A 54528-nucleotide genomic window follows, 5' to 3' on the forward strand; every position below is an offset into this window, starting at 1 on the left:
CCTGTCATGGGCTGAGGAGTGGTGGGGGAAACTGAGGCAAGAGGAATCAGCCAAATGGAGCCCTGAACCAAGGCAGTGAGAACTGAGTAAAACCCCCTCCGGTCCATTTGTAGGGTCCTCAGAGGTGTCTGACATATTTCACTCATGAACTGAACCATTGTCCGAAAGCTTGTAGGTGACAAAGGCAACTGCCAGGTGCCCCCGGTGCAGCCGTGGAGGGAAGACACACCCAGACCCTGAGGGAGGGTCCTTCGTGGAGACTTGCCCCAACTGCAGGGAAATTGGAATCTTTTATTGAAAGTGTAAAGTGCGCAGTGTGGGGTTTGGCATGGAGTCTAAGAGGACCCAATCCTCCAGGTGACCTCCTTCCCAACGCGGGGGCTGACCGTAGGACTGACCGTGGCCGGCACTGTTTGCCAAAAGAGTCTCTGGCTGGTTCCTTTCTTGGGGGAGGGGGCAGGTGGGAAGAGGGTTGGGAAGCTGGGGAGGAACCTGTCGTAGGGGGCTGAAGGGACTCAGGGCTGGAGACTGTGTTAGCAGAGCCTTTCCCGGGCGAGTTCTGGCTTCCTCCGGGGCTGCAGCAGCATCCCTGCCTCCGTCCTTCAGGCACTCAGCACCAGGAGGTCCTTGGAGTCAGAACAGAGAACCCAGTTAGTGGGGGAGATGGCTTCTGCTTACAACCTCAGCAGTCACCTGCCTGAGGACTGGGCAAGGCACATTTCTGGGAAGGAGCAACTGCGAACAGTGGGGGTTTATCGGGATTAAAGGGGCCTGAGGAGCACCTTGGCCATGTCATTAGCTTGCCCTGTACAGGGGACCTTGGGCAAGACACTTCACTTCCTGCCCCTCATCTCCTTCTTCCCCCAAATAAGAGAAACAAGCTTGAGCCTCTGTCCACATTCTTCCAAAATCGAATTTTCCTAACTCAAAATATCTACAGCAAAGTAAATAATAGATTTAACCCATGGAACAAAATAAGTACCCATAAGTCTGTACTGATATAAATAATTGGGTAAATAAATTAATGGAGGAGAAAGGATGGCTCTTCCTCCTTTCAATTTCAACTAATAAATGTGGAAGGAATGATCAAAATGGAAAGTCTCCATGAGGCAAACACCACAGTAATAACTCTTGCAGACAAGAACCATTAAAGAATGCCAAAATGAGTGGGAGAAAGTGTAATGAGAAATAAGGTATGTGGGTGGTCATCTCCAAGTATCTCCTCATGAGATATTTATTAGTTACAATGGGAAAAATAGTAAGTTAACCAACAGCAGGGAAACTGAGAGGGACCACCTTCACCTCATGATCAGAGTCAATATCCCCAGGAATAAGACACTGACATTGCGTGCCCCCCCCCCAATACGGTGCACTGAGAAGGACACAGCATCACTCCCGTGGCGTTCTTGCCAAAAATACATAACCTCAATCTCATCGTGAGAGAACATCGGTCAGATCCAAATTGTAAGACATCCCATACAATGGGCCAGACTCATCAGAAATGTCAAGATCATAAAACACAAGAATTTAGGAACTGTCACACGTTGGAGGACACCATTCCAGATTTGGATTGACAACCAAGTGCAAAGTGGGATCCTGGATCCTGAACCAGACCAAGGACAGCAGTGGGAAAACCGTTGAGGAAGATCTGTAGATTAGTTAATAGTTTTCTATCAATGTGAACTTCCTGGTTTTGATCATTATACTCTGGTTATATAAGATGCTAACATTAGGGGAAATTGAGTGAAGAGTATTCTCATACTCTCTGTACTATTTTTGCAACTCTTCTGTAAGTCTAAAATTGTTTTAAAATGAAAAAGTTAAAATAAAAGGTTAGACCCATATAATAATAACAATAATAACAAGAAGAAGAAGAGGAGGAGGAGGAGGGGAGGGGGGGAAGAGGGAAAAGAGGAAGGAGAAGGCGCCTGGGTTGCTTAGTTGGTTGAGCGCCTGACTTTTGGTTTCGGCTCAGGTCATGATCTCGGGGTCATGAGATGAGCCCTGTGTCAGGCTCTGTGCTCAGCGGGCAGTCGGCTTGAGACTCTCTCTCCTTCTGCCTCTCCCCCCATACCCGCACACTCTCTCTAAAATAAAGAAATAAATCTTTAAAAAGAAGAAGAAAGAGGAGAAGAAGTAGCTACCATTTACAGAGGTTGTACAAGACCAAGTCTGGGCTGGGTCTTTTTTTTTTTTTTAAGTTTATTTATTTAAGTAATCTCTACACCCAATGTGGGGCTCAAACTCACGACCCCAAGATCAGAAGTCACATGCTCTACCCACTGAGCCAGCCAGGCACTCCAAAGCTGGTTTTCTCTTTAAATCAGTGGTCCTGCACCTTTCAGACCCAGCACTCCAGTTTACATTGTATCACAGGTATTTGTGCTATCTCCTTTACTATTCTGAAATGAAATTCATAATCTATATAACCTACTTATATCCCTTGCTGGAATATAAAGAAGAAATAAAAGGTAAGTAATTTATAATACAATAATATGTATTTTGATGTGAAATACTCAAGTATGATTATTTAGGAAAGAAAAAATCATCCCCACTAATTTTAAAAAGGCCCTTAGGCTGGGGAGGGGGCTTGCAGTACAGCCCCAGTCGAGAACCACGGTTGGAGCTATGTCCGTTACACCAGTACAAAACCTACTTCTCACTAGCTGGGTGACCTTGGGCAAGTGGCCTCCCCTTATACTAAGTATAAGGCACTTTACACTTAGACTCTCACTTTATTCTAAAAGCAGCCCTGAGGAGAGGTGCTATGATTAGCCCCTTTTACAGAGGTGAAAACTGAGCCTCAGAGACGTTAAGTGACTTGCCCAGGGTCACCCAGCTGGATACTGGCAGAATCAGGATTGGAACCCAGGCCCTACTGAGCAAAGTCATGTTTAAAAATAAAACTCCAGGGGCGCCTGGGTGGCTCAGTTGGTTAAGCGACTGCCTTCGGCTCAAGTCATGATCCTGGAGTCCCGGGATCGAGTCCCGCATCAGGCTCCCTGCTCGGCAGGGAGTCTGCTTCTCCCTCTGACCCTCCTCCCTCTCATGCTCTCTGTCTCTCATTCTCTCTCTCTCAAATAAATAAATAAAATCTTTAAAATAAATAAATAAATAAATAAATAAATAAATAAATAAAACTCCAGAACGATTGGAATGAAAACCAGTAGAATGCTCTAAGTGGTCATTTCTAGGTTGCAAATGTATCTAAGAGGATAAATGTGTTTGTTTAATCTTTTCTGTATTTTCCAAATTTCAGTTAATGAGCATATGTGGCTTTTACCATGGCAAAAAGGCCTCCTGCAACTAATTTCAAGGCACCTGCCATGATTATAATTAGCAGTTATTTCAGGAATATCTATCCAAAGGCCCATTGTCCCCCTGGCTGGGAGAGATTTTCCGGGACCAGGATTGTCCGTTTTATTCACTGCTGTATTCCCCACCCCCTTGCACATCATCTGGCACTCAATAGGTGCTCAATAAAAGTTTTTCCAGTGAACTACATCGCACTTCTACTGTGGGTGAGCCCCTTACAGCTCTGAGCCTCAGTATTCCCATCTGCAAGATGGGGGCAATAACATCTGTCCTGGGGACGAAATGAGATGGTGGATGAAGAGAGCTTCATTGATGGGTTCTTCAGCTTTGTTTCTTGTTCCCTCAGCCCCATCCTTTGAAGGAAGAGGCCTCCATTGCCCTACCTTTCCCCTCCCTTCTCTTCCTCCTCCCAACTCCTGGGCATGGAACAAAGGGCAGAACAGAGTTCTTCTCCCCTTACCTCCAAAACGTCGATGTCTGCATTGCTGAAGTCGATGTTGAGGATTTTGGGGAGAGGGACGCCAGAGCCCAGCACGGCTGTGAAAAGAAACACCACCACCAAAACGGTCAGGCAGAGTGAGTGTGGCTTAGAGGCATCAGCCTTATAGGAGGCCACCAAGATTTTCAAGGAGACCAGCCATTTCTGTTCCATCTCTAGGCCTTTGTCTGAGCAGGTGCTCCTGCCCAGAGCACACGCCCTCAGCCTTGCCTGCCTGCTGAGTTCTGAGACTCCCCCGAGACTCTGTTTGGATGTCATCTCTTCTGTGAGGCTTCCCCCAGCCCAGGCCAAGAAACCTTTGGCTCCTGCCCTCCCTTGAACCACCCCCACCATTACAAAAATCAGAGAATATGAATTCTCTCTTTCTCCATCTGTCACCTCTACCCAGAGTGTGAGTTTTTTGCAGGCCAGGACTGTGTCCCCAGCATCACCCAGCCCTGGGCTGGGCACAGAGGAGAGGACAGATGTTTGCTGAATGGAGGCATGGAAGGATGCACATGGAGTCCCAACAGGTGACCACGGTGGGATGTACTGTTTGCTTTTAGATTGTCAGAACTTAAGTAGATTCATGCTGACTCATGTTCTGGGAAAGAAGGGAGGAAGGAAGGAAGGAAAGAATGGATGGATGAAAGGGTAGGTGGGGGAACTGGATTAAGTGGAGTTAAACAGATTTTCTGCCTCCAGCAGGACTTTTCAGAGAGCTAAGGACATGGTGAATCTACCCTAGGGCAGTATATTCAGAATTTCCCAAACTTGCTTGGCCATGAATCCCTCTTCTTAAGAGTATCCCGTAGGACTAGTTTTTCATGGAACCCACTTTGAGAATCATGGTCCTAATCCAGCCTCTCACTTTTGAGAATGGTAAAGTGAGAATGAGGGACTTGCTGCCAAGTTCACACCACCTCTTAGTGACCAAGCCCGGGCGAGAGTCTCCACCTCTTGCCTCAAAAGTCAGCCCAGCCCAGCCTCGCTCCTGACATCCTCCTCTCCCACCAGGGAACGTGCACGACCTTGGTGACCAGGGCCTTCCTGGGATTGCGATTCAGCCTCTTCTGGTGACAGTTTCCAGAATAAAGGTCTGTTGGACATGGAGAGCACCCCAAATGAACCCCGGCTGGTAGAGCTGATAGCAGTCCCTCTCCATCCTCTCGTCCACCAGGGGGAAGTGGGAAGAGGGAGGGTGGGGCCAGGTTTGGTGGAGGCCTTAAGGACGAGGTTACAATGGGGGGGGGGTTCAGCTCTCCCAGCCTCCAGTGGCCCCACAGTTCAGATAACTTCCTGATAATGTCCCCGAGGCACCGCAGAGAGGAGGAATCATGCTCTGTTCCTTCGTTCTATGAAGCGGGAAAACCCTCACTGATAATGTGGTTGCCTAGGGGGCAGAGTCTGGGTTAGGAGGCTGGGAGATCAGTAAGAGCAACTTTAGCTTTATCTCTACTGATCGAACTTTTTACAACGATAATTATTCACATAGTCCCCGTATAAGTAAAATTAAATGCATGATTAAAAATCAATCAGGACAACACGTGAGCACTGTGTGTTGTGTAAGACTGATGAATCACAGAACTGTACCCCTAAAACAAATGATACATTATATGTCAATAAAAAGAAAAAGAAGAGAAACCAGTTTCAATCAAGTGCAAAAAAAACATTAAAAATAAAGAAAAAATAAAAATCAATCAGGGCCATAATAATGTGAATATACCTACCAATACTAAATTTGCACCTGAAAATGGTTAAGCAGGTAAATTTCATGTGATGTGTATTTTACCACAACTAAAAATAAACACACACACAAAAAAATCAGGAAATATCTTGGACTTTTTTTTTTTAATGGAGAAAAAAGAATTTAGAAGGACCTATAACCAGGTGTTGAGATTAAGTGCCTCTGGGAGGTGAGATGTTACTTTTTAAACTGTTCTGGACTTTCTAAAACTTACACACATATAATATTCATATGTAATCAGAATTTTACATAGATAATCAGAAAAACAAAACAATCAGCCAAATAAGGAAGAAGGAGGGGGAAGAGAGGAAGAAGAAGGAGAAGGAGAACACAGCAGAAGCAGCAAATAAGGAAGTTGATGGACCCTCGGGGCAACATTTGCCTTCAGAGGGTTAAGTATATAAGCTTAGGGTGAAGTTCTCAGAAATACAGTTGAGGCAGAATGGCTGTGTGTCAAATACGCCCAGCAAACCAGCAGCCTCCAGGCCCCTCAGCCACACACCCCTGCAGAGGCATGGGCGTAACTCTCACCGTTCATGGCGGGCAGAAACGCCAGGTCAAAGATCTTCCCCACCAGCACCTCCAAGAGGCCAACCTGCAAGGAAGAAGGAGAACTCAACCTTGGCAGGGGTTCATTCGGATCCCCAAGGGCTCCTTGAGGCCCTACCCTGTGGCCCAAGAGGAAGACGCAGAACAGCTCTGGGAGAATCTGGGAGCTGCCGTGACTCGAGAACCACCGAGTTGGACAGGCGTGAAGCATATCTGTCTGCTTGCTGTCTCTGCAGTTAGGGAGACTGAGGCCCAGAGCAGGGCCCGTGCTGGTCCAAGGCTCATGGTGAGGCTGGGACTGGGGGAGGCCCAGGGCCCGTAGTCTATGGTGGCGTCCCGCAAGGCCCTGGGGTTGTGTCGCCAACACTCCGGGTTCCCGTCCCAGCTTAGTCTCTGTGGGCCTCTGGGAAGTCTCCCTCAGCACTCAGGACCCTCAGCTTCCTCAGCTGTAAAATGGGCCAGCAAGCCCCGCTTGCAAGGAGGCAGTGAGGGTTACGGGCAGATCAGGTGAAATGCCCGGCCTTGAGACTTTTCATGTGTGCGCGCTCTGAACATCTCTAAGCCTTGGTTTCCACATCTGAAAATAGGCATGAATAACCCTTCCCTCATACAGTGGTTGTAAAAGCCAAACATAAACTCCTCTATGTAAAGTACCTGCCTTGGTGTAGAACCACATGGTAGGACCGTGACAAGCGCGCGGGACTTTTATCCCAGCGCCGTGACCTTGGACACATCGACCAACTTCTCTGCATTTGGCTGCCTTATGTGGAAAATGGGCTAATAATTGTGCCCAAATCATAAGTTTGTTTTGAGGATTAAATGAGAGAAATTTGTTTAAAAAAAAAAAAAAGCTTAATTTGGTGCCCTGTGCCCGGCTCTGCTATCCCAGAACTGTTCTCTAATTTCACATTCTGTGAGCTGCTGCTTCTGCTTGGAGTCCGGAGATTTCGGTTCTGGTCCCAGCTGTGGCCCAAGCAGCTGCGAGGCAGGTCACTGCTCATCCCCGGGCCCCAGTTTCTCCATCCATGAAATGAAGCTGGTGACACCACTCCATGGGTTGGAGAGGCTGGGGTTTGCAAAAACTCAGAAAGAGGCAACTCCGTGGGTGATCTGAGTATCTCTGCGCATGTGGAAATCTCACCCCATCTTGCTCGGAAAAGCGGGCATCTGTTTAGTCGTCAATTTGTAAAAGAAAAGAGGGGCATTTCTGCAGACTTTGGTGGTGTGGGGGGACCCAATAATCAGCAAAGAAACGAGGAAACAGGACCAAACCCTAGAATCTGAGCATCTCAGATTAGAAAGGCAGAGTTCCAGAGCGTGGTGGTAAAGTGGTGGCTAGGAATAAATCCAAACCTATTTGCGGAGGCTCAGAGTGGGTTGGAGTTGCTCAAGATTACATGGGAGTCAGTGGCAAAGCCAACCTCCCCCCACCCAATCCAGAAAGGCAGGGGTCCTGTAGGACATGGCTGCGCCTAGCGCCTCCCCACCCCGGAGTGGAGGGATTTGGGCCAAGTGGCCTCCATGGGAGTAGTCAGTTAAAATGGGACGGCCTCACAGGCAGAGTCGGAGCTGGGAACCTGTACCCAGCCCCTCCCTGGCTTTTTGGGCCTCCGTTTCCCCACCTGGAACGGAGGCCTGACAGAGATGATGTCAATGCTTTGGCATTCCCCAACTCCCTGGGCCCCAGCCAGCCACACGGGGATGCCATTCCCAGAGGATCTTGCCCTGGGGGCTGAGCTTAATACTTACATCAAAGTTGCCTACGTTTGAGGTTCTGAGGTTGAGGTGAGTCCTGCCGAGAAAGCAAACAGCCAGTTAGAAATAGTGATTGCCTGAGAATCATAAGGGGTTGTATTGCAATGAACTCTCAGAAGCCCCTCCACCAACATCCTCACAAAGACCTCTCTTGACCCCCGGGGGCAGTTAATAAGAACAGTGTTGAGCTCCACGTAGTGAGCACCAACTATGTACTAGACATGGTGCTCGAGCTTTTATACCATACACGGTAGCCCCCAGGTTTCGTTGTCTGTGGGCTCAGGGATCCGCGCTCAGCTGCAGTCGGGAAGAGAGGAGCCCCCTTCTGGCCTATGATGGGAAGGTCAATAGTATCCTGACATTCCGTCACATTCACCTGACTTCATCTCATTACGTGGGCATTTTTTCATCTCACATCATCACAAGAAGAAAGGTGAGTATAGAGATGCCTGGGTGGCTCTGTCAGTTAAGCGTCCAACTCAGGATTCTGGCTGAGGTCATGATGTCAGGGTGGTGAGATCGAGCCCCGCGTCGGGCTCTGCACTGAGCATGGAGCCCGCTTGTCCCTCTCCCTCTGCTCCCACCCCAGCCTGTGCTCTCTCTCTCTCAAATAAATAAATAAGTAAAATCTTAAAAAAAAAAAAAAGAAGGGTGAGTATAGTACAGTATTTTGAGAGAGATGACATTCACATAACTTTTAGTACAGTCTATTTTTACAATAGTTGTATCTTACTTATGAGCTGCTGTTGTTAGTCTCTCCCTGTGCCTAGCTTATAAAGTAAATGCTACCACAGGTATGCGAGCTGGGCAAGCCCAGTGCAGCTGGCTTGTGGTACCAGCTGCGCTTTCAGGCATCCACCGGGGGGTCCTGGAACTTACTGCCCATGGATCAGGAGGGACTGCTGTACGTAAGGCTCAGATCATAGCTGTGACACCTACTGGCTGTGGGTCCTTGGCCAAGTACTTACCCTCTCTCTGCCTCGGTTTCCTCCTCTGCAAAGTGGGCGGCTGCAAGGACTAAATGAGCAATCCAAGCGAGCCTGTGCCTGGTACAGGGTGCGTGCCACGCACCCAGGAGCGATCGTCCCCACCTCGCTCGATCCTTTCGTGACCCTCTGGGAGCGGAACCTGAGGCTCCAGGGGACCTCGCCGTGGCTACAGAGCTCAGGAGACAGAGCCCAGGACTCATGCCCTGAGATGCACTCTTGGCCGCCGCGCTATTCTGAGGAGGGGGCCCGAGACCAGGGTTTGAGGTCTCTCTCTGCACCCTGAGGGTCTCGGTCTCACTGTGCCTGAATGTCACCTGCAGACCGACAGCCCTACCTGAGAGAGGCCGGACCAGACTTGCCCTGGGCCAGACGGTTGGAGCCCTTGTGCATCCGGCAGCACAGAAACCAGTGAGCCTTCTCAGGGGAGAAGACTGCTTCAGTCGTGTTTTATTGCCGACTTCCACTCCCTCCCCTCCTTCCCCCTCGGTCACTCCCTCCACAGCACCTGAGCTCTGTCCTGCGCTGCTCTCGCTGCCTGAACTGTGCCCTCCTCCACTGGCCCCTTCTCCTCATCCAGGCCTCAGGTCAAGCATCGCCGCCTTAGAGACTCTTGGATGGCTCTGATTCGTGTCCTATTCCGAGTAATTCCCATTGTTGGGCTTGATAAATATTTGCCGTAAGAAGAACAACTTACAACGAACTAGGCACGTGCTGACAATTTTACATACAATCTCATTTATCTTGAAGTAGGAATGATAATTGTACTTACTGCCATAGGCTGACGTCAGGAATGAAATGAACGGAGACACACTTAGGGCTTAGCTCAATGCCTGGCACATAGAGAACATCCAACAAATAACAGCTGTTCTCATGAGTCCTACGAGGTAGGGACTATTATCCCCGTTTTCAGATGAGAAAACTGAGTTTCAGAGAGGCAGAGTCACCTGGCCTATGTCACACGGCCGTCAGTGGTCATGTTAGGATTTGAACGCATACTGCTTGGCTCCGGAGACTGCGCTTGTAATGGATGATGCAGCTCTGGGCCAGACAGACCTGGGCTGGCCCGGAGCCCCTCTGTACCCTCGGAGCGCCTGAGTCAGTACACCTCCTCTCTAAGCCCTAGTTGTCTCCTCTTTAAGATGGGAGAATAATAGCCCTGACCCCACACGGCCATTGCAAGGCTAAACAAGATCATGCATACAGATACCTAGTGCAAAGCCGGGCACATCCTCATCACACCCATCGTTGTTATTATTGTTGACATTGTAGTTGTTGTTGGCAGTAGGTCCTTTCTCTGAAGCTCACGGCATCACCCACCCTGCCCAGCTCGCGCCAGGGCCCTTGGCAGTCACAGCCCGGTTTCACCCCTGCAGCCTCCGGGATTTACCCAGCCCTGACAGCCGTGCGAGGGGACCTCCAGTGTCCTCCCAGGCGTCCCTTCAGGAGCTGGCCCCAGTCACGGCAGCACCAAAGAGGCCCTTCTGAGCGGCAGGAGCCCGAGTCCGCAAACCCCCTTACTTGTCCAGCTTGGCGTCGATCATGAGCTTATCTCCCTCCACGGAAAACATGGCCAAGAGTTCTGTGTCCTGGAGGAAAGGGGGTGACAATGAGGTGCCGCTGCGGGACGGGCTGTGTGTGCCAGGCGCCGGCTAGGTGCTGCATTAACACAGGTTGTCTGTCCCCCGAGGTCTTGGTCAAATCTCCCTTTACGAACTGAGACCCCAGTAACGCTCCCTATATAATGGATATCCCCGCTCTGGAGAGGGGGGTTGGGAGTAATAAATTGCCTATGTTCGCTGACAAGTGTGTTGCTTAAGGGCCGAGTGAACTTCCCTCAGAAAGACACTGTCGCAGGGAGCAGGGATTGCTTGGCTGGTGCGGGTGTCTGAGCTGTCTCGGGGCGGGGGGCGGGTGGCCTGCAGCCTAGGAAGCTGCTCCAAATGAGCCACTGCAGATGGGGTTGGGCATCATCAATGTCAAGTGCAACTGCCCCACCCCCACCCCCACCCCCAGCAGAGGGCATGAAAGGTCCAGACTCAACCCCTCTCCAGCAGAAGCCTGGTTATAGGAATGTTCCTTTTTGCTTCCCTGCTTCCCACACCAAATAAAATAAAATAAAATAAAATAAAATAAAATAAAATAAAATAAAATAAAATAAATTGGTCTTATGAAAAAAAAAGAAGCTCCAACACATTCAGGTGATTAATTGGGATGATGAAGGACTGGATGCTCTGGGTGTGTATGGCAGGGACCCGCATGGGTGTGCAAAATCATCCCATCCATTCACGAACTGATGCCTGAAGGGTATATAGGATTTGGCCAGGTGAAAAAGAGGGTGTGAGAGTGATCCAGGCAGTGGGAAGGGTATGTGCAAAAGCCCCGGGGCAGGAAAGAGGTTAGCATTAGAGGGAAGAGAGAAGGCCAGAGAGTAAGGAGGTAAGAGGACCACAGATGACTGGAGTGAGAAGGGGCCAGACCAGGCAGGGCTAGCAGGCTGGAGAGAAGTCATGGCTGCATCCTGGGGGCACTGGGGCTTCATGGCAGGGCTCTGAGCTGGATCATACAGCATTTGGGCTGTTGATGGAAAATTTCCACAGAGTAGGGACCAACCAATGAGGGGCAATCATCTCCACTCCCTGGGTGAGAACCAGCCCTTTTAATCTGTCATCTGATGATGCCCAGAAAGGACCCCCAACACACCATGGCTTGCCATGCTCTAGCCGAGAATACCCACTTCCTGGATTAGAGGTGTCTCAGTTGTTCTTGAATCCTGGGAGGAGAGCCTGAGAAGACACAGCAGATGGGACAGAACCCCAAGTGTCTGAATCTAAAGTTTTAACCACCAAGGGGGAAATGGCATTTAACACAGCACATTGCTTCAACAAATATTTACTGAGTACCTACTATGTGCAGGACCCTGTGCTAGGCTCTGAGGATCCTGTAGTGAAGAAGACAATGTGCATCTCTGCCCAGCAGTAAACTAACAAATGCATTGTACAGTGTCAGGTTAAGGCTGAGAGAGAGAGGGAGGCCAGGGATGGGGATATTTTAGACAGGTGGTCTTGGGAAGACCTCTCTGGGGAGGTGGCATTTGAGCAGAGACCTAAAGGAAATGAGAAAGTGAGTCATGCAGACACCTGGAGAAAGAGTATTCCAAGCAGCAGCGGAAACAGCATATGCAAAGGCCCTGGGGTGGAACTCCACCTGGCACGTTGGTGAAAGAGTAAAAGAGCGAAAGAGCGAGGAGTTGAAAGGTAACCAGGGGATGATCTAGAAGAACTTTGTGGGTCATTGTTAGTGGATTGGCTCTTGTTTCAAGATTGAAAGGAGAAGTTTTGAGAAAAGGAGCCACATGATTTTAAGAGGATTCTTCTCTATGAAATAACTGGAAATTGTATTTGTATCTGTCTCCTGCTGGGTCCCAGGGACTTGAGAACCAGTACAGTACCATCTGCCTTGTTTCCCCTTTCTCCAGCATCTAGTACAAAGCGTAACCCAGAGTAGATGCTCAAAACAAATCACTGAATGCATGAATTGCCACACCGTGCTCTACAACCTGTGAAGGAGCCCTTACGGTAGGCCAGGTACTGCTCTGAGCATCTTACTAATGCCCCGCTGCTATCCCCATAAAGTAGAGGAGAAAATCAAGCCCAGAGAGAGGGAGTGATCCACCCAAGGTCACATAGCTAGAAGTGCTGAAGACTGGATTTGAATCAGATCATCTGGCCCCATGTTTGGCTAGTAGTCACTATGGTTGGTCCCATGGGGGTTTGAAGGGGTCTGGGGACTCCAGAAGATCACATGACGCCCCCCCCCTCCAGATACTCACCACATCGATGAGGCAGATAGTGGTCTCGACGTCATTGGGCTGGGAGACCATGACCTCAGAAGTGGCGAACACCTTCACCAGTGCCTTGTCCTTCTGTAGCGTCACTGAAGGTGGGTTCGGCACCTGGATCCTGATGGTGAGTGGGCGGGACTCAGGGTACTGCTGGAACACCTGGGGGTGGACACCAGGCCAGAGTGAGTGGAGCCCTGGGGGGTGGGGGTGCCCAGTGGGGCATCAGCCAACCTCTAAACACATGGCCCAGGGTCTCAGACTGGGCACCCTCAGATCCAACAGCATCTCTCGAGCCCTACAAACCACATGCAGGGGCTCTGACCTGCTGCTGGGTTTGGGCAGGGGGCTGCCCTCTCCAAGCCTCTCATGTAAGGTTACTGGAAGAATTAAATGTGGGGGTGACAGCAAAGCTCAATGCCTGATGTCCGGAAATGCTCAGAACCTGCTGCTGAGCAAGATGGGTTCGTCTGGACATTCACGATTGCATCAAATCATCGTAACAACTCCATGGGGTATTTTTTCCCCATGTTACAGATTAAAAAAAACCTGAGGCTCAAGCAAATTGTCTATGGCCGGCAGGAGAGCTAAGGTTCCAGCCCAGGTCTATGTTACTCAGAAGCCCAGGCCTCCCTCCCCTCCTGCTGCCTCTGGATGCCCCACCTGGAATGAGAAAGTTCACAGTTTAAGGGGCTTCACAGTGAAGTCCCAGAGCGAGGCACAGCCTACCTGGATTGGCTGGGGTCTCTGGAGACCCACGGTGGGAGGAATCGGAGCCTGTTTGCTGCAAATGGACTCCCCAAAAGCTAATCAGCTACAGGGACAATTCATCAAGCAATCAGTTCCCATATTTGCTAAATAACTGTTTTACCAAAAAATTTATTTTAAGGAACACTCTTCTTTCTTCTTTATTTTTTTTTTTAAGATTTTATTTTTAAGTAATCTCTACACCCAACGTGGGGCTCGAACTCATGACCCCAAGATCAAGAGTCACACACTCTTCTGACTGAGCCAGCCAGGTGCCCCTAAGGAACACTTTTCTTAAATATATTAAATGAACATAAATATATGGGAAAAACGACAAAGTTACTTTGAAAAGATTTCCATGTAAATGGAAACTTCCATGTGCAATGCAGCAGTGTGGATTCTGGTCCTGAGAAGGCTCTGTTTATTTTCTTGAACACATTCAAGGTGAAATTCTTTTTTTTTTTTAAAGATTTTATTTATTTATTTATTTGAGAGAGAGAGTGAGAGAGCACAAGAGGGGGAAGGGTCAAAGGGAGAAGCAGAAACCCCACTGAGAAGGGAGACTGACGTGGGACTCGATCCCAGGACTCCAGGATCATGACCTGAGCCAAAGGCAGTCGCTCAACCGACTGAGCCACCCAGGTGCCCCAAGGTGAAATTCTTTTGAACAAACTGGGTCTATTGGCAAATCTAGTAAATTCAGCCAAATGACCACTTAGTGGATTCACCCTTTGGCAATCTGGCTTTTGACAAATCAATGACTTGGTGAATTGGCTTTTCACAAAGGGATTTTCAGGATAGCTGGAGGGACCTACCCCAACATACACAGTCTCCAACAATTAGCAACACCTTCCTTCGCAGGGACGTGGAGAGTCCCCCTCAAACTCTCCCCACAGCAGCAGGAGACCCGGGATGCCCCTCCCCACTCTGATACTCCACCCCAGCCTGGGTCTCCAGGAGACATTCCTCTGTGTCCAGCCTGAATCCTCCCCCTGCTGCAGACCCAGCCCCATTTCAAGGCCTGAGTCCCTGCTCTAGCCCAGTTCTGCCACTTCCTCCTTGTGTGACTTCTCTGAGCCTCTGTTTTCCTGTCTGTAAAATGGATTGCTCCTCTCTTCTGGCCCCATTAATGCGGGGGAGGGAGGGTAATTAAAACCAAATAGAAGAGTGCACTCTTAAATTTCTTTCATAAGCTGTAAAGTGCAGTGCACATAAGAAGTGGCCCAATAAATAAAAGGTCCAGTTGACTGAGGGCTCTCCCTGCCTCCCAGAGCAAGCCACCATTCTGGACGTTAGATAATGGTGCTCTACCTTTCAGCTTCCAACCACACGAGGGCGATAGTGACCATTTGTTGAGTTGGGTCTCCCTTCCTGCCTCTGAATTACAACCAGAAGCAGAACAGGTAGAACAGAGAAATGTCTGAAATGGTTGTAGATTACAGCAATCCTTCGTACCTGCATGACACTTACTATGTAAGAAACTCTTTGCTTCCAGGGGCAGGGTAACAGGTTTGGGACCCGCGCTGGGACAGGAACTGGGATCAGAAAGACCTTTGTTCCCACTGTACCTAACTACTAACCTGACAAGAGTCCCACTTGCTCCCCTCCTTTTAAAAAACGTTTTGTTACTATTAACAAGAACAGTAACAGTGAACATTTATCAAATGCCTACTCTGTGCCTACGTTCAGATCCCAGGTTCTCAGCCACACAGTGAAGTGGGAGTTGTTATCCTTTTTTTCCAGATGAGAAAACTGAGGCCCAGTGAGAAGTAATTTGCCTACGGCAGCATGGTTGAGACATGCTGAGCTAGAATTCAAAATCATCTTTGTCTGCTCCAGAAACCTGGCTCTTCCCATCTAAGCCACCCTCCACCTGCATGTGCTCTGTGTCAGCATCTTTACATGAATTATCACCTTCATCATCCTTACTCTCTTAGATGAAGCTGTGGAGTGGGAGTTAGCATCCTTTTTTGACAGATAAGGAAGCTAAGGCTCAGAGATGTTAAGACTCTTGCCTGAGGACACACAGCAACGAAGTAGCCAGGCCAGGATTAGACCTGTGCAGGCCAGTCTACTGCTAGAGCTCAGGGTCTTTCCACCTCAACCCTCCATGCTCCCTCTCTCATAAGGATTTGGATACCACACTTTGCCACTGCACTCCTAAGGAGGGTGTCAGGTCGCCCCACCCTAGTGTTGAGTGTCTCCCCTTCTGACCCAGTTCCTGGGACAGTTAGAAGGAGGGCAGCGCTGAAGACAAGGGGACACTTCTGCCTTACATACCTTGGGAATCAGAGCTCCCAGCGTGGACGTGGTAAGAGGAGGAAGCTCTTCAAACTGCAGGACAAGAAGAAGGGTCATGTGAGTCCCTGAGGTTATGGGGACAGATGGGAGTTGCTAACACAGTGATTAAACTCCTACACACCCTAAGACAACCAGTGGGGGGCATCTTCTTCTCTTTAAAGACCACTTGGGGGGCCCTGCCTGTCCAACAGCAACCACCATACTGATCACGGTAGCTGTTTTGTGGTTAAGTGGACAGGGCCAGCCACTTAAGGTCACCACAGACCTGACTCTTTCTCCTCTAAATGTAATTCTTGATTAAAACAAGGTGAGCATCAGTGAGTCCATGTGCATAACTCAGTGTCCACTAAATGCATAATTCTGCCATATCTTTGAACAGCCTGTACTATTATTTACTTAATGTTTTCTTTCAATTGACTTGCTTTTGAAAACCTCAAATACTAAAAAATGGAAAGCCAGTACCATTTGACAGAAAGAAATGGCAACTGGAAAAGTAAATACAATAAAAACAAAATAATGCCATTACATTCTGCTTGGATATCATTGTCTGTGGAGGGCTATGGGTATGAGTTCTGTTCTCTCTGAGTTAAAAAGAGGATACTTAAAAGTGCAAGAGAGGGTTAACTATATACTGGCACTAAATGGAGACTTTCCTCTTGATGGAACCAAGAAGGACACAATTCATATGGTGGTTTTTTTTTTTTTTAGAACATCTTATTCTTAGCAGATAGACATAAATTTATGGAGTGAAATGTCATGTTTCCAAAAACTTAAATTGTTCAACAATAGCTAGATAGCTAAGTAGATTATAGATAGGTTAGATAGATGGATGAATGGAAGGATGGATGGATGAGAAGATGGATAGATAGAAGGATGGATGGGTGGATGGATGGATGGATGGATAGATGGACGGATAGATAGATAGATGGAAGGATGGTTGGATGGACAGAAAGTTGGATGGAAGGAAAGAAGGATAGAACGATGGATGTATGGATGAGTAGATGGGTGAGTAAGCAGATGGATGGGTGGATTGGTATACATGAAGCAAATATGGCAAAATATTAACTGGTGAATCTGGGTGAAGGATATTTGGGCATTAATTGTGTTATTTTGTAACTTTTCTGAAGGCTTGCAATTTTCACAAGAAAAGGTTTGGAAAGAAAATTACTCTGGATCATACCTTATTCTTATGTATGATTTAGTTTTTTAATATCAATGTTTACCAAGTAAAAGGATTCTAAGCATTTATATTGGTATACATATATAGGAATATATATCATGCTTTTAAAGAAGGATTGGCATAAAATTAAACAGAACTGAATATGATTTGATGTTATTTCATGCCCTGGCTGTGAGTCACCTAAAATACCCTATAGGCGCCAGGCTTTGGTAAACACTGACAATCAATACATGTCCGTGAGTGGGAAATGAGTGGGGGATGGACTGTCTACTACTGTTCTTGCTTTAAAGCAATCTTCCCAAGTCTGTGGGGACTAGACAGGATCAGTGGGGAGCTCTTTGTTGCCCAGCCCAGCCCACCTCTCGATGGGGCCATGACTCACCATGCCGTCGGTGATGTCGATATCCAGTGCCCCCTGCTTCTGCAGGAGGGCCAACACTGAGCCCAGGAAGTCGGCAGAAATGGCCAGTTGTGAATTGGTGTTGTCGCCCATGGGGGGCAAGTCTGGCATCTTTTGTCTGGGAGACACAGCTGGCCGCCCCAGTGGATAGTCAATGAGCTCTCCTCCAGCCTCCCCAACCAGAGTCTGGGGAAGCAGAGAGGAAAGGGGTCACAGGGAGGGGTACAGGGAGATGAGTGGAGGAGGAGGCTGAGACTGGGTGAGGTCCTGATTCTGCCGCCAGGCAGCCTTCCTCGATTAAGCCCACTGGGACTGAGTTATCCTTTCTTTTATGGCCCCCAGCTCTCCTTCATTTGTGATGGAATAGAACCTCTTGCAGTTCTCACTTTATGACCACTTACAGCCATCTTTTGCTTTCAATACATGTATGACATAGATTCTTCCCCCACTCCATCTTGCCAGAACAAGTCAGCATGTTTATGGATCTGCAAAATGCCATGGCGTATCTACACTCTAAAGACCAGACACCTTTCCACGGTCGGCAGATGCTGCGTGGTCTGCACCGGGGACTTCTCCACCTCATGGAGAGTTACTCTGTCCCTACTGACAGGGTCAGGCCCCACCACCATCTCATGACCCCCACCGTGGCACCTTCCCACACCCTGTTCCCTCCCCCATACTCTTCTCTTGTTATGGCCCACTTATCTGGCAGGTCTCAGCTTAAGTGTCACTCCCTCCATGAAGCCCTCCATGACCTTCCTGGGTACATCGTATCTCCTTGCTTCAGGCTCTGATATCCTGGGACCCTCTTTCACGATCTTTGTGTCTTTGTTTGAGTGACTCTTGGACGGCCTATCCCCTCCAATAGATTGTAAGCTCCATTGAGGCAGAGATCTTACCTTGTTCACCAATGCATCTCCAGCCCCAGGCCAGAGTCTGGCAAACAGCAGGTGACCAACAAATATCTCTTGGATGGCTATTGTTTACGAATAGACTAGGTGTGCCCATATGTGTGCACAAGTAGGCTCTGTCTGTGGCAGCTTGGGTGTGCACCTGCAGCTCTGTATCTGATGGAGCATTGGGCGGGGGGCGGCGGGGGGTTGGTACAGCCCAGGGGGAGCACGCATGCGTGTGCCCCGTGCAGTTAGGGGCCGGATTCGGTGGTGTCCCAGAACCAGCTCACGCCAGCTCATAAGCGCTCTTGTGACATTCTACGCTTGTCTTCCCGACTCTTCATTCAGTGATATCAAGTTGGTAGCTTAAAATGGGCCATGGTGGCAGTATTTAGACCATGCAAATCAGCAAATGCTACGAATCAAGACTTTTTTTTTTTTTAATCACGGATTGCCGGCTGCTAGCGCTTATCAGCACGCTATCGGCCGGATTCATTCCTCCAGGAAACCCAAGTCCTAGTAGCAGAAGGTAGACTGCTTGGGTTTAGATCCCAGGCTCACATTTATTCGCTGTGTGACCTTGGGCAAGTGGCTTAACTTCTGTGCCTCCGTTTCCTCAATAAGAGTTCACCTTATTATATCATATGGTTGCTGTGAGGATAGACTGAGTTAATCCACATCAAACACTTAGAATGTGCCTGGAAAGCAGTAAGCACTTGTAAGTGTTGGCTGTGATTGTGTTTTCTGATGTGGCTCCTAGAAGGTCCTCAAGTCATCAAAAGAGGGTCCTGTTCAAACGTTGCTTCGCAGACATTGAGTAGAAGCCCATGGGTCTGGCACTCACACCCCTGCCCACCTCCCCTTGCTCCGAGGCCCCGGCACTCACATTGAGGTCCAGCTCCAGGAATTCCCCAGTCACAAGCGGGAGGCTGGAGAAGGTATACTGGACACTTCCCAATATCCCCAGAGGAACCAGAGCTGCAGGCAAAGGTGGGGGTCACGGGGAGTCCCCTTGACCTTCCGAGATGCCTTCCCTCCTTGTGCCCCAAAGCAGGCAGAGCAGCAAGGCTCCAGATCCAGACAGCATGAAAAGAGCCAGAGTTCTGGGTTCAAATTCCAGCTCTGCCTCTTCCTTGCTGTGTGACCTTAGGCAAGACACTGCACCTCTCTGAACTCCAGTTCCCTCCTCTGTAAAATAGGTTTAATATAACTCCTTGGACTATACTGTGGGGTCCATGAGAGTCTGGATATCGATAAGCTTTGTAAACTGTGAAGTACTGTGACCAGGGAAGAAGGTTTAAGGTTCCACGATGTGGTGCTTAGTTGAAGCGTGGACTTCCCTGACTGCTTGTGACCAATAGCCCCATCATCTGGGCTCTTCCTCCCTTGTTCCTGGCCACAAAGGGAGAGAACTTTACCTGTCTGGGAAAGCCATCCTCAAACTGCTTGGGGTCTCGAGAGATGGGACTGCCACCCCAGAGGGCTGCGCTGTATGGCTGTAGAAACTATAGCCCCTCATAAGTCAGGTGTCTCCATTATGTTGTGGTCTGTATGAAAGGAGATCCCTGGAACATGCCATGCGTGAACTGCACGACTATATGGGGCAGGTTTGCCTTCAGGAATGTTCACTCAGAAATCTTGGATCATGGGGTGGTGTTGGAGCCTGGTTCTGAGGACCCGGACAGTCTCCACGGTGTCTCCTGCTCTTCACTCTCCAATCCCTCTGCGGGATGAAGCCAACCCCCCACTGTAGAGATGAGGAACCTGGAAAGTCTTTCCAAGTCCACACTGGTGTCAGGGCAGAGCCAGGACTCAAACCCAGCCTCCCTGTCCCAGTCCAGAGCCTGAGCCTCCGGGGCCAGGTGGGAGGCTCCTTCCTCCGGGGGGATGTCTGGCCAGGTAGCCTCTCTCTTGTGGCATCAGCTGCACTGCACTCTGAGGGCCTGATTGGGTGTGCCCCCACCACACTGGACCCTCCTCCCAGACATGCTATGTCCCCAGTGCCTTCCATGGCTGGGCCCAGATCAGGGCTGGCAGATGTTGGCTGAATGAAGCAAAGCAGGAAGGACTTACAGTCCACGAGACCCAGCTGGTCGTTGACAAGACCCAGCACCACGTCCACGATGGGGCAGAGCTGTAAGGGAAGACGGCATGAGGTCCCAGTGATGGGGCTAGGGTTGGGGAGGGGAGCACGAATACTGACAATAGCTAACATTTCCTGCCTGCTTGCTCTGTGCCGGTACGGTCCTCCCCACAACCCTATGGGGAAGGCTCTCTCCTAATCCCCATTTTATAGCTGGGAAAACCAAGACTCAAAGAGGGGATATGATTGTCACACAGCTCGGAAGTGCCCGAGCTGGGATTCAAACCAGAACTGTGTGACTCTTAAGCTCCACTTCCTTATCGCTTCACTAATCTGTCCCTCCATGGTCCTCCAGGTCCTCCCCAGACCCCCAAGAACATGTCCCAGCTCTCTGGCTCCCTCCGTCCCTCTGGGTCACCTGCATGCCCACAGGGATGGAGGCTGGACTGTGGTCCCTCAGTCTGGGGAAAGTCTGTGCTTCTAGCTTCCCATCCCGGGATGGGTTCTTACCAAGTCAGGGAGGACGTTGGCCAGCACTCGGTTCACTAAGTTGTCCACGAGGTTGGGGAGAAGCCTGCAGAGAGAGGAGTGGAGGGGAGGAGGGAGCTCACCAAGCTTGTCCACACTTGGGGTCCCTGGCCAGGCCCTGAACAGCGAGAACTGGGAAATTGTTCTGAAAGCCAGAAGGACAGTGGCTGGACCTGACTGGACAGGCGACCCTGGCAAATCGCTTGGCTTTTCATTCAACATTCACTCGTCTGTCCATCCATCCATCCATCCATCTATCCATTCATCCATCCAACAAACAAATGCTCCTTGAACTCTGCAATGGGCCAGGCCCGATTTATGGTGCAAAAGTCATTCCCTCCTGCTCATCTGCCCCTCAGTGGGCTGCTTGCTGCCGCTTTGTGCTGTCTTCCTAAAGGGAAATGAATGTATTACTTGATCCAAGCACCTAGCACAGTGTCTGGTGCATAGTAGGTGCTCAATTAATGTTTGTGGGAGGGAGGGGAGGAGAAACACTGGTCAGCAAAATGTGCTCATGTGGTCCGCAAGAGGAAATGCGTTGTTGTTGTTGAAAATCTTGGGACATGTGATCGGTTCTACAGACAAAGAAACGGGTCCGGAGAAGTGGTCCAGAGCGAGTTCTAAGTCCATCACCAGCTGTAAACTAACTGTCCTAACCAGTTAGTTGAGGAGGAGAGGAGATCACGGTGTTGATGCATAGACAAGACATATAGATGGACAGACAGACTTGTAAGGCAAGCATGTGTTTCCCGAGGCCCCTCAGTGACGAGAAGGTGAGTGAAACATGGCTATCCTAATACAAAGTGTCACGGACAGTTTGGCCCCTTAAAAATCCATCCGTCTCTGCCCCCACTGAACACTCCCTGTGTCCACCCACGTCGTAACTGACCGTCCGATGCCTGCCGGTTTGACAGAGCAAAGAATTTCTTGAGATCGTGTCCTAATTAGAACATTCCACTATGCATTTTGGTCTCCTTTTCAAGTGGATGCACACCTTGAGGGGCCTTGTCTTGGTTCCAATTCTCCTTGGAGGGTAAGGCCCTTGAGAATGCACCTGCACGTTTACCCATGCATGGGTGCGTGTGTGTGTCTGTGTGTGTGGGGGAGGGATCATCTGAATTTAATCTGTGTACATTCAGGGCACAGACTGTTTTCTCTTTCTGGGAAATTATCTGGCAGATACATCAACCCACGTTTAAAATGTATATAAACAGTTATTCATTGTAACCTGTTTGTCAGAGCAGAAGATTAGGCAGATTGCCATGTCCCCACCCCAGGGGACTAGACAAATTCATGGTGGTTTGTCCAGACAGTGGAATAGTACATGGCCGTAAAAACAACAAGGAAACTCTTAATGTTCAAATACAGAAAAATCTCCAAATAGAGTAAGTGAAAAAGACAAAGTGCAAAATGGTGTTTATAGGATGTGCCCATTTGTGTTAAAAGGAGGGTTGGGAATGAGAATCCACATTCATGTTTGCTTCATTTGTAGAACGGAATTGGAAGGAGAATCAAGAAAGAAGCACAGTGAGCTTGCTGGGGAGGGGCCGATGGGAAGCAGGGTGGGAAGAGGGCTCTTCAGTCTGTGCCTTTTAATTTTTTTACATATATTTTTAAAGATTTATTTATTTATTTTAGAGAGAGAGCAGGAAAGGGACGGAGAGAGAGAGAGAAAGAGACTCTCTAGCAGACTCCCCGCTGAGTGCATAGCCCAATGCAGGGCTCTATCTCATGACCCTGAGATCATGACCTGAGCCGAAATCAAGAGTCAGACGCTCAACCAACTGAGCCACCCAGGCGCCCCTATTTTTTTTATATTTTGAACCATGTATCACCAAATATATTTCCTAGTGAAAATGTGAATGTAAAAATCTGAGGTTTCTGGGTCTCCACCTCCTCTCCTCACCAAAATATCAGGGGCCAATTTTCTCTGTCCTTACCTACCCTAGAGCAGAAACAAAGACTCAGAGAATCTCACATGAATCAGAAATTCTCGAGTTCAAGTGGCACAATGAGTTTTTCTACTTTTAAAGTCTAGGTAGATGGGGCGCCTGGGTGGCTCAGTTGGTTAGGCGACTGCCTTCGGCTCAGGTCATGATCCTGGAGTCCTGGGATCAAGCCCCGCGTCAGGCTCCCTGCTGAGCAGGGAGTCTGTTTCTCCCTCTGACCCTTCCCCCCTCTCATGTATTCTCTCTCGTTGTCTCTCTCTCAAATAAATAAATAAAATCTTTAAAAAAAAAAAAGTCTAGGTAAGAGGAGCACTAGAGTGATAGGGAGAAAACATTGATAACACAGGAAGGGAAGGAGTAGGGGGTCAGAGGTCTCGAAGAGAGAAGCCAAAGAAGCATTTCCCATGATGAAGGCCAGGGAGTGAAGAGAAGAGGACTCAGCTCTGAGCTGCCCTGATGTGCCCTCATCCAAGACCATCACCTGGGGACAGCGTACCCAATACACAGACACTTGAAACCTCTCTGGACAGAGTATGGGGACTTGGGCACTTTATGAGGAGGGCATAACGGAAAAAACTCAACCCCTAACCAAGGTTGCATTGGACAGAACCCACTGGGAAATTTCCCCATGAGTTAGGGCTCCAAGAGACACAAAACTCCTGCTAGACATATATTCAGAAAACTCTTAAAATGTACCAGATTCTGTACTAAGTGTTTTGCATTCATTATCTCAATTCCAAAGGGAAAACAATTACCCCCATTCCACAGACAAAGAAGCTGGAGCACAGAGAGGGCAACAGAGTTGCTCAAAGTCACACAGCAAGGAATAGTGGAGCTGAGGTTTGAACTGTGGGCTTCTTCTAGAGCCTTTACTCGTAACCACATGATTTGTCAAAGACAGACCACTGCACCATCCCCTAAGGCACTCCACTGCCCGCTGGTACTCACCCTCGAAGCAGCTTGACTTTGATACCCCCCAGGAGGGTGTCACATCGCTCAATAACTAGCCTAGGGTAGCCCGTGCGGTCCATGGTCAGCCGGACCTTGGCAGTGATGTTCACTTCCACAGCGATGTCCAGGAAGCCAATGAGACTGGAGGAGATCATGGGACTGGTGAGACTGTGAGTCAACCTCGACTGCCAGGCAGCTCAGCTTCATTCAGTTCTATGCAGCACCTTGCACCTTGGCCTCTGTCCTTGCTGTCCCTGCCTCTTTCTTTTGTGCATCTATTATGCTCCTTGCTCATCTTCAGGGGTCCCAAACCGGAAGGCTTCCCTGGTCCCTCTACATATGTGAACAAATTCTATCTCTTCCTTAGTCTATGAGAGCTTCCTTCAAAGGCTAGGAACAGGGGTCAGTAAATGAACTCTATACATAAATTCTGGTTTCCAAGGTGACTACCTATTGACCTAGCTTTGTAGACATGACCTCATCCCATGGGGAGAAATCAACACCAAAGTCCACTCTGTGAGGTTCTCGGATAAGCACTACTTTGTGGCAGGCACTCTTCAGGGAGACATTTGCTTGCCTTCCCTCGCCTGTGGCCACAGCCACCTGGAAAAGGAGGTGTCTTTATGTCCATTGCAGGAGAAGACACTAAGGCTCAGTGACATGAAGGGGCTGACCCGAGGTCACACAGCTTTAAAGAGAGTCAGGATTCAAACCCAGGCTGTCACCTGTCTCCAGCCTCCCAGAGCTTAACAACCATGCAGGCTACCTTCACGGCTGACGGGGACCACAAGATGACCTGAGCCCAAAAGTATAAGCCACGTACTGGTAACACATTAGGTCTTATTATTCCCCCCAAATTATGGACAAAGAGGCTGAGGTACAGAGAGGGGAAATGACCTGCCCACGATCTCCCAGCCAGGACATAGGGCGATGGGGGCCCCTCTAGGGCTGAGGGTACATACCTCTTTCCGTTGACGGCCACGCGGGTATACAAGCTCAGGTAGACACCCACACCAGGCAGGAGCCTCACGGACACCCGGGGGAGGGTCAACTCTGCTATGCGTAGCCTGCATAGGACCCGGGGTGGTGAGATGAGGGTCAGCCCCACTGCCTGCCACCCCTCACCAGGAGTGCCCCGTCTCACACCACCCCCTTCTCTGTGCTGCGTTCATTCCTCCTGACCCTAAAGAGAGGCTCCCTGTTCTCCCAGTTCTACCCACAAACCTAAAGAGAGGTTTGTGGGTAGAACTGGGAGAACACAGAGAAGTGAAAGAGAAAGAATGCCATGACCCACCCTCCTATTGGCTGGAGACGCACTGTTTGCATTTCCAGGTATTTCCTTTGGATTTTTTTTTCTTGTAAAGATGCCATTCCCTCTATTGTCCCTGCCCCTCCTTGCCTGCTTCCTTCCTACATAGTCTCAGATTTCAGATTAAGACTCTCTTCCTCCAGGAAGCCTTCCCTGACCTCCCCCATTATACACATCCCTATTTCCCCCGTGAACTGCTTGCTGGTGTTATAACTGTATGATTATTTTCAGGCGTCTTTATGAAAGCCCATATACCCCATCAGCCTGCAAGCTCTATGAGGACAAGAGACGTGTCTTTTGGCTAACCACGTGGCCGCGTGCTCAGTGCCAACACAGTGGCCTGCATGTAGGAGGAGCGCTAAGTATTTGTTGAATTAGATAGTGAATATGAGGAGGAGACTGGGCACAGCTGAAATTACTCTATATGTGTAGTTTTAAATCCTTGGGTATTTTCCATCTTGTGACTATGACCCTTCCACAGATGAGGAAATCAAGACTCAGAGCGATGAAAAGTGTGGCCCAGAGTCACACACATATATAAAAAGGTGAGTTGAGACTCACAGTCAGGTCTGCTTAAGGACAAGGCCCCCAAGCCATACAACTTGGGGCTCTCAAGACCTCCAGTCCTGAGGCCAAGCCTTGAACTGCAGGCCCCTGGGTGTGATCACCCAGCTTGTAGGTTCATCATCTGGGCTTGATAGGGAGAGCCTGGCCCCTCCTTACCCGGTGATGCCCTGCACGGTGCTGAGGATGCCACCCTCGCCGAGGACGCCCAGGACTCCACCTCCTCCAAGAAGTCCTCCATCGCCAAGGAGACCACCTCCGCCGAGCAGGCCACCTTGGCCCGACAGGATGCCATCAGCTGCCAGCATGCCCCCAGTGCCCAGCAAACCACCTGGGCCCAGTGCCCCAGTGGCTACACCGGGTGGGATCTCTCCAGGCCGCAGCTCTCTCCGGTGAAGCCTGCCCACGGCTGCTGCAACTTCGTCTGACCTGTACCGCCCATGGCCCCTGGGGCTGCCATATGCATTCACGGCATTGCGGTAGTCGCCATTTCGGAGGTCCCTGTTGCTTCCATCTGACTCAAGGATCTCACCGTATCTGTATTTGCCCCCCAGCTGAGCGGCGTTGTCATTGGTCTTGATGTGACCATACTTGTAATTACCGCCAAGCTGGTCGCCATTGGTATATTTTGGGGGGCGCTCTCGGACATGGAAATCGTTGTAGGGAACGCCACCAACACCTCGGGAGAATTCAGCGCCTCTGTAGTCATTGTAATGGTGTCGGCCACCGCCCAAAAGACCACCACCACCACCACCCAAGAGACCACCACCACTGCCACCCAGCAGACCACCACCACTGCCTCCCAAAAGCCCCCCACCACTGCTGCCTCCACCACCCAATAAACCTCCCCCAACTCCACCTAACAGGTCATCTTCACCCCCTCCACCCCTACCACCAAGCAGGCCCCCCAGAAGACCACCACCCCTACCACCACCACCACCGAGTAGCCCCCCACCACTGCCACCCAGCAGCCCCCCACCCCTGCTGCCTCCGCCACCCAACAGCCCACTGCCACTGCCACCTAACAGCCCCCCACCACTGCTGCCTCCACCACCCAGGAGCCCCCCACCACTACCACCCAGGAGCCCCCCACCACTGCTGCTACCACCACCCAATAAGCCTCCCCCAACTCCACCCAACAGGTCACTACCACCCCCTCCACCCCCACCACCAAGCAGGCCCCCCAGAAGACCACCGCCTCCACCACCTCCACCTCCATTTCCACCAAGCAGACCCCCCAGGAGCGGTCCGCCACCATCACCACCAGCTTTACCCATGGGCACCTCTCTCAGGGCTGAGCGGAGAGCATCACTCTGCTGTAGGGTGCCGGAAATGGCTGCAGAGAAGCAAGGGTACCAGTCAGGGCTTTCTCCCACAGCCCCCGGGTACCACCGCTGGAGCACTGCTCGGCTCTCTGGGCCATTCTTCCTAGTGGTAAAACGTCAGGGTCGAATGGGAAGACACCTCCAGACCAATCCAGCCCTGACGTCCCAGCAAGCTCACTAGCTGCTGACCTTGACCTGCTCTCACTTTAACTAGATTTCACATCATACACCAAACCTGGAAAGATTTTCTTCTTCATTCTCCCTTTTGAGTGCTCCATACTTCAGAGCTTATAAACCTGCTTAGACGGGAGTCAGGGCAGGGAGTGTCTTCATTTGCCAGCTGACAAAAATGAGGTCCCAAGAATTAAAGGCAGGAATAATTACAGCTCCTACATTTGAGGGCCTCCCATGTACGAGGAACTGTGCTAAGTTTTCAAAAGTCTTTCTCATTCATCCTCATATCTGTCCTCCGCGATGGGGCCAAAATCACATCGATTTTGCAGATAAGGAAACTGAGGCTCAGAAAACTCAAGTTGTGGACTTAAGTCCACACAGTCAGTATTTGAGCCCCAGGAAGGATGACTCCAGGACCCCAAGCTCTTGGTCACTGCTGTCTACTGCCTTGGCTCTAAAGTCCTTAACATGCTGCCTTGCACACAGTAAATGCTCAGGAAATGGTAGCCAAAAGCAGAAGGGGGAATAATTTACCCATCCACCTGATGCAGAATCTGCTAGTGACGAAGAGGGTCCTTGAGAACCTCAGAGTTGGCTGGACAGCCCTGCCCACCCCATGTCACCGCTAACCCCCTGCAGGCCTGGACTCACCATTGCTCAGCACATCTTTGGTAACCCTGAGGACAGTGTTTGTCTCCTGGCGCGTGCCACAGACAGCTGCCACAGACAGAACAGCCACACACCAGGCCGTCCACATGCTGGCGCAGCTTCTGTGCTGAGGAGACAGTGCATCAGAGGGCTGTGGCTGGGGGTCACCACCCTGGCCAGCAGACGGAGCTAGGCACCCCCTGCCAAGAGTCATACTAGCACCCTGAGACTGAGGCGGAGGGGATGTACTGAGGTCACACATGGGGCAGGTCCAGAATTCCCAATACCACCTTCTAAGTTTTTCAAAATGAAATGAATCTGGAGACATAAAGCAGATTCATTAACCAAACTGTCCTAGAGCCATGGATGTCTCATTATCCCCCAAGATGAAATTTCCAAATGGAGCATCAGGGAGAGGGGTCATGAGGATTCTAATCAAAGTAGCACCTAGTAGCAGACAGCTTCTAGAGGAAATCTCTCCAGCATCTACCCCTCTGTTCACCCACCAATCCATCCATCCTCCCATCCACCCATTCATCCTCCACCCACCCATCTTTCCATCCATTCAATTTATCCGTCCATCTATCCTTCCACCCATCCACCCACCCATCCATTCTTCCATCCATCCATCCATCCTTCCTTCCTTCCATCCATCCATCCATCCATCCATCCACCCATTCTTCCATCCATCCATCCATCCATCCATCCACCCATTCTTCTATCCATCCATCCATCCATCCATCCATCCGTCCACCTATCAACACATTCATCTAGCCACCCTTTCAATGCATCCAGCCAGCCAGAAAACACTCCTACCTCTTTGGAGGAGACCGTTCTACACCATGTAGTTAAGATTAAGGGCTCTGGATCAGAGCTATCTAGGTTCTAATCCTTAGACAAGAGACTTTACCTTTTTGAACCTCTGCCTCCTCATCACTAACACATTGTTTCTGGTATGCGGTAGACACTCAATAACCAGCAGCTGTTGTTATTGTCTTGGTACTATTATTTCAGAGCCCTAAGGAACGGGTGTGGACTGTTATGAGATTGGGGAGAAGGAAAGCATGCATTTTGGGATGAGCTGCTCAGCCTCTGAGAAACTTTATGTTGCTGCCTCCATGCCCTCCATGCCTTAACTCTGCACTCTTCACTTCTCTCACTCCATTAATTCAGTCTACCCAGTTGTCAGCTTCAGAGGATCAACTCCCCTCTGGGCCAAATTGTGAAATCACTAGCTTCAGCCCCCTCCACTTACATACCCTCTTCTCTTCTCCCGGCCACCACTTCACTTGAAGTTCACAAAGCCCCCAAGTTTTTTCCCCCACTCCCACCTACTTCTGGAATATTGGAAGCACTCATTTATACTAGAATATGAGGACTAATATGTGCAAAAATATATTTTTTTCTGGCTTCTTTACCTCATCCTAACCTACTACCTAGAAAGTTCTGTGTACAAAGAGGGATCACCATCTTCAGTTAAAAAGATGGACACCAATGGAGGGATTTCTGGCAAGCAGCTGAGGAGTCTCAGAGAAGCAGCAAAGGTGCCAGGTACCCCAAATCCCTTGGAAATATAAGTGCAGCTCTGTTAACTCATGTAACTGGTACGGCTCAGGCCCTTTTGTTGATCCCTGAGAGGCTCTCCTGACTGTGTCCATGTTATAGGCAAGGCAACAGAGGCTCAGAGAGGGGTCACTTTGATAGGTCTCCAGTCTGAGACTCTCCTCAGTGCCTCCCAAGGCCTCAGCTTCCCACTACCCAGACACTCAATGGGGAAGGGGCCCCTCCTTACCCCTGCAACGTCCCTGCAGCTCAGGCTTGAGCGGTCCTATTCACCGGGCCCTCTGGTTTTGGCTGAGTCTAGTTACAGGGCAGCCTTATATAGCAGCTGGGTTGGAGCCCAGACCTACAGAGGGAAACACCATGTAATTATGAGAGATTGGAATCCAGATGTGCTCTGCAAAGCAGGCATTGAGCCCCGAAACCACAAAGGTTTGCGGTTTGTGGCTAATTCTGAGAGCCATGTTCAGCTCCGGATAGTGTCACATGAGCTGAGGTTCATCAGCCTCTGGTCTGGGCACATTGCTGGAGACTCCAGCGAGGCAGGCCCCCAGATGGGAGAACTAGGAACACCTACAGATGCATCTGGTTTCCAGCTCTAAGTCAGGCACTACCTTCTCCAGATGGCTTGGGCAGCCAGGAAGCACCCTGGGACTGGACTCAGCGTCAGGCTGATTCAGGTTCAAACTCAGGCTCAAGCCCCAACTCACTGCATGACCTTGGGCCAGCCATTTCCCTTCTCTGTGCCTCTCATCATTTCCATCTGTTAAATGGATATAATGCCTGCCTCCCGGGACTGATTGGAAGATTCAGGGAGATGCATATAGGTCTGACTCTTCAAACTTGGGGCTGGTGTGATGAGAACAAGTAGATGGGCTTCTTTTGACCTGCAGAAGATTTTCTCCCAATCTTTCATTATGAAATATTCACACATACAGCAAAGTTGAAAGAATTGTACCCTAAAGACCCATACACTTGTCACCTTCCACCCACCGGCCATCCCCGCCATTAGCACGTTGTTCTTCCTGCTTCATCACATATCGACCCATGCATCCAAGAATCTGTCTTTTTAAAAAATGTATTTCAAAGTAAGCTGCAGGGAACAGTACATTTCCTTCTGAACACTTCAAAATGCACGCCATTGTGATTCTTTTCTGTGGATATAAAGTTTACCTACAGTGAAATGCACCGATCTCAAGTGTTTATTTGTTGAATTTTGACAATTTTGTACAACCTTGTAGTCCACACCCCTATCTCTGTATAGAACATTTCCATCACCCCAGAATGTTGCCTCCTGCCCCTTCCCAGTCAATGCCTCAGAGGCGGCCACTGTCCCTCCAAGACCTGCAGGACACAGCCCAGGCCCCGGCCTTGGCATCCAAGGTGGGTCTGCTTCCTGCACTCAGTCCTGCTCCTCTCTGCACCCCGTGCTGCTCATCACCCCCCGCCTTGTTCCCTGTCTCTGGGTCTTTGCACGTACAATATCTGCCACAGGATACCCTTCTCCAGACTCCACTGGTTATAACTGTACAGGAATGTCAGCTACTCAGAAAGCTTTCTGTGACAAGCCCAACCCTGGCCCTTCCTCTGGCCCGCCCAGGGCCCTCTGCAGCCCATGGGAGATGGTGTTGCCCTGGGCAAACCAAGCCTGTGCCCACTCCCAGCCAGCACGGACACAGCTGCCCCTGTAGGGAATGAATGAACGTGAGCTCTCACTCCCCACTGGGTGAGGAGTTCTCCCAGTCTTTGCTTCCCACCCACCCCCAGCCCCCATCGGGGTCCTGCCTCCATGTTTCATTGATGCCACCCCCTCCCTGCCCCCACCAGGTCCTCCTGAGAACTCCTTGGGGGGTGAGGGGGCATTTCTATCTTTCCATCAAGGTCTGCTCTCAAATCAGGCTGAGAATAAATGTGTTTCCCTGAATTCTGCGAGGAGATTGCTTCCTCCTCCCTCCCTGGAGGCAGTGGGGGCATTGAGTTCTGCCTAGCTCACTGTCGTCACTGGCCCCTGGGCCTGCCCCATTCTGGGACTCAGTTTCCTCATCTGCAGTGGGTGCATCACTGAACAGGCTTTGGAGCTGGATGCTGGATTTGAATTCTGCTGCCATTGCTCTCTGAGCTTCTGTTTCTTTGGGTTTGAGATGGTGACCTCAAAAGGGTGTTGTGAGGATTGAGGGACTTAATCACGCAGGAGGTGCTTAGCAGGTGGCATTTTTATCCCCATCATCCGGGTCCCTGCTGGTTCCACATGGCAACAAATCTGAGCAAGCCGTGAATGGTGTGAGGAGGGGCTTTAGCCCCAGCCCTGGGCTACCTGATCATTTGTGGCTCTAGGGCAGGGACCCCGAGAAACACACATACCTGTGTTCCCCCCATGTCCTATCTGCTCTCTCCACCCCACACAAGCCCTTCTCCAGGCCCTTAGTCTGGCCATCGGAGAAACAGGCCTAACTGCACTGCCCTAGCTGGGTTTGGAGGATTACACAGGAGACGTCTGCAATGTGCCTGGAGCCTCGTGGGGGCTCAGTACACAGCAGCCCCCTTTTTGGCTCCCCATTGTCTGGCATTGAGTGTGATATAAATGCTTGTTAAACCAATATATTCCCTTTTAAAATTGAAATAGAATGCAAGAGGGCAGTGGTGCTCTGTGTCCCGCCCACTCCCCTACCCCCCCACCGCCCAGGTTCCCGCAGGGACCGATGCGCACTGGAAACTAGAGGGCAGCGCACACGGGAAAGTGGTTGGCTATTGTCCGTCACCTGAGGCTCCGTGCCCTCCCCGGTCCTGAGACCAGCCAGACCGTGGTGGCCATGAGGCTGGCTTGTCCCCTGGAGCCCCAAGAGGATTAGCACAACTTTGGCGCCAGGGAGATCACCTGGGATTAGTGTCCAAAAGGCACCTTTGTCTGAGGCTGAAGCAACCAGGCCCTGGGAGGTGACGGACTCACCCAAAGGTGACTCAGTCGTGCAGGGGGCCATGTGGGGGGCTCAGGCAGGGAGCTGAGGGACCAGGAAACAGAACCAGTCCCATCACCGCCCCCTCCTTCAGCCCGGTCTCTCTCATGAGCTGTCAGCTGCCAGGGCTGCAAGGGGGCTGCCCGTGGAGGGGCTCTCTACACATCGTATTTCATCCCCCTGCTCTAAGTGCAGAGGTTCAGAGCCTGGGCTCTGGAGTCAGGGAGCCCGGGTTCAAATCCTGACCTTGTCACTTCCTAGCTGTGTGGCCAGGGGCCAGTCACTTAACCTTTCTGTGCCTCAGGGTCCTCAACTACAGATTGAGGGTAAAAACAGCTCCTAGAAAGCAGGGTTGATTCAAGTAGTCGAAAACATAACGTATCTAAAGCACTTGGAACAGGAAACAATAAATGCAGCAAGTATCTTATAGCATCACAGGGAAAAGCCCAGGCTTTGGAACTAGAGTCAGAAGGATCTGGTTCAAATCCTGGCTCTATCACTTAGGGGCTGGCCAGTTCCATTTCTCTGAGCCTGTTTCCTCCTCTGTAAAGTAAAGCCATCACATCCACTATTATGGTCGCTGTGGAAATTGACTGAGGTAAGGGGTGTTAAGCATGTAATGCCAAGACTGATATACAGTGGGCGCTCAGTGGAGATAAGCTGCTCTCACGGCTGCCCCATGAAGCCACAGGACTCACTGTGATGAAGCAATACCGTCCCTGACTTTGCAGCGCTCTTGGTCGCGTGGGAAAATTGGACTGAGGAACAACAACCCAGTGTGGTGGGCACGATAATGGACCCTGCCTATAGCACGGTGCGGCTGAAGGCTGCAGGTGCCCTGCGTGTGGAGGGCTGGCAAGAGCTTGCCAGGCACACCTGGGCGAGGGGCGATCGGAAGCAAGGATGGAAGGGGGAAGCGCCATGTGAGGCCCTGGGTACACAGCACACACATCTACCACATACCAGGCCCTTTTTTCCGTACTTCATAATGATTTTCTCATTTAATCCTCAAACGACCTATGAGTGAGTCCTAGAGTGTTCCCATTTCATAGATGAGGAGCCTGAGGCACAGGGACCACTCTGCTCCTTCTCCATGCTCCCAGAGGAATCGGCTGAGGCCAGGTCATGGGCAGCCTTGAATGCCAAGCTGGGATTTTGGATGATTTCCTGTTGGCCGTGAGAATCCAGACAATGGAGGGCTGTCAGTGGTGGTGAGATGGCCAGATGAGGTCAAGGAAGGGCTGGAGGAGGATGGGATGGGAGAGGGGAGGGAGGGAGTAGAGGAAGGTTGCTGAGAAGGCAGAGCCATGTAGCAGTAACATGAGCTCACCATCCTAAGTGCTGGGTAACCCGCAAAACCTCATTACTATCATCCGCAAGTTACCGATGAAGAGACAGAGAGTCAGAGGGGTTGAATGAGTTGCCCAAAGCCACATGGCTGATCCGCAGTTGGGATGGATTTGAACAGAGACAGCTAACTTGGGCCACTCATTTAACCATTGCCCTGTTCTGGGTGGGAGTCGGGAGACAAGGGAAGTGAGAAAAGAGTCAAAGATAAGTTCCAACATGTCACTTAGCACCGGGCTTGGCATACAAGCCAATAGGGGCCGATACCTGTAAGGTGAGTGGATGGGATGGGGAAGAAGAGAGGAAGGAAGGAAAAGCAGGAGGCTGGGAGGCTGGCTAGGTGGGGGGGTGGTCACAGAGTCATTCCTATTAATGCACAAACCTTCAGACGGGCTCCAACTCTCTTCTGTCTCCCCAAATCCTGAGCCACTCCCCAAAACTTCATTGGCACCTCTTTCCTCAAGCGCACGCATAAGTGCCAACTTGGGGCCATTCCCCAGAACCCAGGAGGCCCAACCTGAGCAGTGGGGAGGAGCCCAGGACTGAAGTGGGACCCCCCCGCCCCCGTTTCCCAGCCTAACTCTGCCGCGGTGCTGTCTTGGGCCAGCCAGCCCCCTCTCTGGCCTCAGTTTCCCCATCCACACTGTGAGCATTTGGTGTAGTTTGTTCTGAGGCCTATCCTGCGGTAAGTCCACCACCGGCGTGCAGCCAGTAGGGATCCCTCCAGGGCAGGACCAGGTCAGCCTTGCTTCCGGGAATGCTGGCTCCTTTCTCCCTGAAAAACTCCTATTCACCCTTCTGCTCACACATCACTTCTGAGAAGTGTCCCAAAGTCAGAGAGACAGAGACAGACAGACACAGAATCAGACAGACTCAAAGAGACAGAGCGAAAGATACGGGTACTTAGAAAAATAGATATGGGAAGGGGGTAGGGGCCAGGGGAGGGGGGCACGAGAGCCCGAGGCAGAGGTGAAGGAAGGCAGGACAAGACACATAGGCTTCCCAGGCCACCCAGGTAAGTTTGGGAGGCAAAGCTACAAGGACTAGGCCCCCAAGTCCTTTACCCTCCAGGAGCCCCGGCCAGGAGCTGGCGAGGGTCCCAGAAACCTGAGGAACAAACCAGCTGGGAGGTGCCGAGAGAGAGGAGTGGTTTATTGAAAGCTCAGAACTCTCCACTGTTCTTCAAAAAGGAGTTCTGTGCCCAGCCCTGCAGTCCCCACTCCAGACTGGGGGCAGAGCTGCAGGGCTAGAGCACCTGGGTGGTCCTGGGTGCCTAAGGGACACTAACACTGTCACCGACACAGGCCAGAGGCTGGGAGGGAAATTGAGGCCGAGTGGGCAGGTGCACGGACTCTGGAAGTCAACGGGGAGGGCAGGTGGCCATTCTCAGCTTCAGGATACCACGGTCAATACAACGGCATTCTGCAAGGAGCGACGGTTCTCGGTTAGCCCATCTGCCATGCCCTCCACCCCTGCTGCTGTCTCCATGTCCTCCTCCAATCCTCCCCTCACCCCCAGCCCTGTGCCCTGGGGTTAGCACCAGACCTGGAACCCAGCAGGCACTCGCTAACTGAATGAATGAACAAGTGAGTGAACGATGAATGAATGACATCCAGTGTGGGAGAGGTCACTGACTTCCGAACTTAAGTCAAGAGATCCAAGTTCAAGCACCATTTCTCCTGCTAATTTATTAAGTGGCCTTGGGCCAGAAATTTGACCTCCTTCATCCCTGATCCTCATCTGATAAGTGGATCCATAATTCCCTGCTCTGCCCACCTCCCAGAGTCGTTCCAAGACTCAAAGTGGTGCTGGATTGAAAAGGATCGTGAGGGAGTGCCTGGGTGGCTCAGTCGTTAAGCGTCTGCCTTCGGCTCAGGTCATGATCCCGGGGTCCTGGGATGGAGCCCTGCATCGGGCTCCCTGCTCCATGGGAAGCCTGCTTCTCCCTCTCCCACTCCCCCTGCTTGTGTTCCCTCTCTCGCTGTGTCTCCCTCTGTCAAATAAATAAAATCTTAAAAAAAAAAAAGAAAAGAAAAGGATCGTGAGGCCATGTTGATGTTCAGCAAGAAAAAATGTCATGAACTATTAGCCATGCCTGCCACAGGCACAGGATATTTGCTAGCCCGGGGCCAGGGGAGCTGTGACTCTGTGAGTGAATGTCAAATTCCATCCAATAGGTCAGATGCATGTCTGCATTCAACAGGAGAGGACTCTGTGATCAACCGACAATGTCTGCCGTGGGCGAGTGAGGAAGGAGCTGTAGCACACGTCATATGTTTGACATTCCCAGGTGAAGTAACTTGTAATGCCCTGAGCAACTTAGAAAACGGTGCAGGGACAGACCAGATGGTAAGGCAGGGCATTCCCCTCAGCTCGAGCTTAAGGCCCATCAAAGCCACACCTGCGTGGGAAACTTACCTCGATGATCTTCAGGGCTGCGTTGGCAAAATTGACATTGAGAACCTTAGGCAAGGGAATTCCAACATCCAGGTCCACTGTGAGGAGGAAATGGTTGAGAGCCAAGGTAGGTTGGGGGCTGGGACAAGTTTCCTTGAGCCAGCCATTTCTGTTCTTGGGGACTCAGTTTTCCTGATTGGCAGACTCCTACTCATCCTACTAAACCCAAACAAAAATGCTCCTTTTCTGTATTGTCATCAGTGGCTCCCCTCAGGTTCTATCAGTGCGAGGTTCTATCAGTCCCTTGCACACTCTGAGTCATCTAAATTTTAATTATTTGTTTATATGACTATTTCCCTCTGGACTGTGAGCTTGAGGACAGGACACTGGTCAGACAGCTTTCAGGGCCCAGGGTTTGGCGTGATGGAGGTGCTAATTAATGTAGTTTGAATGGAAACATCGGTGCCTCAGTTTCTACATCTTAGAAATGGGGATCAACCCCTCCAACCTCAGTATCTCTATCAGAACAATGGGCAATCTGATTTCAGACATTCCATGTTTCCAAGAAGAGAGCAAAGTCCGCCCATACCATTGAGCTTCGGCACATAGGCCACCCGGACCACATCACTGAGCCATTCTTCTAAACGGGATGCCTGCAACAGAGCACAGGGAAAGCTGGGAGGTGTGGCTTCGCCAAGAGCAGCTCATCCCTTCCCCAGCAGGGAATCCAGAGGTCCAGCCGCTGAGCCTCCCCCAAGCCTGAGGACACATTTCTGGTGGGCACAGGGCCCACTGGGGTGGCTGTACATCAATGACCCCAAAGGGGACTCTGTGATTTAGAACAGCTTCACGCAGGTCCCATGAGCTTGGAAGAACTGCTTTCCTAGAGGAAGGGTCTGTGGGGCCTGGAAGGGACAGTGCCTGAGAAAGAGCAGAAAACATGCCCAGCTCCAGTAGAACTTTGAGAGGTCTGCTCTTAGATTCCTATCCTTTTAGGGACCCTTAGAATGTTCTAGAACCTGAGACCATTTTGGGACTCCAGAACCTCCGAACTCTGAGAAGCAGGACTTCACCAAGGGCTCTGTGAGGCTCTGAAATGTTAGAACTTTCTGAGTTCAGGAACATTATTACTGTGTGAAGTTCTAGAATTTTGAGTCCTTGTGAGATTCTGAATGTTTACAACTTTGTAAGGTTCCAAGACTTTGGAAGATCATGAGATTCACTTTCCTCAGATGATGACTATTTTACACATACATATACACACATGCACACTTGCTCTGATGTTTGCCCACTCTGGCTTGTTGGGGCAGAGCCCAGACGGGTCAGCTCAGGCATATGACCTATGACTCATCCTGCCCCTTTCCACCCCCCACTTGAAGACCCTCACCACTGACAAGCTGCTCCCAGGAACTTACATCAAAGGCATGGGCAAAGGAGGAGGCCAGCTTGACACTGAGCCTGGGGGAGAGAAGAGAGATACTGAGCGGCCGCAGCACCCACCACAGCACCTGCTGAGCACTGCTCTGCCCACCCCACTCCCAGGATCAGGAAACAGGGTTACAGCCCCAACTCTGCCTCTAGTCACCTCAACTCAGGGACTCAGTTTTCCCACCTGTAAAATGGACCTGAACGGATCTAACCTTCTTCTGATATATCATGACTGCCCCCTCTGACTCTACGGCCTTGAAGTCTTGGTCCCCCTCCCAATTGTTTGGCCCTGGGCAAGTGGCTGAGCCTCCCTAAGGAGTGGCCCTCCCAGAGACTAAGCACAGGACTCAGGGTTCCCGGCATCCAGCAGGCGAGCACTAAAGACAGCACTAAAGACGGATCCCAGCTGGCCCAAATACAGGTCCAGGGCCAGAGCCTGGACACACACCTCTATTTCCTGAGGGGCTGAGGCAGGGACTGCTACCAGGGAGGGGAAGCAAACCCAGGCAGGGGGGCAAGGCTAGAAATGGGGCGACAATGGAGCCTTGCAGGGGGGAAGCAGCAGCCTGAGGGCCTGCGGAGGACACGAATACGGGGTCAGGTGAGCACTGGGGGGCCTACGGCTCTGGACGGGCAGATCCCAGAGACCCCCGGGAAAGCCCCCCACACCTAGGGGAGGGACAGGCAGGTCCCCAGGCCTCAGGCCATGGTGACAGCACTGGGCCTGCAGAGTGGAGGCCCAGACCGCAGCCCGGCTTCCGGGGACAGCCCGCTGCGTGAGCCTGGGCTTTGCCGGCTGTGAAGTGCCATGCATGTGTCAGGAAGGACTGTCACCAACCTCACCATCTTGGTTTTTATGGTTATCATGGGACCTAGTTACCTCGGGGGTGGAGAGATTAGAGAAGTAACTAGTCCACATGAATAACAGAGAATTTTACAGTTATCTCCGTGGCTAGTCTCTGGGGCTGGTAACTCACGGAGTTTGGACTCCATGTCCCCGCAGCACGTTTATCTCCCAGGGCCAGGTTTGGAGCAGGTGCAGTGGTAGAAGCCTGCTCTGGATCCTGCTGCCCTGAGCCCCGGCTGTCCCATCTGTAAAATGGGCTAATACCGACCCCTCCCTGGCAGGTCCTGGAGGCAAGGAAGAGGCTGGTAGAACACAGGCAACTTGACTGATGCTCAGCGAATGGGTGGTGGTTCCAGTCGGCCCCTACCTAGTTCTTGTTCCTAAAGACAAGGCCCAGGACCCCATGTTACCGTTCCAGGGACAGCGAGAGGTGCAGCTTGGTAACTGAGGGAGCCAGCTGGGCATTTAAAGTCAAAACCTGCAATGGAAAGAGCAGGCAGAGGTTAGCCATGAATGTGGCAGGAGGAGCTTGAGGACAGGGCCACTTTGGCCAACAGGTGAATTTCCACTATCCGTTCCCTCCACTAATCCCTACTGTGGCCCTACTGTGGGCTAGGGTTCACACTGGGCTACGCGGAGGTAACTTGAAGGCTCTGGTGTTCAGGAAGTGGAGCATTGAGGGCACCTGATGTTGCATGAGAGGAAGCTCTGGGGCTCCAGGAGCCTGGAGAGACCCACAATCCAGCCTAAAGGGGGGCAAGGAAAGGCGTCCCCAGTGGGGTGACACCTGAGCTGAATCTTGAAAGAGGAAGTTAGCCAAGGGGGGAGGGGAGACGGCACTGCGGGGGGGGGAGCCCCGCCAACAAAGGCACCCAGTTGGGACCTGCTAGCCCTGAGTCACTGAGGCCGAGGGAGAAGGATGGGAAGGGCAGAGGATGGGGCGGGAGGGCACTGAGTGCCAGGCAAAGGTGCTTGTCCTGGGGGGCCAGGCAGAGAGTGAGCAGGGAGGGACCTGCCTCTCGCAGCTGTGCTTTTGGGAAAACCAGCAGAGGTGGAGGGCCAGGGGGAAGCTGGAGGGTCACCGGAGAGATATCTGAGCACAGCGAGGCTGAGGAGATGGGGAGTCATTCCTGAGATCTGAGGAAGGCAGAGCAGACAGGACCTGGGCCAGGACAAATGCGTGATGGAGCGGGCACCCGGGCCTCCCGGGCCTCAGCTCAGATGACGACAATGGGGGAGGGAGACACCCCCGAAATCAGGGTCTGGGAGAAGGCAGGCCCGCTCAGAGCCCCAGTGCCAGGCTCCCAGCCCTCGGCCACTCACCACATTCAGCTCGAAGAGGGCTTCAGGGGTCCCTTTAGGGGAGTAGGACAGCACATGGATGTTAGCTGGGATAGAGATGGTGGCCTTGCCGTTCTGGAGTGTGACTGATGGTGCTTCTTTCACCCGCATCGAGAGCAGGAGCTGCTGGCCTGGGGGCAACTTTCCCAGGGCCTGGAGAGAGGCAGGGGCAGGGCAGGGGACGGGAGGGCAGCTTCAGTGCCCCAATAATAGAATCAGTCAGTCAACAAACACCCACTGAGCACCTAATGGGCACCGGGCACCATGCTGGGTACTAAGGTTACAGCCCGAACCAGACAGTCCTGCTCATGCCCCCCCAAGGCTGACATTCAAGCGGGGAGACATCAACCCACGGAATTGAATCAGGCTCTTGTCTCACAGTCAAAATCTCCCGCAAGACCCACAGGCCCTATACGACCCATCCTCGGCTCTCCTCTCCATCTTCCCTCCAACCGCTGGCCCCACATTCTCTCCTGACTCATGGCCACTTGGCTCTTCCTCCAAACTGCCTGGCACACCCCCAACCTCAGGGCCTTGGCACTTGCTGTTTCTTCCCCAGATACTCGCGTGTTTCCCTCCCTCCACTCCTTCAGCCTACTGTTCAAATGTCACCTCCTCAGTGAGGCCTTGGCAGGGCACCCTGCCTAAAAGCACTACCCCCGCCTTCCTCATCTGCCTTCACCGCCCCATCCTCTTCCACCTTCTGACGGGGTATATAGTCTACTTATTCATGTGTCCAACGTCTGTCACCCCTACCAGGATGGCAGCTCCTGAAACAGGCTTTGGTCTGCTTTTCATCTTTGGTTCCTTCTGCACCTAGCACAGGGCCTGGCACATAGTAGGTGCTCAGTGCGTAGCGCTGACTGACTCACAACCAGGAAATTCCAAGATTCACAATCATAGAACCATGGAAATGCTGGAAGCCACGGAGTCACCGAGGCTTAGGACCACTTGAATGCCGGAACCCGGGGACCCATCCAGCCCTGACTCCCAGAGTCGCAGGGTCATAAAGACAGGGAATCAGCAGATTCCATCCTTATGTATCCACAGATTCTGAAGCCATGGAACCAGACTCAGAGCCGGGGCCATGGGGCTCTGACACAGCAAGTACAAAGACTTCTGCCTCCAGAGACAGGCCCAGCCTCCCCACGCTGGAGGGACAAGGCCCGGCTCTCTGTGGGCATGGGTTCCCCACTCCTGCCACCTCTGCCTCCTCCAAGTCCCTCTCCATCTTACAACTCCTGCTCTCGGGAGGTCCTCTGCATGTCTAGCCCCATCTCCTCCTTTGCCTGAGACCCCTATGCCCTTCGGCCAAGGACTCCCAGAAGCAGAGGCCCCAGCCACACCCGCTAAGGTTGATGTGAATCACCACCTTCCAAGTATTCAGTTTGTCCTCTGCACCCCCAAACTCCGCTGCCCCCTCCATCTTCCCCAGTAGAAACCCAGACCTTCTGGGCCTCATTCCAACCTCTGTCAGCATCTGCTATTACGTAAGGACCTTGTAGTAGTCATTTCAACTTCAGTATGAATTCAGATTCCCACAGCTGGAAAGTGGCTGGTCCAGCCCCAGCTGAACAGTCAGGAAAACTGAGGCCAGGCCCTGAAGTCACATCCTGATGGATGCCCACTAGTCAAACCTCCCTGAATCCTCTCCTTTCCCTTCCCTCCTCAGGGCCAGCACCCAGAATCTTCTCCCTGGGGACGGAGAAGACCGAGGCCAACATGAAGTTGGGCAGGTGGACGGCGGGGAAGAATCTCCTGTCCTCTGCCTGACGGAGGTGCAACAGCCACAGGACAAATACCCGGTTGACTTCTGGGCAGTTAAACTCTGATCCTTTCCTCTCCGAGCAAAATCTGCGGTCAAGAAAGTTTAAGTGGTAGTCATTTAAACTTTAGCGTGAATTTGGACTCGACATTCGATTGCAGCTGTCTGGAGAGCGGTATTGAGAACGATTCTGGAGTTCACTCAGGCCCATCAGGAAAGAGCGACAATGATCAAAGCCCATGAGAGGGTCACTCACCTCAGGGACCAAAGCCGCCAGGTCTGTAGTTGTCAACGGCACATTGCTGGGGACCTGGACTCAAGCCCAAATGGGGTGTGGGGTGAACAGACACAGGACAGGAATTCTTCAGCATACACAAAGTAGTTCTGCCCACATCCCACCCACCCCTGCCAATTACACACACACATCCCTACAGACACTCGGGTTCCTCCTCTTGGCCACTGATGAGTGTTTACCACTTGCCAGGCCCACGCTAAGGGCTTTGTGTGCCTTTGCTCATTTCAGCATTACATTACAGATGGGAAGCCTGATGCTCCCGCCCAAGGTCATAAGCTGGTGAGTTGTGCTGCAGGATCTGACCTGGGAAGGCTGACTCCTGGACTCTTAAACTACTCTGCCAGAGCTTACGATCTGAAGGCCCAGGGATCCGATCCCAGACATTTCTGCCCTTTATCCAAACGGTCTTTTCTCAAAACCTATGAATTTGTTTCCAGTATTTACAAATTAAGAAAGTTCATATAAATTTGCCAGGCTCTGGCTAAAACTTTGGAAAACCTGATCACACTGGGCCTGCACCCCATCCCCTTGGGGAAGCTGAGTAGCAGCTGCCAGAGACACGGGGCACAGGCCCCCTAGCTCACTACAGTCCCATCAGGTCTGCTTTCATCTATAATGGCCCAGCCGCCCCGCCCTGATGTTTGCACGTGTCCACTTTGCAGAACATACCTGTTCACACAGGATAAACATACAAACGCATTCTCTCCTGGTCAGAGGATTTCCAGACACTCACCCAACACACAGCTATCACCCTATGGCCACTGAGGTCCCTTTCTCCTGCCACACACACACACACACACACACACACACACACACACACTGCTCTGACACACACATTCTCACACTCATAGTCTCTGCCTAGCCTCCCCTGTCTCCTCCCCCCAGCTAGAAGACACCTGCCTCCCAGCTCAGGGCCCTATTCCCACCTCCCATAGGCCTTCACAGTGCTCTCTGGACCCCACCATCAGGAAATGAGTGATCAATCCTTGCCACCTTGGGCCTGAGTTGCAGGCAGAGGCCCCAGGGGGCTCAGATTCACTGCCTGTGGAAAGGATGAGACTAAGAAAAATGTCTCTGGGTGAGGCTCCTGCGGGGCTTCCAGACATCTGTGAGGGTACGAGAAGGGCCAGAATGGAAGCAGAGAGGTCTCAGAAGCTTTAGAACAAATGTCCAAGTGACTTTAGGTATAGTCCAACCCTAGTTTTCTTCTCTCCAACTCAAATCTGCTCTTGAGAAAGCAATGGAAATGTTAACCATTCACAGTTTAGTATAAAATTGGGCTTTGACTCCAGAAGGACTCAAATGGTATGGGGACGGAAAACTAGCTACATTTCATATGCCAGTTTTGACCGACTGAAAGTAACTTCCTGGAGTGCCATGTAGAGAAGGATTCAGAGGTCCCATTCAGATTTAGCCAAGTAGAGGGCCATTATCGATTAGCGGTATCTGTCACAAGGACAAGAGTGGGCATATGCATGCCGTAAACTTGTCCAACCCTCTCTAGTTATAGAGAAGAGGGCTAGTCAAGGCTGACCAGTGATGATGTGACGAGCTCATGGCTAGCACTGTCAGGCCACAGCGGGGCAGGGGCCACACTTACCAGCTCCCGGGTGATGTCTATGTCAAGGGCACCGTTGGTCTGCAGGAGCCCAAACACGGTGCTGAAGAGGGGCAGAGGCACAACCACTTGGGATGTGTGGTCCTCCTTGGGGGGCACCTTGATGGGTTTGGGGGGCTTGGGGAAGTCGATGACATCACCAGCTACGCTTTTCACGATGGGCTGTAGGGGAGGAGACATCATTTAGAGGACCACCAGCATCCCCTACCCAGCCTCTGCCAGCACCCCACCCCGCCCCCGGCTGTGGGCAGGGCCTTGGTGGGCACTCACGTTGATGTCCAGCTCTATGTACTGGTTAGAGATAAGAGGCAGCGTGGCCAGAGTAAATTCCACGGACCCAAGAGCCCCAAGGGGCACCAGGCCTACATGGGGAGGGGAGGAGGGAGAAAGACCCCGTGAACCCAGCCCCCAATAATAATAAGCCCGCCTCCTATCTATTGAGTGCCTAGCGTTCCACTAAGTATTCACTTGGGCACTAGGGTCATCTGCAGTTTATAGATAAGGAAGCTGAGGCTCAGACGGAGGACGTCACCAGCCCAAGGTCACACAAGCCACAGAATGGAATGGCAAAGCCAGGATTTCTGTTTTCCAGAGCTAGTTTCTTTCACTAACCACGAGGTGGCCCCGCCTCTCTCAACATAACACCACATATAGGGACATATGCGCCCCTAAGTTTTCTATCCTTAGCCTGGTTATGTCTTTTTATATTTTTCAAAGGCATCCATGTCTCCATAAGGCTCAGAGAGACTGGAGGCCACTGTGGCTGTGGGGCTTTGGGTTGCTGACTTAAGCTCTGGGCCTCAGTCATCTTGTCTGTCCAGATAATAATAATATCTGTCTCGTGCTTCTGACAGCTCCAGACACACCACCAGTGCTGGACAAGTGGCCCTCAGCCCCTGGCAGGGGGAGACCTGGCTGGCTCTAAGCCTCCAGGCCCCGCAGAACCGGCCTCAGCCCAGAACCCCACCATTAGACCTCCTCCATGTGGCGGCCTTATCAGTCTGAGGAGGAAGTGAAGGCCCCAGAATTCTGCCCCTTCCTCTTCCCGTAGCACCCTGCCCCCCCTTGGGGTAATGGGAAGGGGGAGGGAGAAGGGGTAAGGAGGAGGGGGTTGGGCCCCAGCTTACTCAGCACAGTCCCCAGGAGCTCATTCACCACGCCCAGCACACTGTCCACCATGGGGCACAGCTGCGTCCGGAGGAGACAGGTGTTACAGGAAAATAGAAGTGGCCCCAGACCAGAGCAGGGGACAGCTGACTTTTCTCCCAATCATTTGCTCAGTGGTCCTGGGGTCCAAGGCAAGTCAGAATGTGCAGACGGACTGGGGGACACACAGGCGGGAGGCAGGGGTGGGGGGGCTGGACTTTGGTGTCGGAGGGCAGAGCAGAGGGCACAGAGGGCCAGTTACATGGGTCCCCTCAGAAAGCCTCGAAGGAGGCCGGGAGAACAGGGGAGGCACATTTCAGAGGCCAGCTGGGGGGTGGGGGCACAGCCCTCCCTTGAGGAGACAAAGGCAGCTGCCCCCTCCCAGGTCTCGGGCCCCTCCTGCTGTCCAGGTGGGCACTGGGCAACCTAGAATTCAGACACCGAAGAAGGGCAACCCCCCTCCTTCACCCGGAAAGTCAGGCCTGGGCCCCGTCCGCTGCGCACACCACAGTGTCATGTGTGCTCAGAAAACCCCTGGGTGAGGAGGACAGACACGAAGTGGTTTGGCTTCCAGAACCCCGGGTCTGGGAGTCACAGAATCTGAATCCGCTGGAGCAGGAAGCCCAGAGGCGACCCAGTCCAGCCCCTTCCTACTTTCAGCCCCTTCCTTCGGCAGCTGGGATGGAAGAAAGGTGACCTGCCCAAGGTCACAGCTGTTCTCAGACCAGAGATGGCTACCTTTTCATTTATACTCAGGGACCCCAAACTCCAGGGTTTCTGGGGTCAGGCATGTCACAGAAATGAGAGGAGACCAGAAAGGGTTCTGCTGGGCAGGAAGGGCCTCCTCCTCGGCACCAGCGTGTGTAACCTGCAGGAAGGAGGGCCTGTGGCTAGGCTGGCTGACTGCACCAGAGAGGCCAGAAACAGGATCGTTAGGAGAAACCTCCAATCTCGAAATGCTAGTAACCGACCCTTATTTTTAAAACCTCTTAGAGTTACACAAGTCCTGTCTTGCACTCAGTTGTCCTGAAGAGCCCAGTTAGGGGCCGTGATTTAAATGTACCCCCTCCACGTTGTTGAAATCTGCCTGAGATGGGCCTGGGTTGGGGTCCTTGCTGCTGGGAGCTTCCCTTTTCCCCCTGAGCTTCACTTTCAATTGGCTTCTTCAAGCCCAGGGCAGTTTTGCCAACCATGGGCTCCCACAGGTATTCTTCACAATGACTCACAAGAGAGGTCCTGCCAGGACTGGGGGTCAGGAGGCCCGGCCACCCTTTGATCGCTGTGTGACCCCAGCAAGACCGTCCCCTCACTGGCCTGAATGAAAGGCGGCTTTGGGCAGACCAGCTTTTCTCAGGTTTTCACGTTTGACCTATGATGTATTAATTTATATATATGTGCTTTTCTGGACATGTTTGCCAAGCCCAGTCCTCAGTTTTAATTCACTTTAAAACTGGGTGACTCAATTTTAATTCAAAGCTAGTTTAAAGAAAAGTATAAAGTCAATAATCATACAGGAGGGAAAGACAGAGCAGGGGGCAAGAAAGGGGCTTGGATTTGGGAGCCAGGGACTCAGCTCATCTGGAGCTGTCAACTCAGGATCCGGAAGCCTGGGGATGGAGGGTGCCAGGCCACCTACAGACTGGCTGGCGACACCCGGGAGGCTCGGGGGCAGGCCAGGATGGGATTATCCAGTGGGCGTGCAAGGGGAGAACAGCCTAATCCTGCCTGGCGCCCAGATTTACTCAAAACTGGGGAAAGAGAGGTGCAGTCAAGGGGAGGGGCGCTCCTGGCCTGGGGCCCACACACTCACCAGTCCCGGCAGCACCTTGAAGAGTGTCTGCTCCACGACCCCGAAAAGCGGTGCGGGTAGCAGCCTGCGCAGGGAGAGAAGTGTGAGGGTGTGGCCACCACACAGGGACAGCTCCAACTGGGGAGACACGGCCGGCCGCGGAGTGGGCACTGGGGGCTCTGGCCGTCTCCCGTCTCCAGGCGGAGGGGGTGGGGTTTAAATCTTGGCTCTGCCTTGCCATGGAAACCAGGGGATGACTTCCGTTTCCCCATCTGTAAAATGCCCACCTTAAAGAATTGTTGCTCGATGTGGATGGAACTAGAGGGTATTATGCTAAGCAAACTAGGTCAGTCAGAGAAAGACAATTATCATATGATTTCACTCATATGTGGAATTTAAGAAATAAAACAGAGGATCATAGGGGAAGGGAGGGAAAAATAAAATAAGATGAAATCAGAGAGGGAGACAAACCATAAGAGACTCTTAACTCTAGGAAACAAACTGAGGGTTGCTGGTGGGGGGGGGGGATCGGGTAACTGGGTGATGGGCATTAAGAAGGGCACGTGATGGAATGAACACTGGGTGTTATATGCAACTGATGAATCTCTGAACTCTACCTCTGAAACTAATAATACACTATATGTTAATTAATTGAATTTAAATAAAAATTAAAAAAAAAAGAATTGTTGCTGCCAAGATTACATGGGACTGTATTCATGTCTGGTATACATGCTCGATAAACGTCTGTTCCCTTCATCTTCTCCAACATTTATAGACAAGTGACATTTGGGTCCAGAAGAGTGCCTGGCTTAGAGTGGGGGTTCAGTAAACATCTGCTGGGTGAATGAAGGGATATTTGTTGAATGAATAAGAGGGGGAGGCCTGAGGATGAGAAGTGCATGTCGGGGGGTTCAGGTGTGTCTGCAGACTAGGGGAGTCTGGGGAGGAGGGCTGGCAACCACAGAGCCGCAGCCACAGAACGCCAACACCATCGGGGCTCTAGTCTCCCCAGAGCCCTCTCCAGCCCAGAGGACCAGGGTAGAGCTACCGGGATTTAAGGAGCCCAAAGACCCCACCTGGAAACCCTGGGAAGCCTTTCTGGAGCCAGGAGCAACCCTGGTTCACCCTATTCCTGGGAGTGACCACAGAGCTGTCTGATTATCCCTCACGCTCAGAGCCACCCAACAAAGATGGGCTGGGGGCGTGGGATTCGGCCTGGAGTGTAGAAACCAATGGGGAGATGCAAAGTGTGAGGCAGAGGAGGGGAGGGTGCCCAGCCCTGGGGAAAAGCCCCGGATCTGAGTCCAGAGGCCAGCCCATCTCCATCCTTGCCGCTATCTGTGTGTGACCTTCGGCAAGTCTCTTGCCCCCTTTGGGCCTCAGTTGTCCCACAGGAGTGATGGTTCAATGTAAGTGTAGGGAAGGCCACTGTGTCCTGGACAGTTGGGGAAAGACACGGATGTAAAAGTGCCAGAGCCTTCTGGATCATCCAATTTAGGTCCTCATCCAATTTAGGTCCAGCTGGGGACACTGGAGCCCAGACAGAGGAGGGGGTTCCTCTGGGGTCACACAGCGAGTCGGCGGCAGAGCTGGGTCTCTGATGTGCTGAGATGGGGAACTGAGATGGCCAGGGTCTGCTCTGTCTGGGAGACGATCCCGGGGCGGGGGTGGCTGGGGCGGAGAAGGGGAGCGCCCAGTAGTGGGTGATGGTAGCTGTGGGCTGGGCCGGAGAGCCTGTCTGTGATGGGTCTCAGTCTGCGGGTCTGCGCAGCGGGCTGAACAGGCGAGTCCCACCGGCAGCCGGGGGAGGCCAGGCCCCGCCCAGCCGGCCGCTCCCGGAGACCTGCGGACTCACCCCGAGAGCAGGCTGATGTGGCCCAGCAGCGTGCTGCAGCGCTTGAGGACGAGGATGGGCGTGCCCCGCGAGCTCACGCCCAGCGCCACCCGCGACGACACGTTCACCTCCGCAGCCAGCTGCAGGAGGCCCCCCAGGGGGCTGCGAGACCGGATGCTGGGGGCGTGGCCAGGCTGCCAGGCCCCACCCAACAGGGCCCGCCTCGGCCACGCCCCCGGGGCTGCGGGAGCCCTGAGGAGTGGGTGAGTGGCCCTGCGAGAGGGCTAGTCCCCATGCCTTCCTGTCACTCACTGCGTCCCTGCCCCATTTTGAGGGTTCCTGCACCCTCTTCCCCCACCCCGTCCAGTGAGCCTTGGGCAATGGGGCAGGGCAGTCCAGGGAGAGAGAGCTAGAAGTCTCTGGGGAGGGGAGTGGGGTGGGATCCAGGAAGGGACCGGTATGGAGAGGAAGTACGGTGGGAGGAAATGGGGGGTCAGTGAGATGGGGGTGAGGGGGGCAACAGAGTAGGGTCCCCAATGGAGCAGTGGCCTGGAGTGGGGAGCAGTAGGGTAGAGGTTCCCAGGGACACACTCACCCTGAGCCATGCAGGCCCACCTTGGTGTGCAGGCTCAGCTGCACCCCAAACCCAGGCAGCAGCTTCAGCGACACCTTTGGCAGTGTGAGTTCCTCGATCTTCAGCCTGGGATGGGCATCAAGGGGCGGGCCACTCATTTCCAGACCCCCCCACCCCCAGTGTCAGTCCCTTAGTGCCTGGACCATCTCAGACCAGGTGGTGCCTAGAGCCTCTCTGGACTGTGTCCCACATGCCATCTGTAACCCATAAAATCAACTGTGGGCCCAATTACTTCACCTCACTGGGCCTCAGTCTCTTCATCTATAAAGTGGGCCAATACTAGTACCCGCCTCAAACGTTGCAAAGACAAGTGAGATAAATGTGGTTGCTGAAGCTGGTACAGCATATGTTCAATAAATGTAATATCATCCTCATTGGAGGCTCAGTGAATTAAAGTGTTCTCCTCACCCCATCCCCATGGCCTCCATCCTGTTTCAGTCTCTGGCCTGGATCACTGTCTCCCCTCTCCCACCCCCCAGGTTCATGCGTATGCAACTCAGCTGGGTTCTCAAACACAGCTCCCCACAGCTCATTGCTTTCTCTGTCCTCTGGGCCTTTGCCCAGGCTGTTCCCTCTCTCTGGAACACCTTTCCCTTGACTTTCCTTCCACTCTGCATCTACCTTTGGCTAGCTGATGCCTCCCAGCTATCCAGATTGACCTTGCCCCGATTCACCACCAATGGAATGGTTCCCACCCACATGGAGCAGGCAGATAAGGCCTGTGACTAACACCCACACCCACCACCACCACCACTCTGGCTGGATGAACTTGGACAGGACGCTTGGCTGCCAGGGGCCTCAATCTCACCTGTTAAATGCCATTGATAACAGTCCTACCTCTAGATTCCATGGGATAATTAATTTACTGTGTTCAGCACAGTGCTAGTTACACAGAAAACCCTGGCTAGGTGGTAATTAAGTTATAAATATTAGCTATTATGTGATTTCATTCATTCATTCAAAAATATTTTTCAAACATCCATTATATATCAAGCACTATTAATGATATCGGGGATATGGCAATAAACAAGCCAAACAGGAGCCCTGCCCCTCCTGGGGTTTATAACCTAGCAGGGGAGGCAAGAAACAAACCAGTAAAGCATATGCGGTGCAGGGGAGTGATACATCTTCTGGAGAACTTGAAAGCAGGGAGGGAACAAAAAGGGGTTGGTCAGAGCAGGGCTCTTTGCAGCGGACACCCAAAGGAGATGAAGCAGATACCTGGATTAGCCCAGAGAGACTAAGCAACTTGCCTTAGGTCACACAGTGAGTAACTAGAGTCAGGCCCAGAACTGGAACCCTCAACCACAGGGACATGCTGCTATCCCTGTGTTTCCTGATACACAGTGGACTCATTATTTTCCGACTCAGGCCCTGGGACTCCCTGTCCAGGGCTTCCCGCATTACCCCCACTACCTGCCAACAAATTGAAGACAGTCAATCTCTTCTCTCTTCCCTGAAGCAAAGAAAGGACTAGCCTTCCTGTAGGGCTCATAGTAGGTGGACAATTGAGATGCCAAACTGTGAGGACTCACCCAGAAAGCTCTTCCACAACGCCAAAAACTCCTCCATAGCTCAGCAGGCCGCCTCCTCCTAGCAGTCCCCCAGAGCCCAGGAGGCCCTGGTTCACAGCTGTGACTGTCCCCAGGACGTTCTGCAGAATAGGCCCCCCAACCAGCGAGTTCTGGATGGCTACAGGGAGGGTTGAGGGTGGAAGGTTCATTTTACAGAAGGGGGAAATAGGGCCCAGAGAAGGGCAGAGACTTGCCCGAAGTCGCACAGCAAATCGGGTTTGGGGCCAAAAGTATGACTAGAGCTCCTTGACTCTGGGCCACCCAGTAGCACCAAAAGAAAGGGCAGAAGCAAAGGAGGGAGCCCACAGCCACCAGGGCTTGACCAAGATGGAGGAGGCCAGGTTGATTCCTTGAAGCATTTCCTATTCACAACTGCCCTACTATACCCCCGAGACCGTGACCCCGGGCCGTTGGGCCGCAGAGCACCCAATGCCTACTTGAGTTCCCCCACCCTGGACACATGGGGCAAAGACACTGGCCCAGCCAGCCCCCTCCTCTCCACCTCCTCCATCCCACCCGGCCCCATCCCCGAGGCAGACGCAGCCCCCACAGGGCCGAAGCCCGCCTCACGCAGTCCACCTCTCAGGAGAAGGCAAACTGATCACCCATGGGAGCCCGCAAGCAAACCTTTAGCCCCCGAGCTCTCTGAGTAGATGAGAATCACAGCCTGTTTCCAGCGCTTCCTTAGAACAGCCACCCTAGGCGTATCAGTGTGGACGTCTACATGGCAGCTGGACCCCTCACAGCCTGCCCACCTCAGGCTCACCTTTGCCAAGTTCATCCTTGTCAATCCGAGCAAGCGTGCCCACCTTCTCAAGCAGCCCCTGGCACGGAGTCACCAGCCCCCAGAGGAGAAGCAAGGACCACATGCCCAACATCCTCGGTGGCACACCTATCGGGGGCAAAAGCAGGAACTCTGAGGCACCCCTCGTGCCCCAGTCTTCACCTGACCCCTGGGCCCCATCACCAGCCTGGGCCCCTCCCGCCCGCCTGGCCCGGCTCTGTCCAGCCTCACTCCCAGGAAAGCTGTGACTAATGTGCCTTAGAAGTCATTCCTCTGCGTCCCCGGTGAATGCCAGGTCTCTGAGGGAGAGTGACAGAGGGACCTTCCTTCCCAGGACGGCAGCATGGGAGCTTCATTTCCTGGCCCTGCTTTCCCATTGGCTTATGAGGCTGTTTCAGAAGGTGTGGCTGATTGGGGACCCACTACTTAACATGTCCCATTTCTGTCTTCCCCGGTCTCTATGTTGGAAGGAATGAGATGGAAGGTGAGATCATGGCTAACTTACTAGTTTCATAGGACGGGACTTATCTTTATGGAGCAACTGCCAATGCAGTCCCATACCCCATAACCTCTGCTTAAACCCTGCTCCCCACTGCCTTTGGGATAGAACCCAGGCTTCTTGCCATGACCCACTAGGTCCCTGTCTGCCTCTTCGACCTCCTTGGTCTTAAACATGCCAAGCCCCTTTCCACCTCAGGGCCTTTGCACACGCTGGTCTTTCTGTTAGGAAGGCTCTTCCCCTGGTTCTTTGCATGACTGACTCCTCATCCCAGGTTCTGAATAAATATTGCAAGCTTGGAAAGGCCTCCCTCCTTTACTTTGTCTAAAGAAGCCTGTTTGTCACTAGACATCACTCAGAATATTTATTTTAAGGTGCTATCACAATTTACAATTATGCATTATGTGTTTGTGTCCTTGTTTGCCATCTCTGTAAGCTCCACGAGGTCAGGGACTGTGTCTAGGGCCTCCATGCATGACTGTGTGCTGGATGGGTGCTTGCTGAGGGGGCAAGAACAGATGGAAATCCAGCTGCGCTTCACTAGCCAACATTTGCCCTGGCACAGGATGTGTCTGCCCAGGAGGGCACCTTTCCTCACTTGCACGAAGGTACATATGGATGCCATATGCACCGGTAGCAATCTCGGCAGAGTCTGTCTTCTTTCTTCAAGACTTGTCCCAGAGCGGCTCCCTGTAACCTCGGGGTCCCTTACAGAAGGAAATATTCCCACAGTGGGAAACCAGTTGGTTTCTAGGGCTTAAAGAAAAATGGGCACCCCTCGAGCCCTGTCCGTAGGACGCTTCCGTCCTCAGCCCACCCATCCCTGCCTTTGCCCCTGGCTGAGCCCGTTTTCCTGTCGGTAAAATGGGATTGTTCTCCCATCACCCTCCAGGGAGCCCCAGTGCCCTCCTAGGGTGGATTCTTTCCGTGCCCGTTATTCAGTCGGGACAGCAGGATGGTCGCCGGGTCAATGGTTGGGGATCTGGATGAGGCCGGGGCTGCCACAGGCTGCCTTACCCACACCTGCAGCTCCACGAGGGGTGGGTGGAGGTTCCCAGCCTCTTGCCAGCTCCTCTACCCTCTTGGGCCTGGGGGCAGCCCTTATATGCCCACAACAGCTCTGGGGACACAAAGGGGGGCACAGCCGCCAGAAATCCGTCAGTGTGTTATGTCAGAAGCAAATTGTGGTTTGTCCTGCGGGCCTGGGCTAAGCCTTCCTTCTGGGGGGAGAGGGAAGGGGGAGGGGCTGGGGCTGGGGTTAGTGCCCAGGGGCGGGAGGGAAGGTCTGGGGCTGCAGAGGCAGCCACCTCCTCTCAGAGCTGGGGGCAGGGCGGAGCGTGCGCCTACGGAGTCTCCCTCCAGGGTTCCCCAAGGGCCGCCCGCGTGGCACAGAATCTATCCCGCCTCCCACCTACCCCAGGGAGAGAAGAAAGGGAGACCCTCGGCCACCCCCTACTCCAGGCCTGGCATGGGGATGGCCGCGGGGCCTGGAGAGAGGAACTCTGGGCCGACCTGGGGGAGGGGCACCAACTCCACCCCCACCTCCCAAGACCCAGTTTCCCCCACTGGGCTCCAGAACAGGTACTCTTTTCGCCTTCCTGAGGCTGGTGCCAATGACCGTGGAGAGAAATTCATTCATTCGTCCCTCAGCCATCCATCCACCCATTGCTACTTTCGTTCGTACACCTTTCAGCAGGCGTTTGTGGAGGACCTGCGGCCCTCCGGGTGCTGGGGATGCAGCAGTAAATGGAAGGAACAACCCCGACCCTGAAGATGACCGACTGAACCACGATGCAAATGCACGTGTTCTAGTAGCCATACTTTTTAAAAAGGTAAACGGAGACGAGTGAATTCATTCTAATAGTACGGTTGATTTAACCCAATATAACCGAAATATTATCATTTAACATTTAATCGATATATAATTATTAATGAGACGACTTATATTCTTTTTCTCATAGTAGGTCTGCAAAATCTACTGACAGCACACCGGATTTAGACTCACCACATTTCAAGCGCTCAGTTGTCCTATTGGACAGCGCAGCTCTGGAGGAGGGACGGGATAAACCCACGACCCAGTGAGGCAGAGGCTAATGGCAAGAATAAAGCAGGGGTGGGTGCAACTTTCAATATGGTGGTCAGAGGAGGCCTCAGATTGGAGCAGGCATGCCCTTGACCCGCATGCAGAGACGGAGTGGGCCAGGGGGATGTCTGGGGAAGGGCCCATGAGGCAGAGGGGCACAGGTGGCCGAGGAGGTGATGGGAGCCTACAGGATACTATATGGACTTAGAGACTTTGGCTTTTGTTTGCCATCCCCCTGCAGGTACTGCCTCAGGCACCACCCCCTCCAGGAAGCCTTCCTGACCCCCAAGCCGGCTGTGACCCACAGCCCCCTGGGATTCCCTCCGTTGGAGTCTGTGACATGTAGGTCTGTTGCCTTGTTTCTGGGTATTTGTGGGTCTGTCTCCTGCCGGGGGCCCGGAACAGATGCCTGGTGAAATGGGGAGGAGGGACGGTGTTTGTCTCATTCACCCCATAACCTCAGGGCCCCTACCTTACAGTGTTCATCCTGATGACTTCAGACGCTGAGCCAGGTGACTCAACCACACCACTCTTTAAAAATCAGCTTTTTATTCAACTAGAAAGCACATACGGAGAAAGACCCAGATCCTAAGTTACAGCTCCATGCATATTTACCAACTGAGGGCTCCAGAAGCCCCTGGTGTCCCCTCCAAGTCATTGCCCATCAAGAGCAACCACGGTCCTGACGTCCAGCACGAGGGAGGAGCTCCGTGTGCTCTCGAGGGCGCTCTGCTTTGCTGTCTACTGCTCTGTTCTGCGAGCACACCCGAGTTTGCTTCTCCGTTCTCCTGCTAGAGGCGCCTGGGCCCCCAGAAGCCGCCGGGGCCCTGCACTCCCGCTCGCAGCCCCGAGGTACTGCCGCTCCACAGCCACCAGTAACCGGGCCCCCGCAGGGGTTCTCGGACACTCG

General features: G+C 52.2%; 2 protein-coding genes across 2 annotated transcripts; both read right to left on the reverse strand.

Moving 5' to 3' along the window:
- Positions 1-279: 279 nt before the first annotated feature.
- BPIFB4 (BPI fold containing family B member 4) lies at positions 280-27832 on the reverse strand. Its single transcript, XM_036093213.2, has 16 exons — positions 27727-27832; positions 26850-26912; positions 25736-26255; positions 24666-24770; positions 23701-23844; positions 20786-20849; positions 20266-20326; positions 19079-19170; positions 17282-17485; positions 15699-15752; positions 12663-12833; positions 10352-10419; positions 7839-7881; positions 6072-6135; positions 3776-3852; positions 280-626 (listed from the first exon to the last, which is right to left on the reverse strand). Exons 1-16 carry the CDS (start codon positions 27830-27832, stop codon positions 603-605), a joined length of 1860 nt encoding a protein of 619 aa, XP_035949106.1. The 3' UTR covers positions 280-602.
- A 7144-nt stretch (positions 27833-34976) lies between these two features.
- BPIFB3 (BPI fold containing family B member 3) lies at positions 34977-51136 on the reverse strand. The gene is made up of 15 exons (XM_036093170.2): positions 51019-51136; positions 50214-50370; positions 48640-48744; positions 48066-48206; positions 46232-46295; positions 44403-44463; positions 43546-43637; positions 43258-43437; positions 41619-41672; positions 39580-39750; positions 38667-38734; positions 37397-37439; positions 36571-36634; positions 36003-36079; positions 34977-35006 (listed from the first exon to the last, which is right to left on the reverse strand). The coding sequence occupies exons 1-15, from the start codon at positions 51128-51130 to the stop codon at positions 34977-34979; spliced, it is 1419 nt and encodes a 472-aa protein (XP_035949063.2). The 5' UTR covers positions 51131-51136.
- Between the last annotated feature and the right edge of the window lie 3392 nt (positions 51137-54528).

Source organism: Halichoerus grypus, chromosome 10 (assembly GCF_964656455.1).
Source record: "Halichoerus grypus chromosome 10, mHalGry1.hap1.1, whole genome shotgun sequence".
Classification (NCBI taxonomy): domain Eukaryota; kingdom Metazoa; phylum Chordata; class Mammalia; order Carnivora; family Phocidae; genus Halichoerus; species Halichoerus grypus.

Excerpts from the sequence above, each read along its gene's own strand:
- BPIFB4 (XM_036093213.2), bottom strand. The coding sequence starts at position 27,832 with ATGTGGACGGCCTGGTGTGTGGCTGTTCTGTCTGTGGCAGCTGTCTGT. Across the intron at positions 15,753-17,281 it reads TCGACATCACCGACGGCATG|TTTGAAGAGCTTCCTCCTCT; the intron begins GTGAGTCATGGC and ends CTTGTCCTGCAG. Across the intron at positions 3,853-6,071 it reads GTTTCTGCCCGCCATGAACG|CCGTGCTGGGCTCTGGCGTC; the intron begins GTGAGAGTTACG and ends TTCTTTTCACAG.
- BPIFB3 (XM_036093170.2), bottom strand. The coding sequence starts at position 51,130 with ATGTTGGGCATGTGGTCCTTGCTTCTCCTCTGGGGGCTGGTGACTCCG. Across the intron at positions 48,207-48,639 it reads GTGGGCCTGCATGGCTCAGG|CCCCCTGGGGGGCCTCCTGC; the intron begins GTGAGTGTGTCC and ends CCGGTCTCGCAG. Across the intron at positions 41,673-43,257 it reads TAGACATCACCCGGGAGCTG|GTCCCCAGCAATGTGCCGTT; the intron begins GTAAGTGTGGCC and ends GCTTGAGTCCAG.